The sequence below is a fragment of the Nymphaea colorata genome, chromosome 3, assembly GCF_008831285.2.
Source record: "Nymphaea colorata isolate Beijing-Zhang1983 chromosome 3, ASM883128v2, whole genome shotgun sequence".
Classification (NCBI taxonomy): domain Eukaryota; kingdom Viridiplantae; phylum Streptophyta; class Magnoliopsida; order Nymphaeales; family Nymphaeaceae; genus Nymphaea; species Nymphaea colorata.
In genome coordinates, this window is record NC_045140.1 from 10,253,704 (window position 1) to 10,325,792 (window position 72,089).

General features: G+C 35.8%; 3 protein-coding genes across 11 annotated transcripts; 1 reads left to right on the forward strand and 2 right to left on the reverse strand.

Annotated features, from left to right (window-relative positions):
• Window positions 1-36,948: 36,948 nt before the first annotated feature.
• LOC116249920 (putative pentatricopeptide repeat-containing protein At1g68930) lies at window positions 36,949-40,012 on the forward strand. The gene has a single exon (XM_031623234.2). It carries the CDS (start codon window positions 37,102-37,104, stop codon window positions 39,439-39,441), a length of 2,340 nt encoding a protein of 779 aa, XP_031479094.1. The 5' UTR covers window positions 36,949-37,101; the 3' UTR covers window positions 39,442-40,012.
• An 840-nt stretch (window positions 40,013-40,852) lies between these two features.
• LOC116251568 (uncharacterized) lies at window positions 40,853-44,302 on the reverse strand. Of its 2 annotated transcripts, none has more exons than XM_031625913.2 (5): window positions 43,496-44,302; window positions 42,335-42,933; window positions 42,001-42,109; window positions 41,602-41,922; window positions 40,853-41,101 (listed from the first exon to the last, which is right to left on the reverse strand). In XM_031625913.2, the coding sequence occupies exons 1-5, from the start codon at window positions 43,646-43,648 to the stop codon at window positions 41,066-41,068; spliced, it is 1,218 nt and encodes a 405-aa protein (XP_031481773.1). In that variant the 5' UTR covers window positions 43,649-44,302; the 3' UTR covers window positions 40,853-41,065. The 2 variants fall into 2 exon arrangements, with proteins under 2 accessions (XP_031481773.1, XP_031481774.1); XM_031625914.2 differs by having other exon boundaries at window positions 40,853-41,093; window positions 43,496-44,300.
• A 2,950-nt stretch (window positions 44,303-47,252) lies between these two features.
• LOC116251539 (uncharacterized) lies at window positions 47,253-51,072 on the reverse strand. Of its 8 annotated transcripts, XR_004171699.2 has the most exons (7): window positions 50,674-51,063; window positions 49,582-50,186; window positions 49,334-49,442; window positions 48,942-49,262; window positions 48,699-48,785; window positions 48,100-48,134; window positions 47,253-47,414 (listed from the first exon to the last, which is right to left on the reverse strand). XR_004171699.2 is itself a non-coding variant. In XM_031625868.2 (6 exons), exons 1-5 carry the CDS (start codon window positions 50,824-50,826, stop codon window positions 48,129-48,131), a joined length of 1,194 nt encoding a protein of 397 aa, XP_031481728.1. In that variant the 5' UTR covers window positions 50,827-51,063; the 3' UTR covers window positions 47,253-47,414; window positions 48,100-48,128. The 8 variants fall into 8 exon arrangements, 5 of the variants coding, with proteins under 5 accessions (XP_031481728.1, XP_031481727.1, XP_031481730.1 ...); XR_004171698.2 differs by lacking the exon at window positions 48,100-48,134; XM_031625868.2 differs by lacking the exon at window positions 48,699-48,785.
• Window positions 51,073-72,089: the final 21,017 nt, after the last annotated feature.

Genomic DNA, 72,089 nt, shown 5'->3' on the forward strand with positions numbered 1-72,089 from the left:
TAAAGATCTTGTCCTAATTCATTGTTAATAACAAATTTTTGTTTTCTAATCTTTGACACCCTCCATAATCATTACATGTCTTAACAACTAAGGTTTTTAAGATAAGAAGTTCAAGGGTCATGAAAAAAGCAAGCGAAGAAAACCTAGCTCCTAAACTATTAAGATAAAAAAGTAAATATATTAAGCAAACAATGAAGATAGAAAGAGCAAGTGCACACACATAACAAGCAATTGAGATATAAGTCAAGTGAAGCTTAGCTAAGCTTGAGATGGTGCACTAAATCTCATGTTGAGCTTAAGCTAGGCCATCAAACACTATATCCTAGTTCAAGCAAGCAGAGCTTGGCTCATGAATTCCCTTATATGGCTCTATAGTTGAGTAAACCCTAAAGTGACCAGTATCTAATTTCTTCAAAAAGGAAATGTAATATAGTCGCTCATGATATATAATATTATAGTTTAGGCAAACATGTGGAATTAATGGAAATAATTGAAGTTACATTTTTTGGAATCAGAAGGAAAAAAATACAGTGATAGAATGAAGACCAAATTTTGCAAATTAAAATCAAGAAAGAGAAAGAGATCACAAATAAAGCAGTGGCAGAGCCATAAATTTTTTGCTAAGAGACACTAATTCAAATAATCTAATAAAAATATATAAATAATTTAGGGGCAAGGAAACCAATAAAAAAACAAAGAGATTTTATGGAATTGTGTGTGCAGCTCATACCTAGCACCGACTGAGAGCTAATTTGATAAAAAGGGGAGAGCGAAGAGAAAAAAATGAGGTGAAATAGAGCAAACAGAGCTAGAGAAGCAGTAACAGAGATGTATGTGGCTGTGTGTTTGTGTGTGTGTGTGTGTGTGTGTGTGAGAGAGAGAGAGAGATGCAAGTCTGGTGAAAGCAAGGAGAGTTTGTCAAAGGTAAGTTTATTTCAATGCATCATATATAGTAAAAATTACATTCTTCAACTGCTTATAAGCCAATTTGTTCTTTGTCATTTAATATAGAATTTGAACAGCCACCTATGGCAGATGATGCACGCTGTAAGAAGGGAGTTTGAAGGGTTTGAAGATGAATAACTTGGATTGAATACCAACCCTGCCAAGCTGAAGCATACCAAACTTTGACTTGGTTTTGCTCACATTCTCTTTCACCAATCTAGCTAGCTTGGTTTAGCCTTGGCCTTCTTTGCTTTTTGAATTGCAAACGATCAGCCTCTAATTGCTCCATCCACATTTCTTGAGACTGAATTAAGGGAAAGGCCTAACCAAGTTATGCATACAAGTCTAACATGATCTCTTTCATTAGGACCATGAGTGCCTTCAAGGACTAGGCCAAGTGGTAGAACTGCTACAAGGTGCAATTTTTCCTTTTTTATCCAGGCAAACAACATGTAGGGGACTACTGATGCAAGTCTACACAAGAACTAAGTCCCCAAACCTTTATCAAAACAAAATGTGCTATAAAAAAGAAAGAAAGTGCATGATTTAGGCCTCAGCACTGAGGGGACAAAAGACAGTGCCAACAAACATTTCTATAAATATTTACAAGGTCAAGCAACCCCAACTAAGGAGTAAAGGATCAGCTCTATGCATCAGAACAACAAGTTTTTCAATACTTGAATAGGGATATTATCATTTTCCACAAACAACTTCTAGACAATGTTCAACATCAAGGGACAATGATTAAGTACCTGATTTCTCTCCTCTAAAGATCTTTGCAATGTGTTTTTCCGTATGACGTTGTGGGAGCATATTCCTACATGGGTGCCTAAATTTTCAATGTTTGAATACAATGCTGGAGGATATTCATATCAGGAATAATGTAGTCATCGTTGTTGTTTAGAATCACCAATTGACCATGATCATTCTCCCTTTTGCTAATGACTGCAGCAACTCTTTGTTGACTACAAAAGATTAGAAAAAAGATATGAGTATAAGCCTCACATCTCCCATCAATAGACCATGGATCAATTTGAATGCCAAAATTAATCATATTTCTCCAACTCTTTCCAATTTAGGGCCAAAATGTGCTCCATGTAAACTATAACAAATTCTAAAAATTGAGAGATAAAGGATTTCCCTTTATGAAAAGCCTTATTTCTCAAATGCCAAATCTTCCAAATAGTAGTTGGGAAGAGTAGTCTCCAACATTGTTCCATCCATCTACACTTAATAGAGGTTACCTTCCGTCTATTAAGCTCTTGCACAACAAATAATTGAGCTGTTCTAGACTTTTGATTTTTTTTTTTTTTTGTGATGAACCTTTACACGTTGGCCGTAACCTTACGTCCAAAAAGGTGCACAAGCCCTTTTCATGTTTCAAACGTAGAACACATCCATTTGGCCCATGAGACTCCACCCTTTTTACTCTATCATAGGTAGGCAAGTGATCCTTGCAAGCTGAAAATAGTCTCCACTTAGTTCTAGGATGAAATGGGTTAGATCGTAACCATTCACACCATCTTTGAGAAGAAGAGATCATATGGAAGGCTTCCAAAATATCTCTTATCTCCATAGTGGAAGTGTCGTTATTATTTGAAACCAATTTACCTAGTCTAAAGCCATTGCCAAAGTTCATTTCATGGAACTTCCTATGAGGTTTTATCATTAAGCATGTTTCTCATGTGATATACACTTAGGTGTGCACTGTGTAGGACTTGATTAAGGCGATCAAACTGGACCTCGTTCGCAAGGATTATGTATTGGAGAGTGGAGCCTGATCCATACTTAACAGTCTTCCCTAATTTTTCTGTAAGGGCATTTATGTTATTTTTTTCACTAAGTGAGTTTTACCCTAATCTCGTGTTTATGAGGGCATTTTTAGCTTGTACACTGTAATTTCTTTGTGATAGTGACAACTGCTGTGTGTGATGGTTGTGGATGTAGGATGCCGTCGTCTCTGAACCATGTAAATCTTTGTGTGTTCTTTCCCTTTCTCTTCTTCTGATTGATATTCTGTTTGTGCATTAAAAGAGTGTGAGAGAGGCTCGTTCATAACAACTGGTATCAGAGTCTGGTTTGTGCTCAAGAGGAACAATGAAAGCAATGGCATTGGAAGAAGGAACGGTGAAAATTGAGAAGTTTGATGGAAAAGATTTTAGATTTTGGTGGATGCAGATCGAACACTATTTGTATCAAAAGAAACTATATTGACCCCTCATTAGAGTGAAGCCAACAATGATGTCTTATGATGATTGGTAGTTGCTAAATAGGTAGGAGCTTAGAGTCGTCCACTTGACACTAGCCAAAAACATTGCCTTCAACATCCTTAATTAGAAGACCACCGCGAGCCTGATGAAGACGCTATCAGTTATGTATGAAAAACCCTTCATTTATAATAAAGTTTATCTGATGTGTCGTTTATTTAATTTGAAGATGACCGAATGTGCTTCTGTTACTGGTCATATATTAAGTTTAATGTGATTATGCCTCAATTGAGTTTTGTGAACATTAAAATTGATGTTAAAGTTTAGGTTGTGCTTATTTTGTCATCACTGCATGAGAGTTGGGGTGCGATTATGACTGTAGTGAATAGTTCTCATGGGTCTAACAAATTGAAATTTATCAGTGTCCGAGATCGAATCTTGAGCGAAGACATTCGTAGAAGAGAATCAAGAGAAACTTTCGCTTCTGTTTAAAATATTAAAGGTAAGGGAACGATGAACCAACATAGTCAAGAAAGAGGTAGATCTAAATCGAAAAGAAGTTAGTCCAACCCTCAAGGAGAAGAATGCTAGAACTGTAGAAAGTCGGGTCACCAAGAAAGGTATTGCATAAAAAGAAAAACTAAAACCAGGAAGAAGAATTTGCAAATTTTGTCACAGACAACATACATGATGCCCTAGCCTTGAGTCTGCATAGCTCTAGTGAATCTTGGAATTTAGGTTCATGTGCATCTTTTCACTCTACTTCATGTAAGAAAAGTATGTAAAATTACATTCTAGACAATTTTGAAAAGGTCTATCTTGCAGATGATGAACCACTAGATATTGTGGAGAAGGAAGATGTCCATATATGAGTACAGAATGAGCATGTGTGGAAACTGAATGATGTTAGATATGTTTCGAGTTTGAGGAGAAATCTTATTTTTGTCGGTTAGCTTGACGATGAGGGGTATGCTACTATGTTTCTTGGAGAATGTTAGAGGATAACCAAAGGTACAATGGTTGTAGCACGAGCCAACAAACTGGATACTTGTATATAACTGCTGACCTTAAGGACACAATGACTGTAGCAAAATGCGATGACAACTAATTGCTATGGTATTACATTCTTGGACATATGAGTGAAAAATTGATGAAAATTATGGCAGCAAAGAACAAATTGTCTGATTTGAAATACGTAGATGTTGGGTTTTGCGGAGGTTGTATGTTTGGAAAGTAAAAAAGGGTCAATTTTTCCATAGTCCGGCTACCACCGACGAAAGAGAAGTTGGAGTTAGTGCATACAAATGTTTGGGTACCAGCCCATATTCGTTTTTTTGGAGGATCGCTCCATTATGTCACATGTATGAATGACTACACTTGAAAGGTATGGGTTTATTTTTTGAAAAATAAATATGATGTCTTTGACACTTTTAAAAAATGGAATGCTGAAGTTGAACATCAAACTAGCAAGAATATGAAATATCTATGATCAAACAATGGAGGAGAATATGATAGCAATGAGTTCAAGAACTTTTGTACAAACAATGAGATTCAGATGGTGAAAACAATCCCGAAAAAACTACAACAAAATGGGGTTTCTAAATGCATATATAGAACCTTAAATGAAAGGGCTAGCTGCATAATCTACATTCTGGTTTGCCCAAGTGCTTATAGACTGCTGCCATTAGTATTGCTGCCGATCTGATCAATTGTGGACCCTCTATTCTCTTGAATTACAAAATACTTGAAAAAGTCTGGACTGAAAAGGACATAAACTTTTCACACTTAAGAACTTCTGGTTGTGTTTCTTATGTGCATGTTAACTCTGATGGTAGGGAGAAGCTGGATCTAAAGTCAAAAAATGCTATTTCATTGGCTATAGCAATGATGACTTTGGTTATTGCTTTTGAGGTAATGAAAAAAGGAAAATCATTAGATAGAATGATGTAATCTTCAATAGGAAAATTATCAGACAGAAGGATGTAATATTCAATGAAACAACACTTCACAAAGCATGGACATCACTACTCTGGAAAAGAAGGAAAATGAAAAGGCAAGAAGAGAGCATGTAAAATTGCAAGAGGTTTAAGAAGAGAATGCAGTTATAAATAAGTTCAAAAATATTTAGAACAACCAATTTGAACAAGTACTCAAGCATAGTTGAGGAGATTGAGTAGTTCACTAAAGCCTGTAAGAGGTATTCTCCTTCCTTTCACTATTTATTGTTGATTTATGTTGGGAACTAGAATGCTTTGATGAAGCAATGCAGGAAAAATATTTTGTCAAGTGGGAGTCAGCAATGAAGGAGGAAATGAACTCCTTGCATACAAACCAAACATATGTGCTGACTAAGCTACTAGTTGGTAAAAGGGATCCACATAATAAATGAGTCTATCAAATAAAAGAGGAAGCTGATGGTAGCAAGAGGTAAAAAGCAAGGCTAGTGGTGAAGGGTTTTTAGCAAAAAAAAGGTATCAATTAGACTGAAATATTCTCTCTAGTTGTTAAGTTGACTACAATTAGAAAATCTATACATGGAACAATTAGATGTCAAAACAACTTTTCTCCATGGGGATTTAGAGGAAAGACATCTATTTGATGCAACTCAAAGGCTTTTAGGTACCTAAAAAAGAAAGTCTTATTTGCAAATTAGGAAAAAATATACATAGTTTGAAGAGGCACCAGGTATAAGAAGTTCGATAGCTTCATAAAAAGAAATGAATTGAAGAGATGTGATTGGATCATTGTTGTTACTTTAAAAGATTTGATAGTTGTTATATTATTTTTCTCTTGTATGTGGATGATATGCTTATCGTAGGTTCCAATCTATAGAAAATCAATATGTTAAAACAATAGATATCAAAGGAATTTACAATGAAAGACTTAGCTTCTGCAAAGCAAATTGGAATGAGAATAACGAGGGACATGAAGACAAGTACTTTAAAATTATCTAAAAAAACTTATATTAAGAAGATCTTGTACAAGTTTAAAATGCAAGATGCAAAAGCTGCCACCACTTCTTTGGCAAGTAATTTTTAAACTTTCAAAGGATTTATTACCTAAGAGGCTAAGACACAAGAAGATCATGAAGTTATGTCCAAGATCCCTTATGCATCTGCAGTAGCGAGTTGAATGTATGCTATTGTCTGCATCAGGCCAGACATTACACAAGTAGTGGAGCAATGATACATGTCCAATACAGGGAAAAAGCATTGGGAAGCTGTTAAATGGTTCTTGAGATACTTAAAAGAAACTTCATATATGTCACTTTGCTTTAAGAAGAATGACTTATCTTTATTTGGCTTTGTAGATGTTGATTTAGGAGGCGATATTGACAACAAGAGTACTACTGGATATATATATACACCTTGGGTGGAACATATGTTACCTGGGTATCTCAACTTTAGAAGATCGTTGCACTATTCACCATTGAGATACAGTATGTTGCCATCATAGAAATAAGGAAATGATTTAGCTGAAGAACCTTGTAAAGAAGTTGGATAGAAAAGTCAATGATTATTCTTTTTTGTGATAGCAAAAGTGCTATTCATTTGGCAAAAATTCTGGTGTACCATGTGAGGACAAAACATGTACATCTGAAGTATCACTTTGTTCATGATTTAATATAAGGTAACATATTGTCACTTGAAAAGATCTGTGGAACAGAGAATTCGTGGACAAGTTGACAAAGTCTGTGATTGTTGAGAAACTAACGCTATGCATGGCCTCAGTTGGCCTCTAAGGGTAATTGTTGAGGAGGTGTTATGAAAGATGATTTAAAGAGTACAATGCTTGAATGCTAGTTCAATCTCCAAGTGGGAGATTGTTGGAATGTGGAGCCTGATCCATACTTGATAGCCTTCCTGATTCCTGTGGATCCATGCAATTTCTGTAAGAGCATTTATGTCATTTTTTGCTGTTGAGTTTTTACGTTTATGAGGGTGTTGTTGGCTCGTACTCTGTAATTTCTTTGTGATTGTCAAAAATGCTGTATGTGGTGGCCATGGATGCAGGAAAATATTGTCTCTGAACCACATAAATCTTAGTGTGTTGTTTCTCCTTCTTTTCTTAGGATTTCTATTCTCTGGATACGTTAAAAGAGTGTCAGAGAGCCTCGTTCCTTACATTGTGGAACTCCTCTATCCAGCCAGAGTTGTGCTATCTTACCATCGCCAATTTGAAAACAAACATTCTACTTTACATCAACCCAATGTTTTACCATGCCTTTCCAAAGACAAGAGTGATGACTCTTATTTTTACAAGTCCAAATACCAGCATCTTTAAAATATTTGTTTTTCAGAATATTGATCCAAGAAGTCTTTATGGTAGGAACAAAAATCATGAATTGAATCATTGCAGCTTTATTCATGTTAGATAGAGAATTCATGTTTATTTATTCTTCCCCATAAAGTCTACAAAGTTGCATCCAGGTGAGGTAATGCAGCTTCTTATTGTTAGGCCAATCATTCCATAAGAATTTTGCCATCATACATTCAATAGATTTAATTATTTTGGAAAGGATAGGAAAAGCTGCAATCCAGTAGTCCTTCAACTAAATAATCACATACTTGAGAATACATATGTTTGAGTATGATAAAATTTGTTTTTTCCATGCTGCCAGCTGCTTGGAGATTTCGAGAAGAAGAGGGTCACAATGTCTTTCCATCATTCTCCCTAAGAAGAGAGGTAGGCCTAGATAGTTCTAGGGAAGATATGAGATGTTCAATCTCAGAATATTTTGTGATATGTTTTTCCCATCACTGTTCACATGAGAGAAAATCATGTTAGATTTAGCTTCATTAACACATAATCCAAGGATTTAGAGAAACCCTAGAAGGCATCACTGAATGATTGGACTGAAAAATGAGATGTTGTAGAAAAATAGAGGATATCGTGTGCATGGAAAAAGCTTATTGGAGCCTTGACTATATGAGTAATGGATGAAGGATAATAATCATGTCACTCTTGAAGTTTAACTGAACGTCTCTAGAAGGTTTTCAATGTTGAGATGAAGAGGTGACGAGAAAGTATATCTCCCTGATGAATACCTCTAGAAGCCTTTATATAGTCTCCTCTTGCTCCATTTATCAAAATTGAAAAGGACATGGTTGAGACACATGTCATGATCCTTTGGGTCTACTAAGGGTTGGAATCCAAGGAAAAGAGAGAATGATAAAGAAATCCCCAATTCAATCTACCATGGGCCTTAGAGAGGTCTGCTTTCAAACCAAATGATAGATGCTTAATATGGCTGAAGCCTTTTATTGTCATGAGCAATGATGATGTCATCTCTTATTATCCTTCCCTGGAGAAAACACATTGTTCAGGAGAAACAATGTGGGTTAAACTCATTCACATTCTATGAGCAATAATTTTGGTGATAAACTTGTATATGCAATTACGAAGTGAAATAGACCTGTAAAATCCTCAGCCTTAGGTGCATCATTTTTTTTAGAAATCAAGTTAATGAGAGATTGATTTGCTTTTTTAACCAGTTTTCTAGACCCAAAGAAGTCAATGATGGCATGTGATACACTCTTACCAAGTATATACCAAAATTACTGAAAAAAGAAAAGGTATAAAACCATAACTTCTGAAGCAGTGTATTTATTCTTACAGAAGACAATATTTTTCTCATCTTCTTATGTAACAGGGCATAACAGCATGTGATTTTCAACTTTGCTAACCAGTTCCCCATATATTAAGTCCAGCATGATATCCCATGAGGAGTCTTCTATTGTGAGAAGGGTAAAGAAATAGGATTCACACATCTCTCATATGCACTTCAGGTCTTGAGATAGCCATTGAGGACCTTCAATCTCACGATATGTTAGGCATGACCTCATAGTTGGCAAATCCTGTGATCCAACCCGAGAATCACTTGAGTTGGATCACATCATTCTTTAGTGGGTCATGATTCAGGATCCACGCGAGCTGAGACCAGAACTCAGTTGAATCGGTGGATCGTTGACTCAATTAGTAATTACCTGAGTCCAATGCAATACGATTCATGAGGGTTTTGAAGGCGTGAGGCAGGAGGAGTAGAGGCATCAGGCATGAAGGCCATGGAACCCACCGCCTACCATCTTGCGACAACCATCCACCAGAGATTTGCTTTTGCCATCTAGTGACAACCGCATCCTCCATCCGCTGCACTAGTGATGGACCTTGCTCCTCCCAGGCTCCCTCAACTCTCAAGCTCAGAGCCTTAGCCATGCACTGGACCACCTGTATCTTCCACTCTAATCTTAATCTCTAATCTCTCTCTTGGTCTCTAATCTCTTTTGGACCCGCGGTCTCTCCCTCTCTATCTCGCTTTCTCTCTGTCTTTCAACGAGTCTACAAAACAAAATTTAATGATAATTCCAACAACCCCCAACCAGCCTTTTGGGGCTCGCCAGAAATCTTCAAACCAAGTGACTGGTGACTTTGCTTTTGGCATCATTGGCTGCAAGTTAGCAACATGGATAGGGCCAGACCCAGTACTAGTAGGCCTAGGCACTCAAAAGTCAAAAGTCAAAATGTCTGCCTACGCTGAGCGACCCACCGGTGACGATCGGACCGTTCACCATGTTAAGCTCACTTGTAATATTGTTTAGTTGTTTTTTATTTTCTTGTCTCACCATGTTCATTTTCTTGCTTGTCAATTTGTGAGCAAAGTAGTTGGTACAAAGAGGGAGAGAGTTAGCAACATGGCAGTTCATTTTAACCTTGGACAAAGTGAATAGCGTGATCTCATTTCACTTGTAATCGTGTTTTTTATTTTATTGTCTAACCATGTTCATATTCTTGTTTGTGAGCAAGGTAGTTGCCTAGTTGGTACTCATGTCTTCAGTGGGAGCAAAAAAAACCTATGTGGGTGTATCTTCCATTCCCAAAGATTAGAAATGTTAGTTTTCCATAAACGTTCATCGTGTAAGTTATAAATGATGTTTTTTACCATAAATTCTTGTCCAAAGTTGATGTGTTATTTCATGACGGGCTTTATATGCTGGTTTTATATATATATATATATATGTAAAAGCCATGGTACCCATTAATTAATATGATGCATGGTTTGTTAGAAGTGCTAATATAGTTAGTGTTAACAGTAGTTCTAATCTGTGGTACATTCTTGATGCTACTTTGAATGTCTAGGATTAAAGTATTTCTTTCTTTTGCCTTGACAATAATGAGATTTTGATAATGATGATAATGCCATTATGGTTACCTTTCTTGTTTTGGCTGTATTTAAGTCTTAGTTTTTCAGTTTATCACTTTATTCTTCATAATCCCTTCTTATTTTTGCATAAAGTAAAACATTTCTTCTTTAATTCAGCCTTTTCATGTTCTTGTCTTCCATGTTTCTAAATTTGAGTAACTAACAACAGAACATTATAATTGATTGCTTGCGTGTATGATAGATATAAATATGGGTGATACTTCAAGTTCCTTTGAAAAAATAGAGACCCTACTTGGAACCATTGTGTGCTTATTGATAAAAAAAAATTAAATGTTCATTTTATCCGAAGGAGATGTTTGGTGGCATTAATAGGATGAAGCAATGACATGCCTATATATAAAGAGAAGTTGAGCCTATAAAAAGGTAGATCAAGCAATGAAAAAGGAAAATGTTGGAATATCTCATGAGGTTAAGGGCATCAAAAATGGAAAAGAAGAGAAAGAAAAAATTGGCAACTTATATTCAAATTATGACAAAAATGATGTAAATGATGCAATAAAATTAACAAAGATACATAAAAGAAAAGGAGTAGACAACTTTGTTGTGAGTAATATGCCTACGTTTACAAACTTAAAGCACCTAAATTCAAAAAGATCAAATTGACAAGCAAACAAAAGAATGTGTGGAGCTAAAGTGTTTTATCATGCTTACAGTGCATCCAGTTCCCCTTATTTCAGTGAAATAGTACATGTAATATGGAAACTGAACCTCATTTGAAAACCCCCAAGTAGAAAGGAAATTGCTGAAAAAAATTGAGATGAAGAGATAAAAAATATTGATACATTATTGAAAAGCTTCAAAGAATCATGGGCTTTAATTGGATGCACAATAATAGCTAATGTCTATAAGGACAATAGAAGTAGAACATCAATCAATGTTCTAGTTTATTGTCTCAAACGAGTATAGTTTTTGTAGTCCATTGATGCATCCAGGTCAATGATGCAATTAATGTGTTCAAAATGTTAAGGCAAGTTGTGATAGAAGTTCCTCAAGAGAATGTGGTACATGTAACTACTCACTGCTCAATATTTATTGTCCTTAAATATTGAAATATCTGTACTTTTTAAGTTATAAACTTGTAACATTTGTATAATGCCTTTTTTACAGATTAAACAGACAATATTGCCAATTTTGGGGCTGCAGAAAGGTTATTACAAAAAGAATATGCTTGAATCTTATTATGGAAGATATTGGAAAGTTGGTGAAACTAAAGAATTGTATATTTAAAGAAATAGGAAGAACCAAATTTATATACAACTATACTTTGTTGTTGCACATGATGAGAAATTTTTTTACCAACGAGAGGAAACTTTTGAGGCTAGTGAAAACTATCACGATCCAAGTTTTGACCAAATTTATTTTTTTCTCACTAAAAAGGGAATATATATATATATATATATATATATATATATATATATATATTGTGGAATGAACATCAAGTCTTAAAAGTCAAACCAAATCTTGGGTAATGACTGAAGCAGAAACAGATGCAATGAGAAGAAAATGTCACAAGGACCCATATAGAGCCCAACCAAAAGACTACATTGACTCAATAAAAATAAATTCACAAAAATTTCAGACTCAACTCAATGCCTAGATCACTACTTGAACTTCGAACTAATAGACTACTGTGAAGAGGTTGGCCTTTTGAGGTCGACGCTTCATGTTCCCATTGGCGACTTAGTCGATGGGCTCTGGAAAGTCGTCCTGTCGAACTCAACGATGGAGCTGGTGGTATATAGGTACCTCCATCTCTTGGACAGATGCTGCATCTCACAGCAGCTTTGATGGAAAGGAAGCAAAGTATGTGAAGCAAGCAACGAGTTGATCCTGCACTCAGTGGGGTTACTCATTTGCAGAGTGATGTTATGGTTTTGAACGACATGAATGTACAAATCAGACATAAATGTGGAAGCAAGTAGAGGAAATGAGTGTCCTTTTATGAAAGGGAGCACGCGGCGAGAGGCAAAAACAGAAAAGGAAGATGAAGATGAAGATGAAGGGAGCCAGGGGGCAAAAAGAGAAGAGGGAAAAAGGGAAAGCAATTTCGGCCATGAATTGGAAATGGGAAAGCAATACTTCATCCCTTATTCACAGACCTAACTTCTTAGTCATAATATTTGAAACTGTTATGAAACAAACGGCATTGAGATGGACAAACCATATACGAGAAAATCATACCCTGTAGTTTGAAGAGTAGATTTTGTGTTTAAGATGGTGAAGATATACACATATATATATATATATATATATATATATATATATATATATATATATATATATATATATATATATGACTTGACTAAAAATGCATTAAACTACCAAAAAAATCATGCATTTTGTTAAAAGGAAAAATTATTTAATGCATTTTGAATTGTCTGACCTAAACCTCCCAACTAAAAATGTGTCCTCATGCATCCAATCACCAACGTGAACGTGTCAACAAGATCATGTCGCTAGGTATGAATAAAAGCAACTAAAAAAGTTTCTTACTATCTCTGCCAGATTGAAGCTAGCTGGTTCAGCTTTATTTGGAATGGATATGAATGAGCAAAATTTTCAAAATTTTAATATAAAAATAAAAAAAATTTTGTCGGGCAGGTGTGGGCAACTTCCACACCTACCTATGTGGCTCTGCCATTCGTAGAATAGGTAGATCCAAAATGACTGCTGTAATAGCCTGAGTGGAACCCCGAACTGAATAATTAACTCAACAGCTTTTTAATTAGTATAATTATGCTCTTCATTCTGTCGATATGGTTAAAGAGTCAAACACAAGCTTATTCACTATATTCACGAACTTGATCGGTCTCCTTTATGAGTAGCAAAGCCATTTGAACTTTTTGACAATATCTGTTTCGACCTGCGTGCCTGTCTCCCCATGAGACATGAACAATGAAAAAAAAAATTCCCACCTAAAACAAACGAAAACAAGGCAAGAGAATGATGCCAAACAGAAATGGCAACAATGAACTATCAGGATCAAAGTAAAACATATCAACTTGCAAACATGAGTGAAATTAGTTCAAGGAAAACAATGCCCAGGCTTTACCCAAAAAAAAGCAAAAACCTCTTCTAATGACAAACAAGATGAATCAAAAGGAATGAAATCGGTGCGCCTACAAGCACTTCCTATCGTGCACGTTAGGGGAAATTGATTTTCAGCCGTGGAAATCATCTTTGAATCGACAGTATCTCTTTAGCAATGATAGGCATCTCCCACATTGACAATATACTGAAATTGAGTCGTAGATGCTCTATTGATGGCCCACATGTGAAGACATATTTTAGGAACATTGACTCAGCTTCATTACCAACAAAGGATCTGACATCCACCACCCAAAACTGCTGAAGAGCAACAGGCTCACGTGAAGTACCACTACCTGTGGCATTGGTTTGTTTGATATCTTCCTGAATGATGGGCTGGCTTCGTTAGTGTTTGCCAACGCACCACACTGTGTATCCTTCTAACGTAGTGCATTATTTTTCACAGATAATGATATATATTGTTGCTTTAAACCCATGCCCAGCTTAATGATGTATAAACCATCTTTTTTTTCATTCTTTTTTTTATTACTTTCCCTTATTTATTGTCTTTTGTTCCTTTTCCTTTCATTTTTCATTTATTTTTAAACAGGGTTCGGTATCCCTATCAAGAGATTTACTTAGGAAAAATGGCCTCTGTTGCATGAAAAATTGTTTACATGTAGACGATCAAGTAAATAATAGGCGAGAAGATCTGTTTGGGTCGGGAAGTAAGATTATTGTCACCAAGAGATATAGCAGTACTCTCCAGGCATGAATTGAAGGCGGACGAAATTTAATTCCCAGAGGAATTGAAATATCCATGGTCTCTCAAATTATTTTGCATCCATGCATTTAAACATGAACCCCAACATAAATGTTGATTATTGCCACATTTTTGTGCATAGTAATGTTTCAAAATTTTAATTCTTTTTTTCTTTATTTTTGTTACTAAATTTATTCTATTGATAAATTTTTCTACGTGGTATAAATTAATGGTCCCAAGGGGCATAACTCAAACAAGTAAACTTGGGAGTGTATTATGCAGCGTGTCTCGGAACTTTTTTGGGGCTATGTTTTCCTGTCATTTGGAGAGCATTGAATTCCACGTAGAAAAAGGATGGGGTATTAACTCTAAGTTTTTAATTTTGTTATTTGAGTCTATCAATTTTATAAGAAGTTTTGTTGTCGATATAAAATTTATGTCTCCTTTTACACTACTTTCCAAGGAAAATGAAGCCCAGGCTTTAGCCAAGAAAGCATAAACCTCTTCTAATGACAACCAAGATGAATCAAAAGGAATACAAGGTGTGCGCCTACAATCACTACCTATCGTGCACGTTCGGGAAATTCAATTTTCAGCTACGGAAGTCGTCTTTAATCGTTAGTATCTCTTCAGCAATGATAGGTGACTCATGCATTGAAAATATACTCCAACTGATGCGTAGGCATTCTATTGATCGCGAACACGTGAGGACATAGTTAGGAACATTGACTTAGCTTCATTACCAGCAAAGGATTTGACATCCACCACCCGAAGCTATTGAAGAGCAACAGGCTCGCGTGAAGTACCACTACTTGTGGGCATCGATTTGCTTGATATCTTCCTGAATGATGTGCCAGCTTTGTCAGTGTTTGCCACCGCACCACACCATGTATCCTTCTAACATAGTACAATATTTTTCATAGATGTAAATTTATTTTGTTGCTTTAAACCCATGCCCAGCTTAATGTGGTATAAACCATCTTTATTTTCCCTCTTTCTTTTGTTTCCCTTACTTTTTCCTTTCCTTTTTCATTTATTTTTAAGTAGAGAAACTTCAATGTCCTTATCAAGAGATTTATTTAGGAAAAATGGCCTCTATTGTGTGAAAATTTTTTGACATATATGCGATCAAGTAAGTAATAGGCCAGAAGATCTGTTTGAGTCAGGAAGTAAGATTATTGTCACCAAGAGATATAGCAGTACTCTTCAAGCATGAATTGAGGTGGACAGAATTTATTTCCTGGAGGAATTGATATATCAATGGTCTCTCAAATTATTGTCCATACATGCATTTAAACATGAGCCCCCAACATAATTGTTGATGCCATATTTTTGTGCATAGGTGTTTCAAAATTTCAATTCTTTTTTTTTTCTCGTTGCTAAATTTATTGTGTTGACAAATTTTTCTACGTGGTATAAATTAAAGGTCCCAAGGGGAATAACTAAAACAAGTAAACTTGGGAGTGTATTATGTGGCATGTCTCAAAACTTTTCTAGGGCTATGGTTTTCTACCATTTGGAGAGCGTTGAGTTTCACACCCAAAAAGGATGGGGTTCTGATTCTAATTTTTTCATTTGCTGATCATATCAATTTTATGAGAAGTTTTGTTGTTGGTATAAAATTGATGTCTCATTTTACATTACTTTGTTTTACATTACTTTTCAAGGGAAATGAAGCCTATGCTTTAGCCAAGGAAAGCAGAAACCTCTTCTAATGACAACTAAGATGAATCAAAGGGATTGCAAAGGTGTGCCTACTACCACCTCCTATCATGCATGTTTGGGGAATTCAATTTTCAGCCACAGAAATCGTCTCTGAATCGACAGTATCTCTTCAGAAATGATAGGTGTCCCCCACGTTGAAAATATACTCACACTAAGGTGTAGACGTTCTACTGGTGGCCCACACGTGATGACATAGTGTAGGAACATTGACTCAGCTTCATTACCAGCAAAAGATTTGACATCCACCACCCGAAGCTACTAAAGAGCAACAAGCTCGCATGAAGTACCACTACCTGTGGGTGTTAGTTTGGCTGACATCTGCCTAAATGACGGGCTGGCTTTGTCAGTGTTTGCCACTACACCGTGCCGTGTATCCTTCTAACGTAGTACATTATTTTTCACATATGGGGATATATATTGTTGCTTTAAACCTGTGCCTAGCTTAATGATGTATAAACAGTCTTTCTTTTCCTTCTTTTGATTCCTTTCTCTTCTTTAGTCTCTCTTGTTCCTTTTCCATTTATTTTTAAATAGGGCTCAGTATACCTATCAAAAGATTTACTTAGGAAAAACGGCCTCTGCTGTGTGAAAAATTGTTTACATCTAGGCGATCAAGTAAATAATAGGAGAGAAGATCTGTTTGGGTCGGAAAGTAAGATTATTGTCACCAAGAAATACAATAGTACTCTATAGGCATGAATTGAAGGCAGATGAAATTTATTTCCCGAGGGAAGTGAAATATCCCTGGTTTCTCAAATTATTTTGCATCCATGCATTTAAACATGAGCCCCCAACATTATTGTTGATTATTGCCATATTTTTGTGCATAGTAATGTTTCAAAATTTCAATTCTTTTTTTGTTTACTTCTGTTGATAAATTTATTTGGCTGATAAGTTTATCTACGTGGTATAAATTAATGGTTCCAAGGGGCATAACTCAAACAAGTAAACTTCGTTGTGTATTATGTGGTGTGTCTCGGGACTTTTATGGGACCATATTCTTCTACCATTTGGACAACATTGATTTTTTTACACCGAAGGCGGATGTGGTACTCACTTTAAGTTTCTCACTATAAATTATGGACGTTGCATATTACAGCCTCTTCGAATGTACGGAAGGAGAGTATGTGAAGTAGAATTGATTCAGGCAATGAGTTGATTCTGCACTCGCCGGTTGATCCATTGACGTAGGGCTTGTATATTTTGAAATGACAGTGTAAGGATCCAAACTTATAGTAGAAGCCAAGTTGGTAGACAAAATGAAGCTAAAGACACCTAATGACAAGTAGTGAAAAACTGAAAAAAAAAACAGAAGAATAAGCTGAAGGGATTATGCAATCACCAGGAAAGTGAAACAACTTCATGAAGCCATATTAAGAATGAATCTTGTAACTATAATGGAACAAAATAAAGACATTCTTGCAAGAAATTTTCTCCTGATTTCTTGGAAGTGTATTATACGGTGTGTCTCAGAACTTTTCTGGGACTATGTTTTTTTACCATTTGGAGAGTGTTGAGTTCTACACGAAAAAAGGATGGGGTACTGACTTTAAGTTTTTCATTTGCTGATCCTATCAATTTTATGAGAAGTTTGGTTGTCTTTATAAAATTTACGTCTTCTTTGACATCACTTTGTTTTGCATTATGGGGTCTTGCTAATAGTTGGTATACTTTTATTGTTGAGTTTATTATTGTATTTTTAGAGCACTTGGCCAAGATATTAGGATATATGGAAGATAATCTGTAAGAGTAAAAGTTTTGTGAGGAGCACAATGAATATCAGGAGCCCAAGTGAAGAACCCAAGTGAAGAAGAGGAAGAAACTATTTCTGTGAAGGGTTTTTATATTTGCTTTCAGTTTGTTCTATTTTTTTTATCATCTTATCATGCATGAATTCATGTAGTAGATTTTGTGGTTAATGCAAGTGACCTTTCTAATCTCTCTTTCTCTATTTGGATCATTTTGATCCATTCAAATTACAGCATCTCTAATGAAATCTAGCCAGCCCTATCAAACGTGAAGCTTAAAAAAATACATTTAACTTTAAACTTGTGACACGAAAACAATATTCTCATCTGTTGTTTCTTGTCATGCCTTTGATGCCCAGCTTCTCTAATTAGCATCTTTTATCCAAAATCTGCCTTTGCTTTTTTTGAAAAAATGCCCAAACGGAAAACATGAACAAACAATATTGTTTGTTTTTCTTTATGTTATTCATTTTTTAATGTTTTTAATGTTAAACACGATGAGACAAAACATAAGTTGAGCCTCTTTTAAGTGACAAGCTGAGCTTTTTTAAGTGACACTATCAGAAATACCTGTTTATCTTAAATAGTAACAGAAGCTCCCCCAACAACCAATGTTTTTTTTATCCTTTGAGGTGGGTAGTGCATATGTTTTATGAGCCGATGCTAGCATCAGTGTTGCACCAGAGTCCCTCCATTACCTGTGGGTGTTGGTTTGTCTGAGGTCTTCCTGAATGATGCGCCAGCTTCGTCAGTGTTTGCCATTGTACCGCACCGTGTATCCTTCTAACATAATACAATATTTTTCACAGATAGGGATATATATTGTTGTTCTAGACCAATGCATAGCTTAATGCCATATAAACCGTCTTTCTTTTTCTTTTTTCTTTTGTTTCCTTTGCCTTCTTATACTCTTTTGTACCTTTTCTTTTTTTTTTTCATTTATTTTGAAACAGGGCAAATTCGGTGCCCCTACCAAGAGATTTACTTAAGAAAAACGGCCTCTGTTGTCTGGAAAAGTTATTTACATATAAGCGATCAAATAAGTAATAGGCGAGAAGATCTGTTTGGGTCGAAAAGTAAGATTATTGTCACCAAGAGATACAACAATACTCTCCAGACATGAATTGAGGGCAGATGAAATTTATTTTCCGATGGAATTGAAATATCCATGGTCTCTCAAATTATTTTGCATCTATGCATTTAAACATGTTTGCCCAACATTATTCTTGATTATTGCCATATTTTTGTGCACAGTAATGTTTCAAAAAGTCAATTGTTTTTTTGTTTATTTCTATTGATAAATTTATCTACGTGGTTTAAATTAATGGTCCAAAGGGGCATAACTCAAACAAGTAAACTTGGGAGTGTATTATGCAGCGTGTCTCGGAACTTTTATGGGGCCATGTTCTTCTACCATTTGGAGATTATTGAGTTCTACACCGAAGAAGGATGTGGTTCTCACTCCAAGTTTTTCATTTCCTAATCCTATCAATTTTATGAGAAGTTTGGTTGTCGGTATGAAATTTATGTCTGCTTTTACAATACTATGTTTTGTGTCATACGGTCTTGCTAATAGTTGGTATAATTTTATTGTTGAGTTCATTATCATACTTTTAGAGCATTTGACTAAAATATTAGATTATATGGAAGATAACATGGAAGAGTCAATGTTTTGTAAGGACTACAGTGAATATCAAAAGCCCAAGTGATGAACCCAGTAAAGAAGCGGAAGAAGCTATTTCTGTGAAGGGCCTTTATGTTTGCTTTCAGTTTGTTCTTTTTTTTTTATCGTCTTATCATGCATGACTTCATGTAGTAGATTTTGTGGTTAATGCAAGTGACCTATATAATCTCTCTTTCTCTCTTTTGATTGTTTTGATCCGTTCAAATTAGTGCATCTCTAATGAAATTTATCCATCCCTATGAAGTTTGGAAAAATACATTAACTTTAAACTTGTAACAGGAAAACAATATTCTCATCTATTGTTTCTTGTGATGCTTCTGACACCCAACTTCTCTCATTAGCATCTTTTATCTAAAATTTGCTTTTGTTTTTTTTTTTTTTTGAAGAAATGCCAAAATGAACATTGCAACAAAGAACAGTTTTTGTTTTTCTTTATGTTATTTATTTTTTAATGTTTTTAATGTCATACACCTAAGACAGAACATAAGCTGAGCCTCTTTTAAGTGACAAGCTGAGCTTCTTTAAGTGACACTATCAGAAATACATGTTTACCTGAAACAGTAACAGAAGCTCCCCCATCAACCAACGTTTTCTGTCCTATGATGTGGGTAGTGCAAACGCATTTTTGAGCCAACGCCGGCATCGATGTTGCACCAAAGGTCCCTCCATTAACTTCAGGCTTTGGTTTGCCTAATGTCTTCCTGAATGATGCGCCGGCTTCGTCAGTGTTTGCCACCACACCACACCATGTATCCTTCATACCTAGTACAATATTTTTTATAGATGGGTATATATATTGTTGCTTTAAACCCATGCCCAGCTTAATGTTCCCTCTTTGTTTTGTTTCCTTTCCTTTCTTTATTCTCTTTTGTTTTTCCTTTTTCATTTATTACCAAGAGATTTTTTTAGGAAAAAATGGCCTCTATTGTGTGAAAAATTGTTTATATGTAGGTGATCAAGTAATTAATAAACTGTTTGGATCGGAAAGTACGATTATTGTCACCAAGAGATACAGCAGTACTCTCCAGGCATGAATTGAAGGAAGACTAAATTTATTTCCTAGAGGAATTGAAATATCCATGGTCTCTTGAATTATTTTGCATCCATGCATTTAAACATGAGCCCCCAACATTACGGTTGATTATTGCCATATTTTTGTAAATAGTAATGTTTCAAAATTTCAATTCTTTTTCAGTTTGTTTCTGTTGATAAATTTATTTTGTAGATAAATTTATTTACGTGGTATAAATTAATGGTCCCAAGGGGCATAACTCAAACAAGTTAACTTGGGAGTGTATTATGCGGCGTGTCTCGGAACTTTTCTGGGGCTATGTTTTTATACCAATTAGTATGACACATTAAAAGGAGGAGGAGGGGGTGTTCCAGCTGTCACATTGGTTGGTGGTAGGATCAATACTCCCACTCATCCAAATAAACAAATTAATGACATCACATTGTATACACTCATAGCATGATCAATCATAAACTCAAATACATAATCGCAAACGCAAATACATTCAAACACCTAAAGTTAGGCACGCATCTAAACAAATGTGCAAACTCTCTTTTCAAATATCAAAACAAATCAGCCCCTAGCTAGCTAAAGATGAAAATATCAAAAAGAAGAAAATGAAAAAAAAAAACCCAAGGTCCAACTGGTGGGCTGATAAGCTCTTCATTTCTTTTCCACTTAAATTTGGTCAAGTACCCACTTGTGTCGAGCAATGGGCCCAACAATTACTCAACCAGGTCGGCCCGTCCCTACCCGACCCAATGTCCAGTCTTATTTCTCAATCGGTAATAAAATCTCAAGGATGGTCATGCCCACTCTCATTTCAATAGCAGCTCTCTGCCATTTTTGTTCTCGTTCATGGACCCTAGTCATATGCACCATATTGATATGTTGGTGCCTGACTTTTCATGTGCCAATATGGTTAATGATTAAAATACCTTTATTTCAAAGGAAATTTTTTATAAAGACAAAATTGAAAATGAAAAAACTAAAAAGACTATAAAGGACATTTCTTTTTAATAAATTACCAAATTTTGTTTCCCTCTTTGTGTTCACGCAACTTTCTCTCACCTATCATTCCGTCGTTTCAAGGACGTCTATGAGTTGGCTGGTAATGACAAATTTTCCCTATGTATTTTGTAATTTTTCCCCTTTTCATTCCCTGAGCCATGATCCTTTCTCTTTTTCTTATTTTGTCCCACTTTATGAATTTAACCTGTGTACTTTTTTCTTCCAGCCGCAACCTTTGTCACTTTTACATATCATTGATCATTCGTTCTATAGGTTTCTTAAATTCTCTCCTCTTCACTTGCTTTGGGATGGTTCATCTTGCCCTTCTCTGGATGAAATATAATATTTTTGATATGGGGAGGAGAAAGAATAAGATATGTGGAACAAGAAAAAAAATAAAGATATTCAGCAAAAGATCATATAAATTAAGCAGAAAGAAATCGATAGAAAAATATTGAGTTTGTTAAATAACAATCCCAACAACAAAATTAATATGAATGAATCGAGAAAAGTCGATACCAAAAACTATTAAACCCCATCTGATTTGTCTCTTAGTAAGTTGTGCATCGAGCCGAGTACCCGACAGGTAGTAAGTACCCGCCCTAACACAATGTGGGTCTGCGCCGTGGTTTCTGCCTCGTGAGCCAAAACAACAATCAGGCAGGATGACTCGAAAGGCTAATGGACAGGGCCTGGGCCCAGGCCTGGTTGGTGGGCCCGATAATCTCTTCTTCCCCAAGTTTGAACGTATATTGTACTTGGTGTCAAAGTTTTCTGAACAACCAAAAAAGTTGTGGATTTGGTATTACTTATCATATTACTATGCTCCAAAGGTTGCAGCTGTCATCTTCTTTACTTTTCTCAACGTATAAAAAATTCAGGCAAGACATTTCTAACAAAAAAACCTATAATTATTTGATTTTCAGAAAAATGTTTTTTCACATTCATTTTTAAGCTTTTTAATGGAGATCACATCTGACCATCAGATTTACGAAGAACAAATACTTGATAGCTTTAATATTCTGCTCTGAGTAATACAGACTGTTCAAAAACATTGTTGCACTCCGATTGTGTCGGGTGAAGTGTGTGGCTTGGTTGCACCAACAAGCAAATTGTTTTTTTTTTATTATGATTTGTTAATCATTAAGCTGTTTTTATTACTTGTAAACAATTATATGGTTAATTTCATATTATATATATATGTATATAAATACACATTATTGTTACTGTTCAGAGTCATCTAACTCACTCATGAAGGTCCTTCTATCCTTTATAATGGATGGTTGAGAAAAAACAAAGATAAAAATGTATGAATTAATATTAGGCAACAAAAACTCCCAACACATTATTTTTTCAAATATTTATATATGTCTAATTAGGTGAGTTAAAAAAAACAGGAAAGTCAATGTTGTGAGATGCCAGACTGTTGTGGATTGCCAAATTGTAAAAGTCCGTCATTAAATGGACAATGAATTGTCATTAAAGTCACTATAACGTGTTCTTATCATTAACCGTTGCATTCCCTCTAGCATGCCAACTTACCAACATCTCAAACAGTGAATTAAGGCATTTTTCTTTTGCAATACCAATAAGCCTTGATTTACAAGAACATATTATTATTATTATTATTATTATTATTATCATTATTATTATTAATATTTGGTGTGAGGGAAGGAAACAAGAAGGTAAAGGCTGGGCAGACCAGAGCATATTAAAAGTAACCACATTCTTAGTATTTTGGTTTCACACTCCTCACACCCCAGGGTCATTTGGTAACAGTAGTATGTTATTGTTTCCTTTATTTGCCTTAAGTATTAAGGTAGATTCCTGAGATATTGTTGCACATAAACGTTGTTCCAAATAAGTGCAGTAGTTACATAATGTCACTGTTATCAAATAACCCCGAGGAGGACACTTTCTATATTATGTGGTTAACATGGGAATACATGTTCTCACATTTTATTATAGGGATATTTTGATAATTTTACATGACAAACTAATCTCCAATTTTGCCGAATGGGGAGAGGGGTCTTCCATTTAATTAACAAGGGCATTTTGGTTATTTACAACCAATAACGCATAGTCCCGTGTTAGAGGTCATAACATATAGGAATAATTGAATAACATATAACCTCCTAATTAACTTTTAAACCTCTTCCAAAGGTTGCTAAACTTTTGCATGTAATTCTCAAACAGCCTCCTCTTCCTAAAAGCTTATTAAAATACAATGAAATAAAATATACAATTGCCCTTTTTAAACAATTTTTTTCTTTAAAAAAAAATATTGACAAAAAATTGGGAGACAAAACCTTATCTTATGGCTAGGGGACAGGGAGAGTTGACCGTTGTTTCATTTGATAATGAGTTTTCCATTTTTCATATTTTTGATAAAAAAATTTAAGAAATTGGTATTTTTATATTTATCATTTTAATCTTCTTTAAGGTCGACTTTGGAATTAATAATAATAGTCAGAAAAAATAAATAAACTAAAGAAGAAAAGAGGAAAACAACGGACAAATTAATAGCAAAATAGAAACCATTTATGTGTCTATATAAAAGGAGCATTTTTTTCTTTGAAATCCATCCGAAAGCAACTCAGATTCCAAAGTCGATTGAGCCGATTCATTACCGCTCTTGCGATTCCATTCAACAACGAATATCCAATTCAGCTTTGGTTTTGTTTTGATCTTCTTTTTGAAGAGGCAAAAGGATGATGCAAGCAGCACTCAACTAACCATTTCACAGCTCGTCAGCATCATACCTCCATCCCAAATATGACACTATTATTTTCGTGTTAAATGACCGTGTTACCCTGTCTAGAGGACTCCACCCCCTTTTCTCTCTCTCTCTAAATTACCCAACTGTCGATCCAAATTCAGAATGGTTTATTTGGATTTGATTTTTAATTAGATCCAGATTCTAAATGGAAGTTTGTAATCAAACTCATAGCCGAAACTTCAGTTCGACATCACAAAAATTTCCATCCCAATGGGAAGTTGGAGGGAAACAACGACCCGGACCAAAAGAGAATTGACCCGATTATGTAGATTTTGTGTTACTCAAATCCAAATTCACTTTCGAAAAAAAAACAAAAAGTCTAATCTGTTCCTTCTAAAAGGAATGATCATAAATATACAATTAACACCTACGAATCTGATCTGTGAAGCAATGACCCGGGTTTTGTGGGGCAGCCCAACATCAGTTTTCTCAGGTCTACTCAAATCCAACTAGCCATTAAATTAAGGTTTCATTGTGCGCTCCGTCTGACACATGCCCCATGGAGACCCCGGGTATCCATAATGTCATTTGTGTTTTTTATTAAACATAAGAGATGCTCTGTGCGGCCATCCTCGTTGCATCAAAGTGCATACTACAAGTGGTCAAGTAGGTAATCATGTAGAAGGTTCATATATAGAAGGTCCATAGTCAATTTGATTCTCATGAGTGCTACTTTTTCTAAACTGTAAACAGTGATCACGTCACTATGTACTATACCTCATCCATGTCCTAAATGGGGAACTTTGGGACCTCTTTTTCAAGCCGTGAGTTATTAACTGACCTCCCACCCACCCAAAAGTGAGTGACAGTGTGTTAAAATAATTCAAACTGATGTTAAAGCTGAACCATAATTTCAGTCAAGGGCCTCCTAAGAGTATAGCTCTGCCCTTTTAAGGCTAAATCAATTTCAAAAAACTTTGACCATTGATCGTTCTGGACCTTGAATTAGCGGGATAACTTGGGTCACAGAATCTTCTTCAGACATACCAATCAAAGGTAGAGCCAAGGTAGGGCTCACATGGGCTTTGCCCCTACTAAAAAAAAAAACCAAAAATTACATGTAAAATGTTTTAAAAATTCATTTATCCTATATAAAATTTTGAAAAATTGTATCTTGGTCCCTGATAAAATTTTGAAACTGCAATTGAGCCCCCGCATAGAAAATTTCTGGCTCCACCCCTAATTCCAATGAAGTTAGTAAAATGTCAAATTTCAATATCCGAAGAGGCTCAGACCAGATTTTTTTTAGTATTCTGGCTCTTTTGGTGGTTCTTCTTTTGTTCTTAGGCGTTGTCTCTGCAATTGCATTCAAACATTCTCTGTCACACAAATGAGATTCATATTGAAAAGCTAGCTCTTGTGTGTTTTTCTTATAATATTATTTCCTTTACTATAAATCTCTTTCATGTTGTTTCGATAGAAAATGCAGCTGCCTGCATGTACCACGATCTTGGGCTGATAAAAATTAATATTGCAAATAGGATGTTTTTTGGGGCAAGTGCAGTGAATTAAGGAAATTAATGCACCACAAGATCCAACCTTTGATATTGCAAAAGTTAAAAGGCTCACAAGTCATGAATATAAAGGCATACTACAAAATTTCATTCAAAATGTCATGCTTAACTGAACTTTAACAATGGAAAGGTTGTACTCTTTTTGAATGTGAAACTTATGATAAAATTTCCCAAAATTTGGCTACACTTTCGGTTTTTTTTTTTAAAAGGGAGCGGACGGCGAAACTGCTTATGTGCACATTGGACAAAAATTGTGCACTGTGGTGTATAATGACCAAAATACTGCTGATTAAGTAAAAAAATGGAAGCACTTTTATGTGGATTAAAAAAGTGAAAACGTTTAAGAAGTATATTTCTTCATAAAAAATTATAAAATACCCTAACCCCCTTCGTTTAAGAAGTATATTTCTTCTCTTAAGCCAAGCCTAAGTGAGGTTGGTGATTGATTCTTGCCAGAGATTGAAGAAAATTGATGAATCGAACGGTTATATTAATAGGCTGGAACCCTCAACTTAGCATGTCGCAAAGGTCTTACTGCTATAACGGATGGATTGGGAGATTTGACAGTGCTAAGAGAGGTCATCCATCTAGATGAATGTTGCTCACCTATAAGAGTTTCCAAACTCCATTGCCCAACTCAACCAACTAATTACAACTGCGCGGTGCAAACTCCTCAAGAATCTAGTGGATCGGTAACACTCGTTTTTTGTGATATTACTATGGGTAGGGGTGGAGGTCGGTGTGGGCAATTGCATGCACTGAACCATAAAAAGTACTTATTTTTATATTGATTCACATTAGGATAATTTTTCATGATATTTCTCTCTCTCTCTCTCCATCGACACACAAACACACTGTGTGGAGAGGGAGCACTTTCCTATTTAGAAAACAAACTATACTTTAGTGGGTGGCGAGGGCCACCAGCCCCAAGTCAGTGGAGTTCCTGGGTGCATCCCCACAAATAAGACGGCATATGGCACAAGGATATGACCTTGGGAGTTTTACACCAAACGCGTTTGCCCCTAAGCAAACATTAACAAAATGAAACAATGCTTTAGTGTTGTTAAGGAAAGTAGTTTACGCATCAATGAAGCTTGTGATCAGCTTTTCCCAAAACCGTCAAGACGAAGATTGTGGCTGTCCAAGTCAAAGCTTATCGAGGTATGGGAACAAAAGATATGGAGACATGGAGTCCAACCAATGAGGAGATAGAGCTGCCATAAGGGGAGGAGATAAAGATAGAGAAAAATTTAATCCTTGTAAATCCTCTTTCGAAAGAAAATCTACTGGTAATGTAAAGAAGTATCCACACGATAATGGATACTAAATAAGTCATTCCTATACGCATTGTCTTTTAATTCTTTGCTTATTTATATGCCCTCATTCATCTACTCATTGTTTTTCAATCATTTCATTATATATTTCAAGGGTCTAAATTTTTTTGAATTAGTGTGCCTCAAATGAAAGCTCTGTCACTGCCCTCCTTTCTCATGTCTCTTGTCTCTCTTCACCCTTCCTCTCTTCCTTCTCTTCCCAGGCTCCGGCGATGGTCCTACCGTGTGGTACGCGACTATAGCGGATTCCTTTTCTATCTGTCCAATATTTTAGAAGCCATAAGCTGTGTTAGGAAGACTGCTTATCGAATGTTAGCCCATGAATTTGCATTTCTGGTAGAATCATACCACCTCGGAACCACATAATTAGGTACATATTACCCAGTAATCAAACCTTTTAGAAAGCTTCTATATACCTGAAAGGTTCTATATACCAAAAATAGGGAACGTAAAGCATCTAAAAACAGAAGAGCGGTTATTTGCATTAGCAATGAGAAAGCCCAATAGATTGTTGAAGTTGGGCAGAGGGTCTCCATAGATTGCTTAAGTTGTGAAAGCCCAATAGATTGTTGTTGAAGTTGGGCAGAGGGTCTCCATAGATTGCTTAAGTTGTTTGGTGCTTTTACCAACCACAGAAAATTCAAAATTCTCTTTTTAAGAATAAGAATGATGTTGGGCAACGGTGCCTTGACGTCATTGCTAATGGAAATTACCGCTCTTCTGTTTTAAGATGCTTTAAGTTTCCTACTTTTGGTATATAGAACCTTTCTAAAAGGTTTGATTACTAGGAATATGTACCTAATTATGTGGTTCCGCGGTGGCATGATTCTAACAGAAATGCAAATTCATGGGTTAACATTCGATAAGTGGTCTTCCTAACACAGTTTATGGCTTCTAAAATATTGGACAGGTAGAAAAATATCCGCTATGTCACGGATATAGTTGTGTACCGTGCAGTAGGACCATCGCCGGAGCCCAGGAACGTAGGACCATCGCCGGAGCCCTGGAAGAGAGGAAGGGCGAATAGAGGCGAGAGACATGAGAAAAGAGGGCAGTGACAGAGAGTTTTCAGTTGAGGCGCACTAACTCAAAAAAATTTAGTCCCTTGAAATATATAATGAAATGATTGAAAAACAATGAGTAGATGAATGAGGGTAACGGGTATAGAAATAGGCAAAGAATTAAAAAACAATGAGTAGATGAATGTGGTTCGAAGCTTGCCCAATCTTTGTGTGCTCTGCGTTGAAAGGGAGAGTCTATTATTTTGTATTTATTTTCTTTGTTACATATAAATATTCAAGCATTTGTAGCCATATTTGATTGGAGGTACAAAATCTCCTTTTCAAACTACAGGGTATTATTTTCTTCGCATGTGGTTCGTCCATCTCAGTGCCGTTTGTTTCATGAAACTCAATCGATGACGCTTTTTCGTTTTCCTGTTCATAGTTAAATTTTCGTGAATCCCTGGTTCTCTGCTTTAAGTAATATAAAATTGTAAGGTATTAGATGAAGTGAAAGAGAGGAATTCTCCGCGATGAACTATCAAGATGATCAAACAATCAAGAATTGAACTGAAAGCCAATGAAGGAAAATGAACAAAAAATAATTAGGGTTTTGTCTCAGAAAATCCATCAACTAAAAGACTCTTGTAGTATTCCCCAAAGTTTTGTCATGCCACTAATGCATGTTTGTTTTTTGCAGAAGCAGGTGAAAACGCTATTTATATAGTTAACACAATGTAAAATAGACGAAAGGATACAGTCTATGGCATGTCGCGCACTATCATCAGGTGGGTAGAGGCAAATGCCATAAAAGTTTCATATATCTTAGTACACCACCTTCTTTGGTTAAACTCAGACCTCCCTCTCCCTCTCTCTCTCTCGTCTCAGTCGGCCGTCTTTCATACGTACAAAGAGTGCTTTAGAACCCTCTTCTTCGGATCCCCCTGTTTTCTGGCGGCAGAACAGGAAGCCTTCTTTTTTTAGACGGCAGATGGCCGTCTCTTCAGCTCCATTTTGTTTACTAACTTGACTTCTACAGTAAGCTTTCTGTTGGCATTCAATAGTTCTGGCAATGAATTGATTTTGCACTCGGCAGAACAAAGGGATCCAGAGAAGAGGGCTCTGAAGCACTCTTTGTACGCATGAACGATGGCCGGCTGTGTGATAGAGGGAGAGAGAGAAAGAGAGATTCTCCAGCTCACGGATGGACACCAGCATCCGCGGCGGACCTCTACAGAGGGAGGTCTGAGTGTGGTGTACTCAGATATATGAGACTTTTAAGGCAGTTGTGTCTACTCCGCACCACCTTATGGCTTATGATGTGCGCAACATGCCATAGATTGTATCCTTTTGTCTATTTTACATCGTGTTAATTATATAAATAGTGTTTTCACTTGCTTCTGCAAAAGACACACTTGCATTAGTGGCAAAGGAAAAGCTTGCTTTAGGACCCCATGTATCGTAGAAGAGTGAACTAAAACAAATAGCATGGGTATGTTTACCTTGAATTTGAGTATCATAGGAACTTTAATTTCTCACAAAATGGGAAATTTTATGTTTGAAATAAGCTAGCGTTACACAATAGATGAAATAAAAGTAGATTTTATAGTCTTACCATCTTCACTTCACATCAATGGCAGCGTCAATCTTTAATAGAGGCATGCACCTTCATAGCGATAATTTGGTCCTTCAACAAAAAAAAAAAAAAAAAAAAAAAAAAAAAAAAAAAAAGCGATTCACCCGAATTTCCCGGCATCGGGTGAATCGGAATCGTCGCTCAACAGGAAACAAATATACACCAAGGAACAAGGAAAAAGGAAGAAGGATGCAGCGGAAATTTAGAAATTTTTTAATGCTACATACATTTTCATCTTTTAATATTTTCATTTTATCATTTCAAAAAGTCTTCTTTTTCACTTGAATAGGGCATTTTAATCAGTGCATACGTGCCGAAGCTGGATGGTCATGGTCTACTCCACATATCAGAATGTCTCTATTGGTCACGTGATGTCTTGGCTGTCAAAATAGTGGACGAATTACATCATTCCTCCTGTCCTAATCATGAGTAGCATGTTGAAAAGACAAGAGAATAAGTTATGGAAAAAGTGAGAATAAGAGAAAGAGAGGGAGAAAGAGACCATTGTGCAACTCGGCTTGAGGTTGTGTTTAACAAATGGCCAGAACTACCACTATTCAGGAATTGGCCCGAAAGAGTGTTCCATAGTGTTGGATAGGTCGGTATAAGTACAATTATGTAAACGGTATATGGTGGATGTACTTTACTCGTGCCTGTTTTTCACTAGGTCCTCAAGCATTTTTGATCCCGTGGGCAAGACCTAGCAAAACAATAATTGAAAAGACACTCAACTTTCTAACACATGGTGCAGGCGTTATGGTAGTGAAGGGGAAGCATGATCATTCTAACTAAGGGGCACATGTATAAACTTTTAAATTTTAAGAAGCACTAACATGTAAATGGAAAAAAAAAAATGTTCAGAAATATCAATATAAAATAAGAAGTTTTTTGAAGTCTGAGTAAGCAATTGACCACATGTAACCCGCACCAGCCTCCCCCATTAATTTAGTATGAATAATATTAGGGAAGAACTTGAATATGCATGGTTGGACGTAGTTGGCCGTAAGGTCGTCAACTCCAACGCATGAGAGAGGGGAGGGTCATGTTCTAGTTCGACTTTATTTGGCTCAGAGTTTTGGAAGATTGAGTTTCTGTCGGCATTCCAAAATGCGGCACAAAACTTTCCCTCTAGAAGCACTCTTCTTGTACTTTCCTCCTTTTAGCTTTTAAGAGGTCCTCTTTTGAGGTTCAAATACAAAATAATATCTGTTCTTTATCTATTGTCTATTTTTTATGAGATCTGAATAATTTACATCCCAAGATTTAGGTCCTTCATAAGAAATCAGATCAGAATTGGATTTTAAAAAATGATATCAGATTCAAATTAAAATTTAAACATTGTGTTCAAATTTGATTTCGAATAAGTTTCTTATATCCACTGAAAGTCGGCTTTTTAAGTAGTATGAAAATGTGGATCCGATTTGGTGGCATATTTGAAAGTTCGGCTTCCGATGTCAATTTAAAAGCAGGATTCGGACCAGATTCAATTTTGAGATTCAAATTTTAAATTTAAAAATGTTACAGACTTCTCTATTTGCATTTAATAAGAATAAAAAAAATTATTTTGCAATAATCATTACCCTCAGAAACGTGGGCTTTTGTTTTCTGTTGGCCAATTACATGGTGATTTGTCAAGCGATGAGTCAGTTTCAATATTCATTAAGTTTCAATATTCATTAACCGAGAAAACCTCAGAATCTTCCAAGAAATAGAATTTTTGTTGCCAAGTCAACTCTTTTAAGTGCTGCCGTTGTGCTCCATTTGGAGCAGATAAAAAGCTTAAGCTGAAACAGTTAAAAAAATCACTAAAGAAACCTTAATCGTGCAAACCTGCTCAGTCTTTAACTTGCTTAACAACAAAGAGGAGGGGCATATGTTAACACCCCAAATTTTTCCACCATAGTTGATTGAAGCAATGTCAAAACTTTACAAATGAATTGTGAAAAATTACAATTTCAAAGCCAATTTCGAATCTAAAGAACAATTTAGATTCAAATCATGAAGTTGACTCACGACAAGAATCCCAAAGCAGGATTATGAGTTTAAACTAGATCCAAATTAGGATTTAGGATCCAAATCCAATTACAAACGTCATTTGGAATCCAAATCCAATTAAAAATGTCATTTGGAATCCAAATCTGATTGCAAAATTCAAATTTTGATTTAAAACCAAGAATTGGATCTAATTCGATCTACAAGACCATGTGGAACCCACGTGTGGGTCCCACCTAGCTCGTGTGGTCATAAGCCCACCCAAGAGGTCGCACACCCACCTTTTCCAAAAAAATCTTCACTCAATTAAATAAAAAAAATTATTTTCAAAAGAAAATGAATAAGGGTTCATAGGAAAAGAGAGACATTAATCTCTCTCTCTCTCTCTCTCTCTTAGTTAAAGAAAAATCAAATTGCAAAGAAGCAGTATTTGTTAGAATTAAACTCACATAATCTACTTAATCAAAGTAGGTTCGACCTGAATGCACCCAAATGTGGTGCAAATTTCAGCTACTCAGTTAACATGAGCCCAACTCTGTCAAAAGGGTAGGTTTGTCCTGCGACCAATCCGTGGATGAAAAGAGACCTTGACCGGATCGAATCCACTTTGACTGAACTCAGTCAAAGTATACTTTAGCTCAATTAATAGCTTTCTTTGCTCAATTAAGAGCTTGCCTAGCTCAAATTCATCAAATTGCCTCAAACAAAGTCAAAACTATTCGCAAATGAGGTTTGACTTTGGTCAATTGGTCAAAATTGACCAATCTATATAATTTTATCTTTTTATGAGCAAATTGAAATCACAAAACCTAAATTAGGATTTTATAAAAGGCAAATATACATTTAGATTTGTCAAATGCATAAATCAAATACCAGATTAAAATTCAATATCTCAAACTAAAGTTTGATTCAATTGAAATCCATCTTCAATCAAGTTATGGATGAAACTACCATTTTCGAACCAAATTTGATAGAATTTTCAAATTTTATTCAAAGTTTAATTGGATTGTCATAATTCAATAACATTTAGAGCTTAACAACTAGATTTTAACCTAACAAGATCAATTTCAAACAAAGAAAAAAAATAAATAGAACAAAATAAGGCAAAATCCTACACAAAGGCATGTTCATCGAAAATTTTGGTCAAAGATGGGTAGCTAGCCCAACCCATTTAGCTCATGTAAATGAGTTGGATTTGGTCAATTAGAGCCATTAAACCTTATTTAACTCATTTTACAAGTCCCTAAAGTCTTAAGTGAGTTTCATAGGTGAGTTAAGAAGGTGGTTGAACCCTTTTCCTCTTCTATATAAACCATCCCTTGGCAATCAAGGGAAGTTTTTGAAGTTTTTAACAAGTTGCTACAGCCAAGCAGGTATGAGGGAGAAGCCAATGAGGAGAAGGAAAATTCGTGCAAACCCTCTTCCCCCCTTTTTTTCTCATTCTCCTCTTCATTTTTCCCTATTCTCTCCATTGATTGTCTTAAGTTCGGGTGCTTAAGTGAACCCTTAAGATTTTGGTGGTGAGAAGTTCTCTCTCTTCCTCAGTGCAAATTTCAGCAAGTCATTCTTCTTCTTCTTGTTTTGCTAAGCTTGAATCCAAGCTTGGATTCTTGCTTAGCACTACTTGATTTAGAAAACAAGCAAGGAGGAAGATCAATCATCAAGACCGACCACAAGGTAGGTGACTCTACTCCATTTTCATTCATTTCAGTTTCTTACTGTTATTTTCAATTTAAGCACTCATGGGAAGGATTTATTTTCATTTATTTCATGACAGATAATAATGTCCAGCTATGAAAAAAATACGTTTAAATGTACATATTAATGCATAATGCATGCATGAGTCAGTTTTCCTACAAGATGAACCAATGTGTCAAATTTTGAAAAGGGCCCCAAGGTCACGCCCCATTCAAAACAACAAACTTTAAACCATTTTGAACTCCCTACCATGAGAGAATCCCAGAATGAGAGAGTGATCTTGCTGCAACATATATGACGAAAAAACCTATTAAGGATGGATGCATTCTCATGAATGTAATCCACCTTTGCATGACGAAAATAAGGATGGACCAGCTTGAGCATTTGTTCATCTTTTTCTATTTAAATTCATTTTGTTGCATACCTTTTCAATTCAATTGATCAAGAGTGGTAGGAGAGATTATAAACAAATTTTCAATCTTCCTATGTAAAAGAACCTAGTCATGATGATTCATGAGTTGTGTGGTCCCTTCATAAAATTTTATTTTGCAGAGTGATATATATATATATATATATATATATATATATATATATATATATATATATATATATATATATATATATATACATACACATACACACACACGTGCAATCTCTTGTTAAAAGTCATTTTACTCTTTTAAAATCAGGTTGGAACACGATTTCCAAACTGGTTTTTAAAAAAGAGGATCATTTTATTGATTTTCATAATGTAAAGTTATGAAATCACTTTTCTTTCATCATAAAGTTTGCTTAATTATAGTAGTTCATACGTAAAGTGTATGCAAGTTGCTGAAATTAAGTCATACTTAACGTGCATTGATTCAAGACGAAGTTTACATATTTGAAATGCCAATTTTCAACCATAAAGTGGCTAGACTTTGAGGAACAATAAAAAAAAAATCTAAACCTATTCAATCGGCCTCCTAAAATATTTCTTTTTATTGATAGTTGCTCTCATCCATAAATTTTTAGATTTGCATGAGATCAATCCTCCTCCCTAAAATGTTATAAAATGTTAACTTTCATTTCTTCAAAAAGGAGACCAACTATCCTAAAATTATCCGAAGAAGTTGATGATTCCATTGGTATGAAATCTGAAACTTGAATGGGTTTGAAAGACTTGTCGTCTCTACATAAGAATCAAGCTCTCTCTTGGAATAATCGTCCACAATTTTTAGCTATTTAAATCAGCACAAAATATGATTTTTTTTATTTTGGGACCAAAGTGGATGCCCTCCACATCTCCTATCCATTTTAAAAACTGATTGTGACATCATTTGTATATTCTTCATCATTTTGATAATTTTATGTTAAGTCTCAAGCTTATGGACTGCATCTCTAATTCATGTGCTTAATAATATGACGAAGACATTTAAAGAAAGTCCTACATTCCAATTAAAATCAATCTTTATGTGTAGATTGTATGACATGTAATTACAATGAATAGACTTTGAGAGATTATGAAAGAGTGAAGAATGAATATTTCATATAAATGAATCTTTTGAGATTATGAGAGAGAGAATGATGAACGACTCATGTAGGTTCTCTTCTTATTTCATACATTCACTTTCACCCAAAGTTAATAGCACGACATGCACATTCTCAAGAAATTAAGTGATTCAAATTTGAGTTGCAAAAAAGTAACCAAGTCATATTGCAACAAGAATTTGTAAATTTCACTTAACTTTCAAAGAAAACACAAACAATGCATTCATAATCTTGGCCAAAATATGTTTAGAAAACAACACGTTTTCTAACCTTTTGGAAGCTATGTTTCAACAAATGCATGAAGTCTACCTAATCAAATCTCAAGTTTCTAATATCTTAGACCAAATCACATGATTTGGAAAAAAAAGAATTCAAAATCAATTTTATTTGCCAAGGTAACTTAGCGATTTTCTCAAAAATTGAGCATAAGACGATCACAATTTTGATCCAAAAATCATCTTAAGTTTACAACAAAGAACTCAATTTCAATCTTTAAAATCCCTAATCATGGATTTCAAAACAAATGACAAAACCAAAGTTTACAAATAATTTTGAAAACCCTTCAATCTTCAAATAACTTTTCAAATCATTTTCTAAGGAATTTATTTTCAAAAACAAGTCACTCATTCAAGATGAACTTTGATTCTTGAAACCAAAACCTCAATGCACAAGCATATAGGATTTGCATCAATAACTCGTACATGATCCAAATGATCCTTAGTCTTTGGTCCAATTACCCTTGTTAAAGGTGGCAAGAACAATTGGACCTCATACCGATGGGTGGATCCCTTTTCCTTGAAAATTCTCCTCAAAACTCTAATTTAAAAAGATTTTTTGTTAATTCGCATTTCGATGCCCCCCTAAAACAGGGTGGGGTGCGTACACATGCTTTTGGGAATATTTTGGTATTATGGTAAACCCTAGGGGACTTATTGCTTGTTTACTTGAGATGGTTATGTGAATATTTTGGCATATATCATAAGGGGATTGCATTTATTGATGTCTTTAAAATCAGTTTTTGAATTGAAATACTATAGTTTTTGAAAGATACTAGCTGAATGAAAGCGGAGAAGAAGCATTCCAACTGCTGAGCTTCAAGGAAATCCAAAAATGTAGGCCAATAAATCAATAGAACTTGGTATATTTAAAATGAATAAAGTGAAAGCTAATCAATGCGACACAATTTCCATGTGCGTCTGTGTTTTAAAGTTCTTGACTTTCCATTCTTTCATATTGGGCGCGACATAAAAAGGGTGTTACATATGTAGAATTGATTTTACAAAGTGTGTTTGCCAAGTTTTGGAGATTGTGATATGACATGCATGTGTGGCTATTCATGCTATTTTGAAACGCCAGTTTGCTAGAACTGATTTTTTCACAAACATACTTTTGAATGTCACCTAAATGCACTTTAAACACTTTTTTGTAGGCAGAACAATCAAAAGGACATGTAAGGACACCCAAACATGCCCACATATTTTTAAACACTGTTTTGGAGGCAAAATGACCAAAATTACTTTTAAGGATGCCCAAACATGTCCACATATTTTTTTTCAAATGCTGATAGTATATTTTTTATTAAGCAGGGTTCAACTAATGGTGTGTTCAATTATCTGGCAAACTTTTTCGCATGCATGTAAAGGTTATTTCTATTGTATGAAGACCAAGGACATGGCAGAGAAATCCAAGCTCATCTTCGCGCTTATGCCATGAAACTGGGGTTGTATATGAGCCGAGCCTAGCTTGAGCTCGATTCATATCTTGCATGGCTCGAGCTCGGCTCGAGTTTGAGTTGAACTATATGAGGTCAGTTCAATCTTGACTCGATTAAAGTCAAGGCTCGAGCTCAACTAGTTTAAACACATTTATCAATTCCTCGATCTCTTTCTTTTGTTTTAAGTTGGAACTTACAAAAATAAAAACATAAGCCTTAAACAAGTTTACTTCCAATTTAATCGAATCGAATTCGAACTTGCTCATTTCTAAGCTCAAGTTTTCAGTTAGGTTGGAACTCTTTTGTTAAATGAGTCGATCTCCACCCGACCTCAATCGAGTGAGTTCAGGTGAACCTCTGGTTGTCTTGCTCAATATTCAGACTTACTACTTGTTACCTTCTAGCAGGAAATAAAGAAAAGCAAGCAGAGGAGGTCTCTCCTCCTTTTTGGGCTTGAAGGACACGTCGGTGATGGCACACTCTGAGGGCGTTTGAAAAACAAAGGAACATTGTATTGTTGCGTTGTAAAAGGAAAGCGAAATAGAGAGTGGGTAACGGCATGAGATCATTCCCACTGAAACCTAGATCAAGCTCTACGTCTCTGTATTGTCGCCCTTCCGTTCAGATATTTCATTTATCAACTAAAACAGCATCTTTGTCTCCCGGGAGGACCAAGTCCCCTGTTTCAGACTACTACGCAGCTTTGCTGAGAGTTTGCATTGACACCAACAAGCCAAAAGAAGGAAAGAAGCTCCATGGACGCATCATTCGCACTGTGGCTCACCCAGAAACGTATCTCTCGAACAACATTGTCAACATGTATGCGCGGCTTGGAGACTTGCGCCAGGCACGCGAAGTATTCGATAGAATTCCTCAACCAAATCTTTTCTCGTGGAACACCATGCTCGCGGGGTATGCAAAGTCTGGGTGCACTAGGGAGATGGAGATACTGTTCCATGAAATGCCAGATAAAGATGGTGTATCCTGGAATTCGATGATAATGGGTTACGCAAATCGCGGCCTAGCTTACAACTCTCTGGATGTTTACAGGTCAATGAGGAGAGAAAGCTATCTTCCTAATCGTATCACATTCTCCACATTGCTAATTTTGTCAACGGGTCATTTTGATATTATATTGGGCAGAGAGATTCATGGGCAGATCATAAGAGTAGGGCTGGAGTCGATAGTTTTTGTGGGCAGTCCACTGGTTGATATGTACTCGAAATTTGGATGTATAGAGGACGCGTGCCGAGCATTTGAAGAAGTTAGTGAGAGAAATACTGTTTTGTCTAACACCATGATCACAGGGTACTTCAGATGTGGGATGATCGAACATGCTAGAACAATTTTCAGTGAAATGAAGGATAAAGACTCCATCACTTGGACGACGGTTGTTTCCGGATACATGCAGAATGGTTGTGCACAGGAAGCCATTGATGTTTTCAGAGACATGAAGTTTGAACACGTAGCAGCTGACCAGTTCACCTTCGGCGGCGTCTTGACTGCTTGTGGCAGTCTTTTGTGTTTGGAGCAGGGAAAGCAAGTTCATGCTCATATAATCAGGACTGGTCATCAGAACAATATTTTCGTTGGAAGTGCTCTTGTAGATATGTATTCTAAATGTAAAAATATAAAATATGCAGAGTTGGTTTTCTCAAGAATGCCGGAAAAGAATATAGTGTCGTGGACTGCAATGCTTGTTGGCTATGCACAGAATGGTTTTAATGAAGAAGCAATGAGACTTTTCTTGGAGATGCAAAGAAATGAAATCGAACCTGATGATTTCACACTCGGAAGCGTTTTAAGTGCCTGTGCTAATCTTGCATCGGTTGAAGAGGGAACACAGTTTCACAGCTACTCACTAGTCTCAGGGTTAGCTTCTTTTGTGACCGTAGCTAATTCCATTGTCACGATGTATGCTAAATGTGGTATCATAGAAGATGCTCATAGATTCTTTGATGAAATGATTCAAAGAGACGAAGTCTCTTGGACGGCCCTTATTGTGGGGTACGCACAACAAGGCAGTGGGAAAGAAAGCATAGATTTGTATGAGAAAATGGTTGCTGGTGGTCTGAAACCAGATGGCGTTACTTTTGTTGGTGTTCTTTCTGCTTGCAGTAGAGCGGGCATGATTGAGAAAGGTCGTTACTATTTCTCGTTGCTAAAAGAGCAAGGTGTAGTTCACACATCCGATCACTATACTTGCATGATTGACCTGCTTGGCCGAGTTGGAAAACTAGAAGAAGCAGAAAAATTTATAAAAGAGATGCCGTACCAACCAGATGCAGTTGGGTGGTCCACCCTTCTTAGTTCATGTAGGATTCATGGTAATTTAAGAATAGGTAAGTGGGCAGCTGAGTCTCTGCTCCAGCTTGAACCTCAGAATCCTGCCAGTTATATTTTGTTGTCCAGCATTTATGCTGCTCAAGGACAGTGGGAGGATGTGGCTAATTTGAGAAGGGGCATGAGGATGAAGAACGTGAAAAAGGAGCCAGGATGCAGCTGGATCAAGTATAAGAACCAGTGGCATATCTTTGCAGCTGGTGATCGAACTCACCTATGTTCCGGACAGATATATGCGGAGCTAGAGAATCTCAACCTTAAGATGGTTGCAGAAGGCTATATACCAGACACGGACTCGGTGCTTCACGATGTGGAGGAAACACAAAAGGAGCAGATGCTTTGTTACCACAGTGAAAGGCTTGCAATTGCTTTTGGCTTGATTTTTATACCACATGGCTTGCCTATAAGAGTGGTAAAGAACCTTAGAGTTTGTCTAGATTGTCATACTGCTACGAAGTTTATTTCTAAGATTGTTGGCCGAGATATACTTGTCAGAGACACTGCTCGGTTTCATCGTTTCAAAGATGGCATCTGCTCATGTGGAGATTTCTGGTAATGGACATGAGAATGGCCACGTGTAACATGATGAATTGCCTCCAATGCATCACTTTTTACAAAGCGCACACCTGTTGCCAGCTAGTTATTTGTGGCTCATACATATGTGGCCTTTGAGTTTTTGTATATAAAGCTGCAGCTTACATATATGATAAACTGCAAAGGGAAACGCGATGCAAGTTGCATATAGACGACCCAACAGTAAAGGCCTGGAAATGAACTTGCAGGTTTGATAGCGACCGAAAGATTGTGGAAAGAGTTGGTCAAACAGTTCAGTTATAAAATTCTCTGATTTAATTTCTTGCATTGTCGTCACTGCAGCATGTTCGCTATTAAAACAAATAAATTATTTACATGATTTTTTTTTTCTCAACCAAGTTGAATCGTAGAAGTTATTACTGATTCATGTTATGTACTACTGAAGAGGATTAACAAAAGGGACCCCGGTCATATCTTACGTTTTGGGCTGACAGGAAAGTCGTTGGATATTACGTTCATACTGAAGACTGATTCCTTCGGGTATTTTGGTGTCTTCACTTTCAGCAAGGATGTGGGTGCCGGGCAAGTGTGACAACCACAGAAAGTTGTTTTCATGCTCACTTGTTACGGGTAGGGTACCTTTTCTACCTGCAGGCTCTTGTAATTCATTTCAACTTGCATGGCTCCTAAGTAATAACATCAAAAACTAAGCTTGACAAAACTCTCTCCTCCCCCTCCCCCTTCCCCACACCCCTTCCGTCCTCCTCTTTTTGTTAATTTTAAAAAGGAAATATGATCATTCACCGAGAACCAAGTCGCGGACGAGGTAGCAGTTTCTAGTTGGAGAAGCAGCTTTCAAGTTTGTGCAAAACTTCTCATTCATTTTATAGGCGGAAATATGTTTGTTGCTTGACAAAGAAAATCAGAGAAAACTTGTTGAAGCCAAAGAACACTTGGATTTGCAATTATTTCAGCTTTTCATCCTTTATTGTGCTTTATGTGCGAGAAACACGCTTTGAAGTACTTTATGTAAGCAATTGAGTTTATTCTTTCACAGAAACCTACCAGAAAAAACAATGGATAATTCAGTGACTCAATAATACGTCAAAGCAGACGTTCCTCTTCTGAAAGGCCGCAACCAACGAGGCTACTTCAGAAAGATCGCTAACAGCTTCACAAATGGAATCACAAGAACCACACTTTCTTCTAATGCGACCCACATGTAGGCTTCCTGCCTTCCTTTTTCACATGGACAATGATGTAGCCCTGCAATTTCTTGACTCCTAAGGTGCAACTTCTGCTTTCTCCTTTCATTGCAAACCTTGAAAAAGATCACTTCTTTGAATTAAGTAAATGTATTCTTATCACGTCAGCTAGTTTGTAAAATGTGAAGTCCTCTGTACCTATGCCAAAGCATCTTGCTTGCATCCAGGGAGCAACTGAAGTTTTAATTATTCAATTTGACTACATAAACATGATCTTAGTGGAGTCTTACATAAAGATGATCGACGCAATGGTGTAACAGACCAAACTCAACATGCCCTGGTTAGTTGCTTCTGGTCTTGACAAACCAAAGTTTCCTTCGCTCTCCGTACTGTGAAAGACTTCCAAGCTTTACAATGAACAGCTCACTATGTACTTGGAAATCATTCAAAGGTCTTTACTTGGCTACTTCTGCATAACTAGAAGAAACAAAATTAGCGCCTTTGCATCTTAAAAGCAACAAATACATGACCCAAAAAAAAAAAGCCAAGATTCTTCATTATCTACTTTTCTCTGGAAAATTGAGATACTTGGCTGTATATGATTTACTATTCTTTCTCTCTGCAAGCTCGATTACAGTAATAGTAACAAGATAGAAGGTACAACGGATGAGCTGTTAACTGTTTCTCTACTATTGTCTTTTAAAAAAAATATTGCTTTGTAAGGAAACATAAATCTAGTTTCAGATGAACTAGCATCTTGTGTTCATGGAAAATTGTATCTGACATAGCACCGTTAAATCGAGAAAAGCTAGCGTCATGTTTATGAAAAGAAGAAACCAATTATTCAACAAAGTCCGATCCGAAGCTTCTGCTTTATTCAGATATTGAGGCAACCAACGGTAGGTACGCTAGCGTCAATGAGAGAAGAGACTGAATAAATATATGGTAAGCATCTTAGCATAACATAGGAAAATCACCTGTAGCCGGCTGCAGATCTCAATAACTTCAGCAATGGGGGCCCAATCTCCAAAATTCCTCTCAACAAACTGGTAAGCAATGCCACTTTTCCCGCTACCAACTACAAAGAGCCCACCGCTGGTGTTTCCATCACCATTAAAATTGTATTTCAAACCAGAAGCTTTGGCACGCCAATAATTTGCAACGGCCCGTGGGTTCAGGAGGAACCCTGTTAAAATATTGTCTGTTAGCAACTTCCCTCCACCAAGGGCTTTGAAGAAGCCCTTGCGTCTATCCAAGACCACCATCCCGCCCCAATAACGAGGCCAGAAGTCTTTGACCTAAGGATAAAACGAAGATTCTTACTCTCAAAAACATTGTGGCCGAGTAAAGAAAACAGACACTTGGTTCTGACATACCTCTGCCTCTATTTGCTCATGAACAACAGCAATGAGTTGCACTCCCATTGCATCAAAAAACGGTTTCTTTGAATAGAGTTGGTGAGCTTCTGCTCTGCACATTATGCACCTAGAAGATAGTGCGTTCAACAGAGGCCTGTTATTGGTTGTTGCAACTAAGCAGCAAAACTTGGAAGAGGTTTTGAAAGACAGATTGCAACATGAGAAACTGAAAGTGCTAATAAAGATAGTGATACTAAACAGATGCATGTTCTCAATTTAAACTAGAAAGAGGTTTTGGAAACAGATTATAATCTAAGCAAAGAAACTAAAAGTATGGATCAAGGTTTACTACCCTGGGCGTCGTAGACAGAGCAATACAGCAGGTCTATCGTGCCACAGTTTGGAAGCCCTCACTGTCGTCGTCTTCAGTTTCACCAATGGCTTCATACCAAACTTATACTCAGGTGCTAGTTTCTCAACAGTGATATTGTCAATCATGGAGTAAGGTGCAATGTCATTAGCAATAGGAAGAGGTTTTATGAGACCACAAAGTCTTGGCTCTGCAGGTGCTGATGCAATGATACCCTTGAAAGAATACCCCTCTTTGCTCCTGAATTCCCCAACAGATTTGTCACTTAAGCCCGAGGTAGACCTGTAACTCAGAGGGGAAGTCTGACTCTTTTGAGATGAGCTAAAACTGAGCTTATTTCTGCTGTCATCTGTACAAACAGAAGGAGTTCTTTTTCTATATGGGGAATTCATGGAGATTCCACAAGTAGCGGTTCCACCAATGAAACGGGCAATGTGGCCTCTCTTCATGCCAAATTGATAAGAAAGGACACTAGCATTACAGTTCAGAAGTTCTGCCAATGGCTTTCCAGACGCCTCCAGTCTATCAGCGTATTGCATTAATGATAGGTTATGCAAATATGATCTGATTTCCAGTGCATCCTAGAATAAAATGTAAATAAATTAACAAAAACTTTAAAGACGGAAAAGCACCCATACAGTACCAATTCACTGTATAAACAGTGCTAGAATAAGCTGCATCATTGTTTGTCGGTGAGCATAAAACGCAACTTGGAAACTTTAATTTTGTTGAACAACAGAAAATAAGCCCCACAAAGAAGGATAAAACAAGCGATCCGCATTCAACTTTCTTCAAATATTAAACTAAAATAGTAAAGGGATCTATCCAGAAAAAAATGAATACAAGAGCAGAACCTTTCCCTGGTCCATTACTGCCAAATAGCCTTCCAAAAATCGGCAAGATTACTACAGTCATGAACCATAAACCAAGCAACCTTTCACAAAAACATAAACACTGTTTTACTTGCTCTAATTTGCTCTGTTTTATGAAACAAGACCATTGATGCTAAAAGCTGTATCCCAATCAAGCATGAAAAAGCAATACTTGAATAGAACTTCAAAGGCAGCAGCCGTCAAACACCCAAAAGGACTAAACCCGCGGAGAACAAGCTGAACACCAGGGATGAGCAGAAAGAAGAAATACTCTCTGTCTGGTAGTCATGTTGGAAGCATCCATGTCTTGAGAGTTCATCGTCTTGAGAGTAGGGACATCATCCCAGCCATCTTCAACAAGCTTGGGGAGTATCTCCTTGAGAACTCCGTCACCAACAAACTCCTCCACTGTGAAGGACGCCATTGCTCGGATCAGAAACCAGGGTAGGCATAACTTACCCCTTCATTATCTATATATAAGTCCCTTTCTGATCCCACCAGTCTTATCATAAGCCCATCAAAACAAATTAAATTCAGCGGGTGGACCATGAAGTGTCCGAGTAATAGCGTAATAACAGTGGCCAAAACTGTACAATGCGCAAGAAATGGATTCAGCAAAATAATTGTTGTTTACATGAAAGTGAAGAACTCTAGACGCCAGTTTAAGCAATGTGAGAGGTTTTTGTGGCTTGTGAGGTTTGTTAGAGTCCTCACAATTTGCCTATGAAAGACAATGTCTGCTGCCACCTTTCCATGAAAACTTCAACTGCAATTCCCAAGGTTCACCTAACTTTAGTAACAGCAGAAAACCCATGTCACCATGGTCCTGTACCGGTACACTGGTACGCCAAAACAGGTACGCGAGTATGTTTTGGTATGTTTGGATTTGATTTTGGATCAAAACCAGATATATAAATTCGCCATGACGCTCGACTTTTCTTCTCCCTCTCCATCTTCCTTGATCTTTCGGCGGGTTCTTGGCCAGCTGGCAACAGACATCCGGCGGGAGCTTAGGCAGCCACTGGGACGGACGTCCGGTGGGAGCTTGGGCAGCCATTGGCAACTAACGGAGAGTCGGCGACAACATGTTTTTTCATTTGGCTGTTTTTAGGGTTACCCCAGGTTTGACAGCTTGGGCAACTCGATTGAGTGTTGTTTTGTTTTGTCTGTCGACTTGTTCGATGTTGTTTTATGTTTTTCTAATATATTTAAGTTACTTGCTTAATTAATTATCTTTGTTATAGTATGGCTGCTACTTCAACGAAACTACTTCTACACCTACAAGTTCAATGATATCATCAAATTTTTCAATTTTTTGAATTAGAAATATATAATTATCATCTACCATAATTTGCAAAAACGTTGTACATGTACCTCTGTACTCATACCAACACCTACCTGACAGCAAAAAACCAAAAAAGGAAAAAAAAAAAAAAAGGCAGAAAAACAAAGCCATGAAACTTGAAAAAAAAAAACAAAGGGTAAAAAGACATTTCAAGAAGAAGGAATCTCTCTCTTTCTCTCTCCCTCTCTCGTATGGAATGGAGAATAGTAAGCTCCATGATTCTATAAATTAACAGCCGCAATTGGTTAGTGCGCAGGGGGGAGGAAAAATGGAAAAATTGACGCAATGGCATATAATACAGCGAACCAACAGTTCACATGTCATGCCCTTTGGTCTGAAATTGTGAGGCTTGAAACACCTGTTAATGAAAGGGAGATTGCCTGAAGTAGACGCTTGTAGTACGGTGGAACCCAATTTCATAAAATCGAACGGCTAATATACCTGGGTATGACATGTTTGTGCGTGGAGCCTGATTTATTAATATATTTAACAAGTTTTCTTAATTTTCAAAAATCTTGCAACGGCATCTGTATATTTTTTCATTTTTAAGGTTTTGCCTTAGTCCCCATGTTTAAGAGGGAGTGTTATTTTTCTTCGATCTGTATGGTCGTAAATAGAAGAACATTTTACATTTGTCTTGGAACCTTCCAAGTAATTTTTTTTTTTTTTCATCTTCTTCATTCACTCTCCTCGCGCCGTGAGAGTGTGTGAGAGAGAGGGCCAGAGACAGTCCAAATCTTTCTATTACATCATAAACATCTCTTAGCAAAGATCTACCTTTATATCGAACGTTTCATGTCTTTTTTTTTTCTTAGTTTAATCGTAGTGTTTTGTCTAACTACGATATGTAATCAGCAGCTTTTGGTTGAAGATGCATTTGCCGATGTAACTTTGTTTGGACTCTTATACTTTTATAGTAACATTATACTCTTAATCATCTCTCCTATTTTGTTAACATATATATTTTTTATTTTGTCGGTTCCCTCTCTCACCATGTCTTTGGAATGAGCGGTTCTCAACATTCGAGTGGTGGGTCTCATTAGCATATGACTTGTTGTGAAGGGACTACTAAAATATTGTAGGATCACTTCTATAAGATTTGGTGAGATATTATAGGTTAGATAGCACATACATGTTTTAAATTATTTAATTTTATCTCTTACAGATTATACATATAACATAAGCTGCATGTCATATCCACCCTTTACCGAGTTCAATTCAATCGGACCCTACCTAATCTGATTCAAACTGGGACCCCATTTTCAAAACCCAACTCAGGTCAATTTATATGTATTCAGTTTGTTTTATATCGGACTCAGTTATGAAACTGCATGCAAATTCAAACTCGATTGGCAATCAGATCCAAAACTCTTTACCAAAAGCCAAAGGCAAATGGATCGCACATCAGATCGGCAATCGGGTATAGTGAATCCGGGAGGAACCTATTTCTCGGTAGTTCCATTTTGTTCACAAAGACAAGTGCTGACCAGATGGGCTGCACATTATTAGCCTGCCCTTGTCCACTTGACTTTGATCCACATGACCTACATCCAGAATATAGAGAAAGAAGTCTCATGAATCGTGAGCTGGATCAGATCCAAGAGTGTCATGGATCTAGGGGTGGAGCCAAAGCCATACTTAATATATAATTTTAAATGTTTAAAAAGCACTCGTATATTAATGAGAAAAATAAACATTTTTTTTTTTTGGATTGTCTAAACAAATTGCCCGCACCTACTTTTTCTCCTACGAAAAACCAAAATGCCCAGCAATTGCCTGAACAAACGTATGAAGTTAGTGTTTTGTGGTCCAAGATCTTCTTCGACAGAAGTTTTGTGTGGTGTATTGTGGCACCAAGTGTCAGGTAAAGCGGCTCTGGACGTTTCTTAAAAGCGGTGGGTCCCACTAATTAGTACTATGGAATCGGCCACAAATTGAACACGTAGCAAAGCGATTTAATTTGGTGGTGGACCTAAGGGTGTTACGCGTCATTTTCTCAATATTTTTAAAAATTTATTTTCCAATTATTTAAACCTTTTGTAGTTTACCAATTCACAACTGATTCAACCAAATTTAGTGGCTCAGCAAATTTTACCGATAGATCGGTTTTTTAAAAACAGCGCCACCCATTTCTTTTGTTTTATATCAAATAAGACATCCGATTCGATAAGTTAGGCTGAGTATAATCTGCTTAAAATGAGCTAAATGATGTCTACAAGTGTCAATAAGCTAGATTTGGGGAGTGTATCATCTGAATGATTAAGCCCTCCCTTCTGGGAAGGGCGATCCTAATTGGAATTAAGGTTTTGTTAGTGTGTGCAATGTTTTCTCTCTCGTAAATCTCTAGAATTGGTAACAGCAGCTGCCACAGTGTGTCGTTAACTTGATACCGTGTTCCAATATTTCAAACTTGGTGATATTTTTGTCGCCTCTAACGAATGAATGCAGTCTTTTTGGACATATTTAGCTCATTTTGCATAAACGATGGCAAAGTTTAATATGATCTGCGTCCGCCTTCAGCGTGAAGGTCAAAAGAGCTTTTATATATATATATATATATATATATATAGTGAATTACATGTGCAAAAGCCAGAAACATTAGATTGGCCTTCTCTAAGGTAGTTGAGAATGGCCGCCCAATTGCTGCATATATCTTGGTACAATGAACATGATCCATGGTTCATAATCGTAAAAGTTTTCCTTTCTACAGAAAATTTATTCTACATAATTATTTAGTCTTAACAATTGATCAAATGAATGAAAGACAAGGATCTGAGGAAGCTCAAAAAGCTGTACAGTAAGCAGCTCAGGTTGTCAGTCACTTCAATGGCTCAGATGACTACTTCTGCGAAAATGAAAAGAAATAAACTTAGCACCTCTAGTCACAAATGGCCCAGCCTGAAAAAACATTGCCCTTCATTGTATCAATGTCGATATCGGGAGAGAAAATGACTTTATAGGCAAGTTCTTTAGCACCCTCCAAATTCAACTGTCATAACAAAGGAATCTATCAATTAAAAAGTTAACGGTTCCTCTGCTACCGACGGCAAATTATGTTGTCACAAAGCATTTGGAAGCAACATGTGACAAACTTGTGCATACTGGACAACCGTTTCCACCGAAGAATTTAAAGATTTATTATCCACAAACAAGTGCTTTTCAACATGGAAGAAAAGGCCTTGTTGATTGACACATGGGTACATCATTTCATAAAAGCTTGCCGGCCATAAACTATTGACACTTGGACAGATAGGTTTCATAAAAATTCACTTATGTGTTATGAAAATCTAGAAGACCCATTGAGCAGCACCAAAGCATTCTCAAGAAGCCAACAATTTTAGGTATCAACTGTGAAGATATAGAAATTTCCACCGTGTTTTCGACCAAAAATGTGCCCGAAATGAACAGGGCTACAATGTTCATAAAATTTGGATAATAGATGTAAAGTCACGCAGCATTGTTTCTATTTCTGCAAAATATGAACTATGCCTAATGACAACGACACAAGCTGTCTTGACACTACTACTAACCTTTTTGCTATGGCAGCACACGATTGTTTCTATTTCTGCAAAATATGAACGGACATGCACAAGGGAAAGCAACTTAGCGGAGTTAACGAACTTTTTTTCTGACGATAGTGCGAGATTAAGGAGAACTAATATCAGCAGTCCTAAAATGCTTTCATAATAAAATATAGCGGCATCCAGTAGTGCCAAGCTAGAACTATCTTCATGAGAAATAGTCAATTTTTCAAGCAAGGACCTAACAATGTGCTTAATCTAGCTGATTGAGGTTTACTTGCATCAGGTTCATCAAAATAGTGAATTTGTTACTCAATAACAAGAGAACGGCTTAAAAGAATAGCATCATCCAGTTGCATTTGTGCTGGTTTGAAAAAACCAATTATTTAACAATAAGGTTCTAAGAAAAGTTTCAGGTGAGAACTGATCATTTTAAAATCTTCAGAAAACAGAAGAGTAGGATAACACAGTAGTCGTACGGAAACGTGAAGTGACCGAAGTGGAAAAAAGAACGAAAATTGGACAGTCAACAAAAGGAAGCCAGGTGGCCATGGAACTAAATGAAAGACTAAGCATGTCCCGTATCATGTTTGAGGAGCAGGAAGTACCTTCGACACAAGCTTGCTAAAACCTTCCAGTAACCGGTCCTAACAGTGTTTGTCTAATCAAAAGCAAGAGCTCTAACTGCAGACAAGCTAGAATAGCATAGAAGAATAAACAAATTACTCGGCAATAAGGTCCCAAAAGTGCTTTTGTGATTAAGCATAGGCACAGTGAACTGCAGAGAAGCTAGCTCCATGATCATGGGAAGAAACCAATTGATCAACAGGAAAAATTAGTACAGCAAGTACCTGTAACCGGCTACATATCTCAATAACTTCAGCAATGGGAGCCCAATCACCAAAATTCCTCTCCACAAACTGGTAGGCCACACCACTTTTCCCACTAGCAACCACGAAAAGCCCACCGTTGACATTTCCATCACCGTTCACATTGGAGTCGAGACCCGTTGCTTTAGCCCGCCAGTAATTTGCAATTGCCTGTGGGTTCAGAAGGAATCCCGTCACGAAATTGTGCCTTATCACCTTCCCTCCACCAAGAGCCTTGAAGAACCCCATGTTGCTATCCAGAATCACAGCTCCTCCCCAGTATCGAGGCCAGAAATCTTTCACCTGTGGATAATGATAAAGCCAGTTAGTCTCAGGAAGCTCACGCCCCAGAAAATACTTGGGGGCAGGCATACCTCTGACTCTATTTGTTGATGAAGAACCGCAATCAGCTGAACTCCCATAGCATCAAAGACGGGTTTCCTTGAATAGAATTGGTGAGCTTGAGCTCGGCACATGATGCACCTAGAATATTATGGATTCCAAATTACAATAGGGGACAATTACTGGTCTACTGCAACCAGGAGACGACCTGAAAAGAGGCTATGAAAGACAGAACCCACACAAAATGGTGAAACAAAAAGTGATAATCAAGGTTAGTTACCCAGGCCGCCGAAGACACAGCAATACAACTGGCCTTTCATGCCATAAATCAGAAGATTTCATGGTCATGGGTTTCAGTTTCACTAGTGGCTCCATACCAATCTTATATTCTGGTACCAGTTTCTGAACTGTGATGTTTTCAATCGTGGAATAAGGGACAACATCCTGAGTCATATGAGGAGGTTTCACTGGATCATCGGGCCTTGGCTCAGCAACTGCCGACGCAACAATACCCTTGAAAGAATGCCCTTCTTTGATTCTCAGTTCCGCTATAGATTTTTCACTAGCAATCGAGTTTGTTCTACGACTTAAGAGTGAAGATGTCTGAATCTTTTGGGATGCAGTATACCTCAACTCACTGCCATTCCAATTGGTGCTTGTCGAAGAAAGAGATCGTCTTCTGTAGGGAGGTTGCGTCGAGATTCCACAGGCGGTGGTTCTGTCAGTGAACCGAGCAATATGGCCTCTTTTCATACCAAATTGCGAAGAAAGAACACTGGCACTACAGTTAAGAAGTTCAGGTAAAGATTTCCCAGATGCTTCCAATGTATCTCCGTATTGCATCAATGAACGGTCGTGTAAATATGATCTGATTTCCAAAGCATCCTTGAGAAAACTCCACAGAAACCAACAACCAAAAAAATAGAATTATATATCCACAGTGCTTGATCAGGCTTTAAGAAACATTAAACATGACTCGGAAACTTCAATAACCTAAAACAACAAATGCAAAAACTGTAAAAAAAGAAGAAAATACGCAAACCCACATTGGATATTTCTTTAATATTATTGAAGGTGGTAACGGGCGGCACCTTCAGAAAATGGATCTAAAAAAAGTAAGTTTACCCTTTCACCATCATCTCAGAGAACCTTAGAAGGACCAATATAGTTACAGATCGTCCCCGTTAAGGCCTAAAAAACGCGAATACACAAGACGTTTACGCATAACGATTTCCTTTTTCTGTATGAAATGGACCAATTTGTCAGGCAAGTGGTTGCATCCCAGTTCACCATGGTAGAAAACAGAGCTAAAATGAAGTTCTACATCACCAAATCAAACATGAGAGGAAGAGAAAGGAAAGAAGAAAGCTACTTTCTGCCTGGTAGTCATGTTGATAGCGTGCATGTCCTCCAAGTTCATCAGCTTGAGAGTGGGTACATCATCCCAGCCATCTTCAACAAGCTTGGGGAGTATCTCCCTTAGAACCCCATTGCCCACAAACTCCTCCACAGTGAAAGACGCCATCGGCCGGAGAAGGACGAGCCCAACCACAAACAAACCAGGATAAGTATGGAAGAAACGCCATTATATGTTTCCCCTTCTCACCGTCAGGACCCGTAAAACCGATTAAATTCTCAGAGTGGACCCTGTGCTCTCCAGTAATGGCGTCGCAATAGTAACCACTAGACCGATTGGATGAATCGAGTGCTACGGAACGAAGTGTACTTCTTCCGCAATTATTGTTCGGTTGGCAAGTAGAATCACTCAAGTCTTTTGCATCAAATATGAGAGGCCGTTTGCATCAAGTAAGAGAGGCCCAGGACCATGGACGGGAAAGAGTTACTTTGTCGACTCCCCATGCCATAATGGGCCAACGCCAATGCTATGATGTTATTTGAATTGTTTCTAGTTTTTTACAAGAGGATTGTGAACATGGGAAACGTTTATGTTTTTGGTTGAGTTCCAAGAAATTTGCATTTGAACCGGGCGATTTTATTGCTCGTCCATTGACATGATGACCCCGCAGGGTCTATTCCTATACACGCTTATTCAAGGGTTGAATTCATAAAAATAAAGAGCTAAAAAGTAGACCACGATTGTAAGCTCATTGGTTGATCATAAAGCAAGAACAAAAAAAAGTAGCTCAAGAACTCAGGGAAATACAAAATTGTCATATTGAAGATCGACCTGTCGCCAGATAGTAGGACCATAACAGAGAAAAGAGAAAAAGTGGAAGGCGGTTAACTCCAATTCCAGGGAAGATGGATTTCCTCCAAAGGAGATTAGTCTACCAACTCCACCTTAAATCAAACAAAGTGACATCCTTGATGACATAATCACTAATACAATTTTGGATAATTAGGAGGACTATTTTATTTTACTGTTGAGAGGAAAGCCGAAGCTCCACCACCAACCTCTTGTCCCCCTAAGACAATATAGACCACCCAAATGGCAATGTGTCATATCACAAACAAAAGAGTGGCCATAATAAATGTTTTTTATATTCTTAAGATATCCAAGAAAAGTAAGGGTGGAGCAAAAGTGCAGAAGCATAAAAAACAACCTGGAATGCAAGGGAGAAAGAGAAGCATTCTTACAATGGATCAGTGACCTTCGTAGGCTCGATCACCCAGTAGTCTTGGCAGATTCAGCATCATTGGTAGCTAGAGCAAAAAAATTTTGAGACATATACTATAAATGATGGAGCGAAAATTTTATGATTGCATGGGCAGACCCTTCAAAAAATAAACGGTTGAAGAGCATCAATGTAATACACAAATAGCTAAGCAAATGGGTATGAGACACTAATATGCTTTTAAGCAGGGGCGGACCCAAAAAAATATTAAATAAATAAAATAATAATAATAGTATGCGCACATATGCCCACATGTGGCTCTGCTCCCGGTTTTAAGCACTAATTTTTGTGGGTCAATGTTTACAAACTCTTAGTTTAATCTGGGATGTTAGGGCAGTCAACAGGTGGTCGATCGCCCCAATCATAATTCCGGTTACGAGAATTTAGGTGGTTTTAACATGAACGTGATCAATCTCAGCTACTTGGACGTAACACATTCTTGATGGCTCAGCAGCTTGTTTACCTGAGCCACGGCAGTCCAGTAAGTCTGATTGCCCAGAACTTCACTGGTGCTTCCAGGTGGCCAGGTGTGTCATGCAAAAAGTTGTAAAGAACTATGAATTGGCTGAGGGCTATTCAAATAGCGGCCAAGGTGTTCAGATGATGGCTGATAGTGCAGGATTGTTCTTAGATGTGTTATTGCATTTCTTGAATGCTTTTAACAGATACAATGATGTATGATACACAGGTTTAAATGCTCACTGCGATTTGATTGATGTGCAAAAGCTATATAAGGTGTTATTGAGAATTCTGTTTGGAAATAATTAAGTTTGTATAATTTGTGACCATTCATTCTCTTTTTGAGAGAACTTAACCGCTCTTGAGTTCGAGAAATTCGGGGCATATCAGCAAACACAAAAACGTAGTGTTACCAAAACTGTATGGAATTGCCTAGACCATTGATTCAAGAAATGGGCTAATTCAGCAATTCAGCTAAGCCAATTAAAATTGGCAAAAAGTTTAATACATACCATTTTTAAAATCACAAAAAATTAATAATAAGTTGATAAAACATTATAAAACAACATAAAAATGAATAGTGGATGATATGTGGCACTTTTATAGCAGCTAGTAGATCCAGTTGATTTTACTTCTATGCTTTTTTGAATAAGTATGTTATGATATGATCATAAATATATACACATAGATATGTCACAAGGGAGTAGAGAGAAAATTAGTGCAACAACTATCATAGACTAGAGTGTTGGTAGACTATGCTTGAAGTACACAGATTCATAGGCAGACTGAGTGAGCAGACCATATATTTTCAAATCTTGGGAATATTTAGACCTAAGTGCAGCATATGGTTCACGTATATTTGGTGTATTTAAATGTATATAAGGATATGTAAATGTATATGTATGTGAATAATATATATATATATATATATATATATACATACATACATACACACACATATATATATAGATGTTTTGATAATATGTAAATTTAAGCATGTGTTTGTTCTTGAGCAAAGAATGATGTTATTTGTATCAATGTTATTTTAAAATTGATGAAGTGCATAATTTTATGAGACATGTCTACTAACTATAAGGAACACAGAACTAGATAATATGGTTCATACATAAATATATATGACAACCTCATGGACATATCAGAGACTAAATAAGGCTGTTCTTGCACATATGTATATGACAATTATATAATTACCTCATAGACAAGATAATGTTGTTGTTACACATATATATATAACAATCATATTGATATATCATACATGAGATAATACTGTTCTTACATGAATATATATGACAACCATATGGATATATCAGAGATGAGTTAAGGCTATTCTTACACATATGTATATGTATATGACAATTATATGGTTACTTTATGGATGAGATAATATTGTTGATATTTTATGGATGAGATAATATTGTTGTTACACACATATATATATATATATATATAACAGTCATATGAATGTAGATGAGATAAGGTTGTTGTTACACACACACATATATATATATATATGATAATAAGATAGATACATAATAGATGAGATTATACTATTCGTACATGAATATATATGACAACCATATAGATATATCAAAGACAAGATAGGATTGTTCTTTTATATATATATATATATATATATATATATATGACAATTATATGGTTACTTCATGGATAAGATAATGTTGTTATTATACATATATACATGACAATCATATAGATATATCATAGATGAGATAATGTTGTTATATAATGCTTGAAGGTACCTAACAATGACATAGATATATGAGAGACGAGATAAGACTGTTCTTACACACATATATGACAATTATATGGTTACTTCATGAATGAGATAATACTGTTGTTACACATATATATATGACAATCATATGGATATATCATAGATTAGATAATGTTATTGTTACACCCATACATATGGCAATTATATGGATATATCAGAGATGAGATAATAATGTTCTTGCTTGAATATGTATGAAAATCATATAGATATATTAGACATGAGATAATATTGTTCTTACATAAATATATATGACAAACATATAGATATATCAGAGATGAGATAAAATTGTTCTTGCTTGAATATATATGACAATCATACAAATATATCATACATGAGATAATACGATTCTTACATGAATATATATGACAACCATATGAATATATAAAAAATGAGATAATATTATTCTTACTTGAATATATAATTATATGGATATATCAGAGATGAGATAATGTTGTTCTTACCTATTAATCAAACAATCATATGTACATATTAGACCAGAGATAAATGTTGTCATAGATGTATATCCCTGGTAGCTATTTGTGCATGTTAGAGTTGAGATAATGTTATTATTATGCATATATATTCTTATGCATATATACTTGAAAACCTTTTGTGCATAATAGAATTGAAATATTGTTATTCATATCTATTTGTATTCATGACAACGATATGGAGACACTAGGGCAGAGATAATGCTGCTCATACATATGTATATTCAAGGACACAAGGACAATCTTATGGACACATTTGAGCATCAAAAATGTTGTCCATGAAAATGGTAGTATATTGTAAGTATAAATGAAATGGAATTAGAAAGTTTTTCTCCTCGAAGATATGCTGACGAGCAATGCCTATTATAACCCAATATGATTATGGTGATCAAAATTCTCTAAGGTAATACGTTCTAAGGGAGTTGAACTTGTTGGTCTTGAGAATTGTGCTCAAGGGAGAGTTTCATGAGTTACTAGGATATGTTTTGATGTGGCAAATCCTTTGTTGATATACAAAAGAACACTGAATATGTCTTATGCTATGGCACATGTAGTGCAAGCAGTGTCTAGTGATTGGTTTGTCCCGAGAGGTTATGGGGTGACTTGAGCTCACTATAACTATCCATTCCTTCGTCTACACTGAACCACCCATGGGGTATTGGGTGGCACCTGGGCCCGAGATTCTATTTTTGTTTCTATGGAGAGTGAGGCCTCTCCTGGTCCCTCAACTCGAGTGCTTAGAGGGGTTAGTCTACTACTTGGGCTAAGGTTGAGTGGTTGGACCATGCTACTGTAGTCGCGATCTGGAATATCTCAAGAGGATTTACCACATGTTATCCTTAGTCTTTGTGGACTGCCTGGTGAAGATTGATTATGTTATGCATATATTTATACCCATAGGGATGCTCGTCACTATAACCATGATTAACCATGGTTAATGGTTGTTCAATTATCGGTGTATGTTTGCAACCCACAATGATTCGTGTAACTACTTTTGTAGTAGTATGCTTAGCCTTGGTGAGGCATAAGATTTCAGCTCATAGGCAGTGGTCTGCATATTGATTTTTGTTTGATATAATTGTATATCTAATTTGTCGAACCGTGTTTTACCTATGGTTGGACATTCCATACTTAGAGTAATCTGATAAATTTTCTCTTCTATTTCTACAGGTAGTTCTTGATTGACTGTTGGCTTTTGGACGGACTCCCTCAATTTTTCGACGGACTAGTATTGGGGATCTAGGCACTGAGTCAAGTATGAGGTTGTTGTGACTCTCTTTTCATTGAGTCGTTATAATCTTTTGTTTAGGCTCTACATGAGTCCTTATGACATCGTTTTTCTTGTTGGATTTGTTTCTGCTTTAGTCATTACCCAAGATTTGAATTGATTTTTAAGACTTGATATTCATTCCACAATATATCTATATTTCATCTTTTTACAAAAAAAAAAATTGTGTCAAAACTTGGGTCATGGTATCCCTAAGATGAAAAATTCAAGATATATATATATATATATATCTATCCCATGCTAGGTTGGTAAGTCACCAATCCATAAGAAGAAATGCCAATTATAATCTTAATTTGTAGGCTTCTACGGACGATAAATAACCGTTTATATAAGAAAATACAATCTTGTAGAAGGTTCAAAAAATGGAAAACAAGACTAAGTGAAGGGAGTGATTTAAGAAATGCTAAGTGAAGTCAGATAAGATGCCTTAGAAAATTAGGGTTTCAACATATATGTGAATCAAAGTTCCTAATATTTTGTACCACCATAGCCATACCAATCATCACATTCAACCCCTTCATTTCAGCTTATATTTGATGTTTATTTGTACCCCATTTTTGTATTTTTCGATAATAGAATTGGCTATCTCTTTGTCATCGATTGTACAAATTTATGAAGAGGGCTGGGTGAGTGGAGTGAGGGAGATCAGCTTGATTGAACGGAAAGAAAAGTAACCCCCCACAAACCTAACAAGCCCATTATTAATCAATTTCTAAGCCATTTAGCATTGTACCATATGATTCATTCTGGTAATGGTGATAACACAAGACTCCTTACCTAGGGAGTAAGACGAGTGAGACATTCGGCTACTATTTTATTTCCTTGGTCCTATTGCAATCATTTGGTCTATGCCCCTAATTGATTTCTCAAAACTTTCTAAATCTAATTCTTTATTGTGGTGTCTGTTTTAACCTCTTTGACTACAAAATTTGTTATTGCATTATCACGGCTTCCTTTAAGCTACTTGGAAACATGTCTTCCAACTTCTCTTTTTTATTCATCTTCTTATTATACCACAATTGAATATGATAAATACTGAAGTTGTTTTCCTTTACAAGAATTTCACCTCATGCAACTTACATAAAATAGTACCTAACATCAATATGTTGTTCTATTGTTATACATCTTCAGTTAAATGAATGACACTTTGATTGCCACGATGACTTAAAAAATAGCTTCTTTAACAGTTTCAATGATTGCTATATACTCAATATCCACAGTAGAAAATGAAACAGTAGGCTATAAAGTAGCTTTGTTAACTAATAGCATAATTTCTAACATAAAAAAACATAGCTATTAATTGACAACCTCCTATCAAGGTCACCTACAAAATTGAACCCACATATGCAATCGAGCCATCACTGCTATTGCCAAATTCTTTAAATACATACAAATCGACTTTACTGGTTGCCAATGAACTTTCCCATGACATGGCATGCAACTATTGGCAATATTAATTGCACCCATAGTTGGCGGTGAGTCAACTAAAGAATCACCTGAGTTGACTCAAACCATTGACATATTGGGCTGCAAGCCAATACTTAATATCAAGATCGTCGAGAATTTTGACTTGCCAGATAACAAACTTGGCTCAAAATTGTCTAAATCAGGTGCAATACGGTTTATGACAATTTAAACATTTTTTAACATAAACAGTGCATCAACCCATGTTTAAATGTGAACCAGTTCTATTGAACCAAGCATAAACCCTTTGTTGCCTGATGCTTCATCTTTGTCTCTTTCTCTTTTCCTCTGCAAGGGCTTTACTATGGATGAATGGCACAAGTCACCATCATCGATCATCTACAGAAGCCCTTCATCCATTGGATGCCATCTAGCAAAGACTTTGATTTAGGTATTTCTTTGTTTCTTTCTCTCTCTCTCTTGCTTGACTACAAGGTTTTTTGTTATGAAGGCTTACCACTGCTTAAGGGTTCCAAAGGACCAAAAGGTTCTAGAGTAGTATGTGCATAACATGGAGTCTTTGAGGGTATGAAGCAAAAAAGTATTGATCCAAAAGTAAATGAGAATGATTTATTATGCAATTATGTGACTTTTAGATCATGCATATGAACTATAGAGATGTATTTCAGTTATTAATTTTTACAATTTAATAATTGTATTTCCAATAGCAGTATTACATTTTCTTTCAAGGTTTTCTTGATTATGATTTGCTGGTTTTGTTGTTGTAGGTTTTTGCTTGTTGTTTCTATCCCTAGTTTTTTTTTATATTCTAGCATTTTTAGTGACTATCTTTATTGACTTGTATAGTCTTTTATGTATTTAGGTTAAGCTCTTCATTGTTTTTTATATTATTTAAAACTACAAATTTTTTTTCCCTGAACCAAGCAAGTTGGAGAGCCAAATGGCCAATCCAACTTTGAGTAACAGTTTGCCAATTATGACTAGATGTGAAATATAAGGTTTAGTGCAAACCATTACATACATAATACTACTTGCATTAGAATAGGGCATATGAAAATATGAAGCTTGTACTATATATTTTTTTTGTTTGAGGAGACAAATGATCTAATGGTTTCAAATATGAAGCAAAAGAAATACTTAAAAGTTTGATGTTTTTCATGCTCAAACACTCAAGGACCTTCTTAATATATATTTTTTAAAACAAACATAACTTATTTGCCTTTTGATGATCTGAATTTCCATATCAAAAAACTTCTTAGCATGCCCAAGTCTTTTATCTTAACCTCATTTGCTAAATATTCCCAACTTCTTGATTTCTAAAATATCTTTTGCTGTAATCAGCATATCATTAATATAAAGTAACAAATACATAAGGAAACCATTAAGCCTTCAACAGAAAACACAACTATCATATTTACTTTTACAATAGCTAAAATTAACATACAAGAAACAAACCGTTTATACCATTGCATTTAGGTTATGCAATTACTTTAAAGAACAAGCACAATCTTCCTTTTCTTCAATAATAAAACCTTCAAGTCAATGCAAGGTCAATGCAAATATATGTTCTTCCAATTTGCCATGTAGAAAGGCTATTTTAACATCAAGTAGTTATAATTTTGTATCATACATAGCGACTAATTTAAGTAAAACACCTATAGTATTATGTTCCTCCACATGAGAAAAATAACATTAAAAGTACTTTGTTCTACCAAACTGTAGTCATTTGTAACTGCCGTTCATTAAACCTTGCACATGCTAATCCTAAGGTATCATTCCTTTTCTTGAAGACACATGCAATTAATTATTTTTTTCTCTTTAGGTTGTTTACAAGTCTCATGTTTGACTTTTATGGTGAAATTCAATTTTCTCATGCATGACAACCAACTACTTAAGAGAATTAATACAATTAATTTCTTTTAATATGACGAGGTTTCCCCATTAACAATGGATTCAGTAACCAACAAAGGAAAAAGGACTATATCAGCATACACATATCTTTGTAAAGGTTTAGTATTTCTAAATTGTCTTTGTTTAGCAAATTAGTTTTAAAAATTATATTTTTTTGTTGAATTTGGTGTATCTTTCAAATATGTCATTTTCATAATACTTAGATTCACTTTTTGGATGTAGTAAAAATGATTTATCAAAAATTTTATCTTTACTGATATTAAGCTTTAGATAATTACAATTCTCACGTAAAAGACTATATCATTTAATACTAAATACATAAAATTAATGTATTTTTAAGCTCTAAACTTGAATTTTACCTTGATCAATGTTGGTATACGTAAGCAAGTCAAGTATTTAAATTAGAATAATCAATAGGAGAACCAGCTTGTACCTCTTCAAGCTCACTCATCTAATTGATGCATTAAGAGACCAATTTAGCATATAGAAGTCATATTGATTGCCTTTGCTCAAAACTTCTTTCCAGCTCTACATTATACAATATATTGCATGTTTTTCTAACAAAATTCTATTCATTCAATCTATAACCTCATTATGTTGACGAGTTTTAAGAACAATACACCGTCTATCAATATTTTCTTCTCTGCAATATTCAGTGAAATCATTATTCCAAAATTCAAGTCCATCATCATAATGAAATATTTTTTTTCACTGTTTGTTTCTTTATCTTTTAAAGGTCATAAAATGTCTTACTTTTCCAAAAGTGAGTGTATAACATGTGCCACCTTAATAAATTACTTGTGTAAAATCCAACAAACATGAGTGAATATAATATAAAGCACCTTTTGTTATGTGTACACTGAAACTAACTTTTTTATATTTGCCAAATATGTAATGTTTACAAGAGTCCATTTGTCTATAAAATGGACATTTTGCTCCAAATAATCATTCATCTCTCACTTATATACCTAAGTCTCACGTGCCATTGGTCTTTGACTTCGATATAGAAGATATGGAAATCAAACATATCATTATGGAAATATGCAAAACATTTAAACTTCTAATTTGCTTACCCTTCATAATAATAAGTGCATCTTTGTTGACCTTCATGACTCGACCTTTAACTAAATACTAGAAACCATTTTCATCAAGGGTATCCAAAGAAACAAAACTATTCTTTAAATAAAAGGCTTATTTGACATTTGTCAATGTTCTAGTCACACCATCAACCATCATAATTTTTGTAATACATTCACCAATAATTCTATGAGACCTTATTCATTCATTTGTTGCAATGCTAATCTTTGCTTGAGTTTCTTTTTTTTCATCTTTCTTCCTTTTATTGCTTATTTTATAGCTTATAACAATTGAAAATTTATTTCATTTTTGTGATAATAATTGTTGACTTGGATATGAATTTTCCTAATTGAACTTTTACATATTGTTCTTTTGGTCTCTCTTTAGCAATGAAGCCAACATATCAGTTATTGTTGTCAATAATAGTCCATTCCATGCCAATATTTTATTTACTCATAAGCAATATTGTTTTGATTTCATCGAGGGTTATTCTCTCTCGGCCTTGACTTGTAATATCTCTAATTTTATGTGATGATGTGGGGGAAAACAATAACATGAGGGTTTGAACTTCATCATCAATTTTTCCATCTATATTTTTTAATGCAAAAATAATAAAAATAAATTCGTTGATGTAAGATTTGATGGCCATTATCTCCTAACGTACAAAGATTATCCAAGTGCAGTTTTACGGCCAAATGACTTGTGAGGGACTTTGTAATATAACTCTAATAAATTTTGCAAAAGCTCTTGAAAAACATCATTCATGAAACAAAAGTAAATAATAATAAGGGTTTTATTATCTAATTCATTCCAATTATCTTCAGTCATGGTGGCAAGTCTTTTTGCTTTTCCAATTTTTTTTATCCTAGAATTTGTTAAAATAGCAAACATCTGTGTCAGCTATAAACTAAAACTTATAGCTATGCTAGCTTTTCGATATCAAACTTCATTATTGATAACATATTTGTTTTGTGAATCCATCTTTTCGCTCTGATACCAATTACTAAAAAAATTATCAAACAAGAAGACAACAAATTTGTAGAGGACAAAAGCAAAAAACACCAACACTTAAAATTTATGTGGTTTCATGGTATTCTTATATCTACGGCAAAGGTAGAGCATGATTTCAATCTTAATCAAGGCAATAGGAGGGGCAGTATAATGAAATCACCAATCCCAAATGGGGCAAAGGCCCGACATAAGAAATAAATATGAAAGAGACTTAAAATAAGAGACAAAGTACTATTGAAGAAAGATAATAGCTCTTCATCTCTTAGACATGAAGTACATCAATAATTTAGAAATGCCTAAATACAAGAGAAGAGTGCCCTTTTTGTTCCTTACGTACGTTTATTTCACAAAGTCTCAAATTTAAAAATTGTTACTTTTCCAATATGGGGTTCAAGGCACGTGTAATAGAATACAATTGTTGCCCATGATTTTTCTTTTCCCAAACTTGTCAATCACCCACTTCCCTACCATAGTCAAGCACAAAACACTTGCCGGTTTCATGATTCTAAATCCCATTTCACCAAGTCCTGTCAGATACTCTTTCTCTATATTTTAATAGATGGAACGTTGCTCTCCTAGATGAATCTTATTGTACAACTTAAAATGAGGATGCATGCGTTCTTAATTCCTATAATCTAAGTAGATTGGAACTTTAATTTAGTGGAATTTGGCATATTTAACCTTACATTTTTTAACCATAGTCTAACCATTTGTATCTCTACTTTGACAACAACTGAATAGGATCAATTGAGAGTAAGAAACTTTTTTCTCTTTTCTAGTATGTAACATGAGAAAACTATAGTCAAACATATGACTTTGTATGCTTTTGATGATGTAAAAACATGTGGCTAGCATTTTAATCCTCTGGACCTATCCCTATTTAGGCTTGCACTGAGAGTTATGTGTATGACATGTAAATATACCTACTTTCTTAATAGTCAAAGCCCAACCTAGTATGACATACCAACGCCCTTTGAGCAAGAATCTAGTATCCTTTAGAAAACAATATTTGACAGTTGACCAATTTACATGCCCTTAGCTTCTAAAAGATCAATGATATATGCACATTGTAGTGGGATTCTTTGTGGAACAATCGACACCTCTTTTGGAAACTGATCACATGGAAACTTTATGCATTTGCCAAAGTATGAACAGTGAAAAATTCACAATCTGAAAGAAAATGTAGAGAATAGTGATCAAACTCTCTTCCGAAATGCATATCCTAGTGTTTGCACATGCAGCCATGCTGACGTTCATTGGTGGTGAGTTTTTGCTCATATGCGTGTGCAACATGGCCTGATGCATCAAACAGAAATCATAGCTCTAGATCCAAAACAGACCCTTAGATCTGGATCTGAACCCAAATCCCAATTCAAGATCAAGAATAGATCCCCAAGATTTCAATCCGGATACAAAACTAAGCTCTAAATCTGAAACTAAACCTCATATCCACATTCAGTTCCAAAGCGAGGCTCAGATCCAAAATCCAACCTCAGATCCAAACCCATATGTAAATCCAAGCCTCAGATCTAAAATCATATCCTCGATCCAAAAAGCAAAGCCAAAATCCATGAATGGACTCAAGAATTGAAATCAGACCCCACAGTAGGAAAATAGATCAGAAAATCACCAACAGATCCAAATTAGATAAAAAATCTGGATCCAAATAAAAATACCACCTCAAAATCCAAAATTGAGTCCAAGCATCAATCCCGACACTGCACGAGAGCCTCCCCTTTGCTTTTCAACTCAATCTCACCTCGTAAAATTTAAAAATTGTATTTAAAATATGTTTTTAGCATAAAACACCTATCTAATCCATAATTCTAGCCTTCGAAGTTGATTAGGATGCTTCTCAACCAAGAGAATCCGATCTGGATCAATATAATACAAATTTTGAAAATTTTTAGGTGGGACCCACCTAGAGCGGGCAGTGAGAAGAGCCACCCTCATTGGCCCAGATATGCAAGGCACTGTGCATATCGCATGGCCAATCCTGGCTGCACGCACCTTGCCGTTTCCAGGGCAGGCCTTGTCACCCTGGCAGACCCTAGTTTAGGCAAACATCACCCCCTTAAGAGCAGTTTTGTCTCTCTTGGTGGGCTTTAGCCCTGCCAACCCCCTCCAAATGGTGTTTGCAAGACTTAAGGGTCAATCCCAATAGTCAAGGCCTATGAAAATTTTTTAAAAAATGAAATAAATAAAATAAAATTCACATGAAATCTTAAGAAATTCAAAAAAAAAAAATCAAATTTTGAGTTTTGACTCCAATCTCCTCTTTGAATACCTCATATCTTCATCCTTGGGTATAAGCTAATCTTCGGAGAACTTCTTGAGCCCTCCAACTACAAGTTTTAGAAGTTTTTCCATAGCTTCATTCCTCTTTCTACTCTTTTCTCCCTCTAACACTTAGCATGACATGTGTTTCTTTTCCTTCTGTTCTCATTAAGTATATGCATTTTCTATTCTCATTAAATATATGTATTGGCTATATCTTTATGATAATATGCATGTATAGCTAGTCGATTTTCCAATTTATATATGAATAAGTGGTGAGAATGAGAGGTTGGGATGACATTTTTTCTCTTATACATTGATTCTAAGGTTGGAGCTTGTTTGACCTGAGAAAACCCTACAAATGTGTACATGTTAAATGAATTCTTAGGTCGTCCCCACAATTAGTGTCTACTCCTTTATTCTCTTGACAAATCACTTGTTAATCATCCATTTAGTAATCCTAAGAGGAGCTTTTGTTAGTAATTTTTCTTTTTCTTTGTAATTAGTGTTTGCCTCATACCCAACTGTGGGAGAGGCTGATAAGATCTATGATTATGGAATGGATATGGTCTGTTACAAAGGAGAAGATATTCTTTCTAAAAATCAAGAAATATCTTCCTCAATTGTCTCCTGCAATCCTGCCCAAGATTGACATCAAGGATCTAAGCTGTATACAATGACTATATATATTTGTGCTCTCCCTTGTAACAATATAGTATTGAAGAGAGTGTCTTTGGTGTGGATGTAGACTGATTTTAGCCGAACCACGTTAAGCCTGTGTCCTTCTCTTTCTCGTGTGCTCTTTATGCTTTTCTCTTGACTTGGTATCAGAGCCAACAACATAGTTACAACACCTCTTAGAGCCAACAGCCTTTGGGTTCTGTCATTATCCTTGGTCTATTTCTGTTGACAGATTGGAACCAAGGTCTCCTCATTCAGCAGGTGTTGTATTGCTGAACAGGGGAGAACAGGGGATAATACTGATAGTTATCAGCAGGATAAATCCACCGGCATTATCAACTCCGGTGACCCTAACAGTCGAGCAACTGAATTTAGAAGCTTCGCTTGTCTGCAGCAGAGCACATTACCACCAGAAATCCCTATCGCGATTTTGGCCAGCCCTGTCAGCTTTGGCGACGCTAGGAGACATATAATAGCTCGTTGAAATCTCATCTTACAGAACTCAAGGTTGTCATTACAGGACCACCAATACTCAGATGTGATAATCGGGGAGCTACTTACCTTGCAGCCAATCCTATTTTCCATGCAAGAACAAAACACATTGAAATCGATTTTCATTTTGTTAGAGAGAAAGTTGCCAAAAAGGAAAATTTAAATTGAATTTGTCACTTCACAAGAACAGTTGGCTGACATCTTGACCAACGCATTGGCTGGACCACGGTTTCATTATCTAAGGAGCAAGCTTAATCTTGTCGACACCAAGATCAGCTTGAGGGGGAATGATAAAATCTATGATTATGGAACGGATATGGTCTGTTACAAAGGAGAAGATGTTCTTTCTAAAAATCAAGAAATATCTTCCTCAATTGTCTCTTGTAATCCTGCCCAAGATTGTCGTGTGAATCCAGATCCTAAAATCAAGGATCTAAGCTGTATACAATGACTATATATATTTGTGCATTGGCTATATCTTTATGATAATATGCATGTATAGCTAGTCGATTTTTCAATTCATATATGAATAAACGGTGAGAATGAGAGGTTGGGATAACATTTTTTCTCTTATACATTGATTCTAAGGTTGGAGCTTGTTTGACCTGAGAAAACCCTACAAATATGTACATGTTAAATGAATTCTTAGGTTGTCCCCACAATTAGTGTCTACTCCTTTATTCTCTTGACAAATCACTTGTTAATCATCCATTTAGTAATCCTAAAAGGAGCTCACTTTGTTAGTAATTTTTCTTTTTCTTTGTAATTAGTGTTTGCCTCATACCCAACTGTGGGAGAGACATGCTTTGTTATAGTAGATAAGAACAAATGAAATATGATTATTGTATATTATATATATATATATATATATATATATATATATATATATATATATATATATATATATATATATATATATAATCTTGTTTAAAGGAATTTAAAAATAATGCTCTCTAAAGTGCTTATGGAGACTTTGCATACACTTTCTCATGAGCCCAAGTTCCTCTCCAGCCTACATAAAAAGATTGAAGTCAAAAATCCTCAAAACTATCTTTTAAATCTTTGTTTCTACATAACCAGAAAAAAAAATCTTTCTCACTCTCTCTACATCTTTCTTCCTCTTAAGATTTTTATCACTCTTTTTTTTATTTCTTTCTTTTAAAATTTCTCTCTCTCTCTCTTCTTATTTTCTCTCACTCTACTTGTTTCTTTCTCTTAAGAATTTTATCTCCCTTTTTTCTTTTAAAATTTCTCTCCTACTAAGTTTTCTATCTATCTACATTTCTCTCTCTCTCTCTTAAAATTTCTATCTTCCTTCCTTTATTTTTTCTTTTAAAATCTCTCTCTTATAAATTTCTCTTTCTACATCTCTCTCTCTTAAAATTTTATTTATCTCTTTTGGATTATTCTTGCAAAATTTCTCTAGTCTTTCTCTCGATATCTTTCTCTTTCTTAAAATCTTATTCTTTCTCTTTTAAAACTTCTCTCTCTCCCTCTTGAACTTCTTTTATTCTCTTTAATTTTTAAATCTATTTCTTTCTTGCAAATTTTCATATTTTTATTTTATTTTACTCTCTTAAACTTCTTTCTTTCTATCTCTCTCCTTAATTTTAAATTCTCTTTCTTACAACTCTTTATTCCTTCTCTATTAGTTTCTCTCCCTCCTTTTGTTTCTATCTTTTCTCTTTCTTTAACTTTTTCTTAAAGTTTCTTTTTTTATATTTCTCTCTCTATTTCTTTCTTTATCTTAAACATCTTTTTTTATATCTAATTTTTTGTTAAAATTTCTTGTTTGATAGTATCTCTTGCTAACTTTTCCCTCTCTAGTTCTTTCGTTTTCTTGAAATCTTCCTTCTTTCCTTAATGATTTTCGATTTATTTTTCTTTTATTAACAATTTTTTCTTCCTTGCTTATTTTTAAATATCTTTTACCTTCTATTTTTCCTTCAAAATCTATGATTTTGATCTTTCTTTATCGACTTCAACAATGTCACAACTCAAGTGATGCATACAACATTAGAGCCATGTTTGATGGTCTAAACCCAAATATATTTCCAAAACTTCTTTTTTAAAAAGAGTGTCATGGTAATAAGATTTTTTAATGAAAACATATACCGAAGGCATGAAAGTTTAGATATATGTGATAATAGGAATGTTTTTATATGAATCTAATGGTATGAATGAATAATTTATTTTTAAGCATATAGGATCAATGCAATCACAATTCACAATCACTTATGGAATTCATAAATGATTAAAAATGTTTTTGTAAAGAACTTAAGAAATATGATGTGGAGCTCTAACTAGGTACTAACTGAATTAGAATAATATGTCAAACTTACTTAAGAATCCAAGAGAACACTAATTGATTGCAAAAGAAGCTTTCAAAAGATCAAACTTAGTTTTCAAAATTCCAAATGTACTTTCAAAAGATTTCTCAGTTCTCAAAGATTTTGCAAAGCAAAAGGATTCATGAACTCAAAATTACTTTAATTTTTTTCATCTTTCGATAAAAAGTTAATAGATTACTATCTTTAAAGAAATTTTTTAAAGCACTGCACCACATTCAGGTTGAAGATGATGTTCAAGTGAATACAAATTATATCGAGAGTGAACATAGCCCTTAGATTAGCTACCCTCGGTAAAGGCGCTGGAAATGACCAATCCTGATACCAATGAGTGAGTCCTTTTTTCTTCTTTAAAAAAAATATTATTATTATTCTAATGCACTCCAAAAACGGAAATAAATTTTGAGATGTGAACACTAATGGAACCCACTAGTAATATAACTCAATCACTTTATGCTAAATCTGTAGCGCCAGTTTGGAAGGAACTCAAGGCTACATATTCCAAAACCAATGGGCCTCGCATATACTAATTACAATACCAAATAATAAACTGCAAACAGAACTAATCATCTTTTTCAATTTATTATACCAAGATGAAAGGCCAATGGGATGAATTGAGAGTACTTTATGTCAATGCTCTTGACTGTTCCTATGGAGCCATGAAAGTAGTTGCTGATCTTTATCAACAAGACCAGCACATGCAATTTTTTATGGGACTCAATGAAAGCTACATTGCTGTTAGAAGCCAACTCTTACTTATAGATCCTTTTCCAACGGTTCCCAAGGCATATTCTCTCCTTATTCAAGAAGAGAAACATAGAAAAGTTAATATTGTCTAAGGTGAGGAAAAAGCTTTCATTTTTGTTATACTCCAGCGGTGGGGAGAAAAATCACATTAAGGGGGCATTTGATGGGCCGGAAAAGCACTGTTTAGCAGGAAAAAAATTTCAAATTTTTAAAAATTTTCCATTTCATCAAACGTGGAAACAAAAATTTTACCGTTACATGAGTTTTCGGAAAAATATTTCCGAAAATTTCTTTCCACCCAGCGGGGTGGAAACATTTTTCTGGAAAAAATTTTTTGCCCGTTAATGCTTCTCCTAAACCCATCGGAGTCTCCCCTTGTCTTCCGTCGCTGCCTCACCTGCTGCTGCCTCAACCCACACGCTCCTTCAGAAAGCATCTCCTCACCAGCGCAGGAAAGGTATCTCTCTCTCTCTCTCTCTCTCTCTCTCTCTCTCTCTCTCTCTCTCTCTCCACAACGCAGCAGCTCCCTCTCGAGAGGGAGAGGAAGAAAGAAGGGGAAAGAGGGAATGCCCTTCCGATTCCCCACGCGAGGACGCACCAGTTGTTGCTGCAATAGAATTTCTTCTCCTTGTATCTGGGTAAATGGCTTTCTCTCTACTTGAAACATAATTTCTCGCAGTTCTAGAAGCTGCAATTGTGTTTTGTATAAATTGCTGCCCGTAGCTGCCCCTGCATACTATCTTAGCTGTATAAACTGCTGCCTATCAACAGTTGTATAAGCTGTAAAGTAAAGCTCAAAGAGCAAGGAGTCAAGAATGTCTTACTAATACAAAATGAGGGAATTAGCATTGTTGAAGTTAAATGTCATGTAGCACAACAAGAATGATATTCACAGAACCAGTGGATAAGAAGGTTGTGCTCCAGCTCACTCAAGAATGGGACAAAGTGACCAGATATGGTCTTGTACAGTACTTGTTCTATGATTTAGTTGGGAAACATGGTGGGCTATTATGTTTCATCTTTGTACTCTTCATGGTGTATGTTAGTAAAATTGCAGCCTGATACACTTTGCCACTTTTAATAGGATTGGCGTTCACCTCATTTTGAAAAGCTTCGGAAAATAGCTGTTTGCATTTCAGGGCGTTATCTTCTTATCAGTATCTCAAGCCTACACATTTTTCTCATTGTGTGGGATTTAAACATTAGATCCTGCATCTTCATTTCTGCTTTGTGAAGCTTACACTTCTCTGGAAACTTTATTTAAGATCTTTTGCCTAACATGTTCTGGTTCGACATTATCTCAAGAAAGGGAAACAAAATTATATTGGCATTGCCAACCACGAATGTGGCCTGAACCTTTCTAGATCTTGTTATAAGAGCAGATGCTTATATCTGAAAATCAGAGTTTAGATTTTGACAGACTTAGCAAATGAGCATAATTTATTGGTTATATATGGAGAGCATAAATACAGATCAGTAGATTTTTTGGTTTTTCATCTGTTGTTCTTATCCTTTTATTTCTTCCTCAGGCATAAATTTAACTTTTGGTTTACTTATGCATGCTCATGTTAATTGCCAAAAGTAGTGCAGCTTATGGCTTGATTCACGGTTATAAATTGGATTATCCAAATTTTCCTGGTTGTACTTTTCCCTTCTTTTCTTATTGAAGCTGGAAAAGTTTCAGGGTAACTGGGTTTATTAGCACATTATCTCTGGTCTACAAATGCCGTCCATTATTCATCTAATCTAATTTGTCTTTGGCCTCTTTTTGCTTCTCTATTTGAGTATCAATTTTAAAACTCATGTAACTTGGTACATGTAGTTGCAACAAACATTTCATGATGCCTTCCTTGCTATGCAGCTTGTTGAACAAGAATCTGAAGTTAGCTAAAATTGGAAGTATTAAACATGATAGATGCTCCACACATTTCCTACAGAAGCACACTTGCTTTGCTTGGTATTTATGCACTGATTTGGATCCTATTTGCAGTATGAATTGCTTTGATGAAATGATGGATTTTGGCTGTCCTCAGTATACTGAGGCAAAGATTCTTAGTGAGTTTATTAAAACAGATGCTTATAGGATGGAAGTCATGCAACGCCCTGCCATGGCTGTCACTAATGCTGTATCATGGTGCAGTGAGGAAATAAGATACAAGAAAAATGAAGTGAGTCTAATTTTTATGTCCTGTATAAGTGTTTGTTTAAATTTGATTAGTGATACTGTATTTTAAGCTCTTAGAGCGTAACACATTTCAGGTGTTTTTGGATGTGGTGGAAAGTGTGAACATACTTGTAAATAGCAATGGCCAGATTATTCGATCTGATGTTGTTGGTGCCTTGAAAATGAGAACATATTTGAGGTATATCATTCTCTTGGTTGGTGTGGTTATTTCTCTATAATTTCTCTAAATCTGGAAAAATGTTTCCTTATTATCAACTTAAGAATTAATTTTCTGGAAATCTGGAAATATATTTCTTTTTCATCAAACATAGAAATATATTTCTGGAAATATTTTTCTCAGTCATCACACACACACCAAAATTAAAATCGGAAAGACTTTTCCCATTCATTTTTTCTAGGAAAATTCCACATTTCCAAGCCATCAAATGGCCCCTAAAGAAAAAGGGGACCACAGTTGAAATGCGAGCAATGCAGGAAGCTCGGCCACGTCTAAGCTAAATTCTATTTTATCATTGATTTTCCAACAAGTATGACTCCTCTAGAGCACCAACAAGGCGAAGGCAAATGCTATAGGGTCGTCCACTAACACCCAGTCAACAACCCAATCTATTGGTGACTAATCCAATGCCCAGTTATTCCAAAAATTTCTTGAGTTCATGGAAAACTCCAACTAGGTACCAATGAACCCAAAATCAACCTTCCAGGTGAGCTTTTACCATTAGTTTCTTGCGTCACATCCAAACAACCTCAGATCCTAGATATCGGTGCAATGCACCACATAACAAACCTATTTTCCAATCTTCATCAGCCAATGGCCGTGAATCACCCACCTATAAGCCTACCTAATGGCTTCAAGACCAACATCTCACATGTTGGGGATGCGTTTGTCTCTCCCACCCCCACTCTAAATAATATCCTAGATTTCCCGGCCTTCATTTTCAACCTTATTTCTATTTCCAAGCTTTGTGGTGATTCAAAATGCAATGTAAAGTTTAATGAAAACTTTCGTTCGCTGTAGGACTGTCACTCGATGACTATGATTGGAGAGGGTATGTTGAGAGGTAGCTTGTATGTCATAGATGAGGCGAGGGTTGAAGCTGGTGTGTTCACAACTAGACCCAATCCTTGAACTCTTAGACTAAGGGCCACCTCCACTCCTACGCCTCTTACTTTGTCCCACATGAAACATTGATTTTTATAAACCTGTTGATGATTGTGATACTTGCTTCATTGCTAAGAGCACATTACTTCCATTTCCAAGTAGTTCTATTTATGCTCGTGCTCCATTTTATTTGGTTCACTGAAACATGTGGGAGACACCTTCTTTAAGCAGCGGACATTGTTTTTTAACAATTGTTGATGATTTTTCTCTTTTCACATGTGTCTACCTTATGAGACATAAGTCTAAAGTCTTTAGCATGGTTAAAAACATAGTTGTGTTGGTACACTACCACAGAACTTTGTTGAACATAAGCATAGGGGTCTCTTAAAGTTGGCTTGGCCATATTTTTTCAAGCTAAATTGCTTATCAAATTTTGGGGGGAACGCATTACTACTACTGCCCATCTTTTTAATAGGTTGCTTGCTGATGCATTGAAGAATAAAATCTCTTACAAAGTTTTGTACAAGGAAGCACCTTATTATAAACATTTACGTGTGTTTGGATGTTTGTGCTATGCTCATAACATTTATTAGAGTCATAAATTTGATCTGCATGCAAGAAGATGTATATTCCTTGGCTACTCATATGGTGAATACCAAGTTTATGATCTTGAAAATAATGTTTTGTTTATTAGTAGGGATGTGTGTTTTTTGAAAACTACTTTCCTTATAAGAATGAAAACGTCACTATTAAATATGAATGTGTAGTCCTTCCTCTACTGTTCAATGATCAAATCATAGGGGAGCATGAGATTTTTTCTAACCCCATTCAACAATAAAAGG

What these genes read in the sequence shown, in the direction of transcription:
- LOC116249920 (XM_031623234.2), top strand. Translation starts at nt 37,102, where the DNA reads ATGAGATCATTCCCACTGAAACCTAGATCAAGCTCTACGTCTCTGTAT.
- LOC116251568 (XM_031625913.2), bottom strand. Translation starts at nt 43,648, where the DNA reads ATGGCGTCCTTCACAGTGGAGGAGTTTGTTGGTGACGGAGTTCTCAAG. An exon ending in ACATGACTACCAGACAGAGA is followed by an intron (nt 42,934 to 43,495) that starts GTATTTCTTCTT and finishes ATTTTATTCTAG; the next exon opens with GATGCACTGGAAATCAGATC. An exon ending in AGATCTGCAGCCGGCTACAG is followed by an intron (nt 41,102 to 41,601) that starts GTGATTTTCCTA and finishes TGTTTCTTCTAG; the next exon opens with TTATGCAGAAGTAGCCAAGT.
- LOC116251539 (XM_031625866.2), bottom strand. Translation starts at nt 50,826, where the DNA reads ATGGCGTCTTTCACTGTGGAGGAGTTTGTGGGCAATGGGGTTCTAAGG. An exon ending in CTGTGTCTTCGGCGGCCTGG is followed by an intron (nt 49,443 to 49,581) that starts GTAACTAACCTT and finishes ATAATATTCTAG; the next exon opens with GTGCATCATGTGCCGAGCTC. An exon ending in ATCAACAAATAGAGTCAGAG is followed by an intron (nt 49,263 to 49,333) that starts GTATGCCTGCCC and finishes CATTATCCACAG; the next exon opens with GTGAAAGATTTCTGGCCTCG.